Raw genomic sequence first — 60,948 nt, forward strand, 5'->3', positions numbered from 1 at the left:
AACTTTGCAGGCTTACCGAATACTAGCCACTGGCAGTGTTTATGAAGAGACTTCCCATAAGCCTCTACGGGCGGCGTGGTGACGTGTGCCGCAGCGTCAGACTTTCCCTTAAAGGAGCAGCGCTCCACTACAGAGGGGAAGCATTCTCCGCATCTAGCCAGTGCCATACTGCTGGCAAATCTCCTGCATACCAAGTTCCTGGAAATATGGGCTGTAGTGGAGAAGCAATGCAAATGTGTCTGTATCATTTGAGTCTATAACAACTTTTCTGCACTGCTTCACACGAACAGCCCACTCAACATGCACCAGCAACCTGGCCTAAGCCTCATCAACACAGTTCAAGAGTTCTGGAATCTCTTCACCATCAGCTGACTTTGCTGGTAGCACCTCATCATCAAGAACAACAGGGCTGTAGTATTGCCTCTGGTTTGATGATAAATCATGTCTGGAACGAACAATTGGAGATTTCTCCACAGAGGCCCGGAACTTATCAAGTTGGTGAGGAATGGGTGTTAGTCCGTTCACGCCAATGATGTCAACGGCTGTTGTTGAGTTGGTACACAGCATGCGTTCACCTTCCTTCAATGACATCTCAATGTAGGAGTCACAAGATGGATGAGCTCTGGATGTCAGCAGAGGGATACTGCTGAGTTGATGAAGGCAATGATGACAGCACCTAAATTCTGCCAGAGGCATATGACGGATCTTTGACATGAAGTCTACCCGAACATGAGGGCAATAAGTAGACTCAGAGCTTCATTGGGTGAGATTAAGGTGAGGCTCAATTTCACTGACAAGCTTTGACTTGTTAACAACCAACAGAAGGTCACCATCTAACAGGGGTGATGCTGAAAGGACATCATGAGATCTGCTGAATACTCATGCCCCGTTCCTCAGCAATGTCCATCCTCCTATGTGCCTCAGCTATGTCTTTAGATGAGACCAACTTCTGCTCATTTACAATGATTGCTAGTGTCTTCTATGGCTGATCTTTGTACTGCAGAAGATTCCTTTTTGAAACAGTTCCACTTATCTTATGTTCTTGAGAACTAACCTATCCTGCCAGTATAAGCTGAAAACAAGCTTTGGAGACGGTTGCGCAGGCGAGGTGCAACACTCCTGTTAACAACCTGGTTGCTGAGCAGATTGTGCAGTGGAACGGGCGCATTAACGGTCAATGAGTATGGATTCTGCGGATCCACCACAAAGTCTAGCAACAATTACACATTTCGGTTGAATGTAAGGCACGGAGCGGTGCTCAGTGCATGTTGGAGGTGGTATTCTGTCCGCTTCAAAGTGGTGTTGTTGGTGAGAAAGTTGAGGACATCAGTGATCATTCTAATCTGATGGAAAGAACTCAAATTTTGCTGCAACATTAACATTGCGTGTGGCTCCTACTACAAACTGTCCTCCATGACCCTTGCATACTCTCTGAATGCTGCTCAACCTTTATGTCACCTCGCACAGCAGTAAGAGGCTACTGCAGTTACGTTCTGCAAAGATTGGCATAGGACGTTATGGTAGCCTCATATTGATTTATTTTCCTTCTCTTTCAGAGACAACAGCCAAACTTCAAAGAATTGGCAGAGCTCTGACTTGTCTTGATTCAAGCTCTCCACTTGCTCAGTCAAGGCCTCAAACTCAAATTCTGGGCAACGTTAATTTGAAGCCAGTGAAGTGTGCAATGCCTGTACCTGTGCAAGCACTGGACAGTCTTCCTTGTCCTTGTGAGTCCAGAATACCTCCCACTGGAGAGACATGCATCAATGCATTATCTAGGCCAGAACCTCGAGGCAATTTTCCCTGATATCTGAGAATAACATGCGTCCAATGGAAAGGGCCAATACAGTGGAAGAGATCCTTGAAGTGCTCCGTCTCATGCAGGTTTCATCACACCAAATTGCCATTGATGCCTGGATCATCTGCCTGCGAACACTGGAAGTTGGATAGGCAGTGTCTGACAGTGGCACACTCAGTAATGGGTCTTGGTATTATAGGAAGGAAGCCAGCACGTATCATTGGCACAACAGCAGATGAGACAAGTGTGTGTACAGCAGCCTGCATCAAAAGGTCTCCTCCTGACACACCAGAGCGAATCAGGCTGATCAAGAATTCATGCTTTCCTGATAAACCTTTTGCAGTGGCAACATGCAGTAATGTTGCTTGTTTGTTTTCAGGATGCAGCAGCATGTCTGGTGGTAGGGCAGGTCGAACCACTGGCTTTGCATGATCAGGTACCTCTTGGCATGGTAAATTCCTCTGCAGTATATCATCGGCTTGGCCTAATTCTGTGCCCGACACTGGAGACTTTTGAAGGTGTCTGTTCACTGAGGCATCTGGAAACAGTAATAAGGGTGCATAGTGTGAACCCTTGGTACCAGAAAGTGATGATTTGTCAGCATAATCAGAGCTGGATGCCTGCCAATGTATATTACATTACACTTAGCTGACGCTTTCATTTATTCAAAGCGACTTACAGTTATTATTTTTCAGGGTATTGGTTACAGTCCCTGGAGCAATGTGGGGTTAGGTGCCTTGCTTAAGGGCACTTCAGCCATGGATGGAGATGTAGGGAGAGGTCAGGGGGGATTCGAACCTGCAACCCCTAGATTGAAAGACCAACTCTCTAACCACTAGGCCACAGATGCCCCCATGTATAATGGATGTATAATCCTCCCTTGTAAGTGCTAGGTATGGTTTTCTGTCGGTTTTTCGAGCATTCCACAACATAGCTAGCAAGAAGACTGGTCAGATCTGATTGTCTGGTAGCTTGAACATGAACCACTCCTGTGAAAAGTTGCGAGAAGGTTCTTGATGTGAAGGCTTTTGCTGTGTGGGAAGCATCATATGCAATGGTGTTCGCCTTATTCCGCGTTGAATCTTATGCACAAGCATTTGAAAGAGGCAGTGAAGTTGTGTACTCTTGTGATCTCTGACACACTTCTCCTCTTCTAGTGGGGGCTCCTCTCTGTGTTGACTGTTGCAGTGCATGTGCTGTCCTGTCCTCTGACTGTGTGGAAATGTTAGGTTTACATTTATAGTGACTGTTCCTTATTCTTAACAATGACCTAATAGGCAAGCACATGGCCGAGTTATTCAGAATAGGGAAAAGACCTGGAACATGACCTTGACCTTGACCTTTTAAGGACTATACTGACACTATACTGACACAATATAATCATGGCAATATCAGCAAATAACTCCTCATACCATAATTGAGAATTTGTTTCTCATTTTTACAATGAAAGTCTATTGACATTCTTCAGAATAGCAAATTTGACCTTGGCAATGACCTTTTAAGGTCACAATCACACATTCTCCTCATGAAATTGTCAGAAATGATTTCCTCTCCAAAAATTGGTCAGAATTGATGTATGGCATGTGTATAAACAGTTTAAAAGTAAAAAAACAGGTTTTTGTCATAGGCGATGGCGGCCATATTTGGCGGCCATATTGTGAAAAATCTGGCACTATGGTGGACGAGCACCTCCGTGATTTTTAATGTCTAGGAACCCACTAACTCAATTCCAGTGAGAAACGCCCCCAACTCAAAATTGCGAACGGGTCTACATGGATGGTCCAGGACTAAGATCAGAAGATATTTACACGCTACCATGTTGTTAGATGGTCAGCTTAGGTCCCGTGAAACGCGGAACTAAGGGGCGGGACTTTCGAGCTCTATAGACGTATCATCTCGTCTCACCTCTGAGAAGAACATATTCAAGTATGAAATTGCGGTGGTCTGTTCCTTTAACCCTCAAGCGACCGGCCTTTTTTTGCGACTAATCTGACCGAGCAGGGTCATTTATGACTCCAAGGAGTTTATATAGAAATACCAAGTATATAAACTATTTTTTGTGGTTCATTCAAATTTATTTACATCTTGCACATGCTTGTCCCTCATCTAAAGAAAAAAAAAGGTGAATTTGAACATTTTATTGTTTTGCTGAAAATTAGTCAAACTTACATACGTATATGCTAAATATGATGTATGCCCTCATTTGCATATGTAAGCATCAAAATACAAAAAACATCCAATACATTTTCTTCTTCTCTTATCATCAGTAATCAACTGAGAAAGTTTTATGGAGATATCTATCATTTACATGTTTTAGCCTATTCACTTGTAGTAGTCCTACCATAATAATAGAGTATATTTATGTTGATTATGGAAATTGCTCAAAGTGAAACTTTGGGAAACCAAGCTAAATCCTATCCATTAGGCCCATAGATGATTTTTCTGCAATAAAACTTTAGGGTACTCAACATTTCTGGGTTCATGAAATCACAAGATCAGAGAATGTGGTAATTTACATAGACAAAACCATGTCTCAAACATATAAGCTTATGCACACTTAAAATTTCTCTGAAACTTTTTCTGGACATTGTAGCTGTGAAAAGGTGTCTTCCATATGTATTAGAGCAAAGAAATGATTCAACTGATGCTTGAGCCTTTGTACAGCCATATAATAAGGAAAATTCTAAAAACGCCATTGATTTCCACACTGATGACTTATTTCCTCCCTTTTTGTTCATCAGGATAACTTCCATTTCATATTCTAATCATGTGTCTAGGACCACTGTGCCATGATATCAACAAATATGGAGCAATAACAGAGAAAATGCTCCCTGGGTGCCCTCACAATATGATTGGTTGGCTATCGCATGGGTGCCCTATTTGTTTATATAATATATTATATTTTAATACTATAAATGTTTATATTATGAATATTTTAGGTCTGCTGACCATGGCCTGCACCAAGACACAAAATACAAAAAACTAGAGTTTGAAAATTACATCAACAATGGACATTATAATGTTGAGTATCTCATGGATCCTCTCGGGGTCATAAATGACCCCGCAGGTGTTTTGATTATAAATCCCATATACAGTAGATGGTCCAATCCTCACAAAAATCATTCAGAGTATGCACAACATATGTATTGACAAACTCCTAGAAGGACAAGTTTTTCTGATGAAAATTGCAGAAATGGTGTATGAAAATATGTGACCGGGGTCATAATAAATGACCCCAGTCGGTCGCATTAGGGTTAACGATCACACACACCCTGTAGTCAGCCTGCCATCAGCAGCTAAGGTGCTTAAATAAACTTTTGATGGCATTTTTTCTTAAAAGTTAGCAACCATGCCAGAAGTTATCAGCATGGGCTAAGGTTTCAGAATCACCTGGTTGCCAACATGGAACTTGACCTTTAAGGTCAAATCTGAAGGTCAAAAGGTCAAACACTTACAACGGTGTTATTTGGTTAAAAATGTTACAAAGTTGTTAAAAGTGGGAAACCATGCCAAAAGTCATCAGCATGGATTAAGGATTCAGAATCAACTTCTTGCCAACACTGAACTTGACCTTTAGGGTCAAATTTGAAGGCCAAAAGGTCAAAAACAGGGTATTTTCTTGCTAGTCTTTTTTGGGAACTGTATATTCATGGAATTCTTTTTCAAAAGTTGGCAACCATGCCAGAAGTTATCAGCATGGGCTAAGGTTTCAGAATCACCTGGTTGCCAACTTGGAACTTGACCTTTAGGGTCAAATATGAAGGTCAAAAGGTCAACCACGGTCAAATAAGAGTGTTATTTAGTTAAAAATTGTTTAAAAAGATGTTGAAAGTGGGCAACCATGCCAGAAGTCATCAGCATGGACTAAGCATTCAGAATCAACTTGTTGCCAACACGGAACTTGACCTTTAGGGTCAAATTTGAAGGTCAAAAGGTCAAAACCTACTGTATGTATTTTATGGTTAGACTTTTTGGAGGACTGTGTTCATGGAAATCTTTTTCAAAAGTTGGTAACTATGCTAGAAGTGTATCAGCATGGACTAAGGTTTCAGAATCACCTGGTTGCCAACATGGAACTTGACCTTTAAGGTCAAATCTGAAGGTCAAAAACAATGTATTTTCTGGTTTGCCTTTTTTGGTGATCTTTATATTCATGGAATTCTTGTTTTCAAAAGTTGGCAACCATGCTAGAAGTTATCAGCATGGACTTAAGTTGCAGAATCACCTGGTTACCATATAGAACTTGACCTCTAAGGTCAAATTTAAAGGTCAAAAGGTCAATCGAGGTCAATAAAAAACATTTTTTTAGTGATGTGCTTTCATAAAATACAAGTTTTTTGCATGGTACTGTAAATTGAATAATTAGTAGGCCTATAATTTGATATGATTTGATTTGGCTTATCATGGTGGGGCTCTGGCCTGTCATTCTTAGACATTCATCATAGCTCATTAGCATAAAATTAACTTAAACTTGTATTTTCACTCTGGTCATCTAAATTACTTAATTCATCTTTGTGAAGCACATTAAGCTGCTGGTATGAAATGAGATATGCCTTGGCTCACCAGTGAATTTGCTTTGCCCCATCAATTCACAGGCTTTCCATAGAAAAAATAATGACTCCTGTTATTTCTAATGTGTTTCAAATGGTTATAGCAATGAAGGATACTTGCTGATTTGCTATGTCATATCATGGTTAGGAAATTAAACCTACAGTAAGAGTAGATCAAGTATTGCACACTTTTCTTGATGTTCTCATAACTACTGTAGAATGTTCTATTGCAATTTCCCAGACTTGAGTTTTTTGTGTCACCTGTCCAAAGCAACATGCTGATCTTTGCTTATTGATCGGTCTAGACATTACTTTTTCCAGAAAGACAAAAAGGCAATTGATATGTTACCACCAAGTGATGCATATGGATTGCATCTTGCATAAGCAAATCAGCAGGCAAATGTATGGCTGCAGTCTGACAAAGTACATATTAACAAAGACACTGAGGAGGCAGGTGGTTGGAAAGTTGTAGACCAACACTCGATGGCTGTGTGGCAAAGGAAACCTCCAGTTCCACATAGTAGCTTAGGACTGATAATTTGTGGTTGTAGAACCAAGTGGCCAATACATGCCTGCAGTTGCCTGAGGAACTCATGAACACAACATGTGTACTCTGCCAATTCGACAATAATCCCTCTGATATTGTAGCCAGTTACTATGCTTAGAAGTGAGTTGATTGAATGATTAATTGGTTGCATTGATTTGATTACATTTCCTCCAGTGAGTGACATTAAGATGAAGAGAAGAAACGATATTGAGAGCTTCTTTATCAAGAAAAAAAAGAGTCAGAGTCAGCTACAGCCAGTACCAGCACCAGTGCAGATGCCCACACAAGCCAGCAGCCTATGGATAGTGTTGATGAGCAGTCCACTACCCCAATACAAGATGGTAGGTTGTGCATGGAAAGTTTGAATTAGTTACATGTAGCCCTTTCATGCACACCGTTCAACCAGTGGAACACTGTTATTGTCATCAAAAAGGTTCTGTCATAGTGCCACACTACATAACACAGGGTCTTTAGTAATACACTATGGTAACTCTGGTAACGACAAAGGTATAACGCCATGCATTAAAGGGTTTAACAGCTGACAAATGTTGAGACAGAAGATGATGAACTAAATATTTGTATTATATGTATATGTGCATGGACCTGTCTGTCTGTCTGTCTGTCTGTCTGTCATTTTAAACTATCCTTGTATTACCACAGTTGACCAGCCACATTTGGAGGAGGAGACGGACTGTGAATCTGTGTTGTCTGGATCTCCACCTACTGAGCATGGTATGTCAGGTTCAGATGTCATTCATGAAGTTGGTGTCTACTCTCTCATACTTCAGTTATTTAAAAATGGCCAATTATGCATATTTATATGTGAATGCATAGCATTTAACCAGATTACACTGCACTTTCAATTAAAAGCCTGGCACATTAAAATAACTTAATGAGGATATGTGTGTGCATTTATCTTTAATTTCTGTGAATACGTACATAGAAAACAAAGACCTAAACATAGAACATTTCAATACTATATATATATATATATATATATATTATACTACTACAAAATATTGTATTTGAAGTTCACTGGTGCTTTTCTTTAAAATGCAGGAAATAGCATAGAATAGATGCAACATTTTCTGTGTGGGAGGACCCCCGTATGTGTATATAATTCCATGATTCCATGGCCACCTCAGACTATATTTGTGTGTCATCTTGGCCACCCTAGTAAAAATGTCCTGGATACGCCCCTGACCACAGGCCTTAATGAGGAGATAGATTTTAGGCCTTCTCTGTGATATGTGTTTGGTGTAGCTTATTATTTCCCCCTTAAAGGTTTTTCATTTTTGTGGTGTCTATTCTATGAAGTGTTGTGGAATGTTCATGTGAAGGAATATGATATACAACACACTCCAAATGGATTTAACATTTTTATCTTTTCTTTTTATTTTCTGAAAGATCATGACATGTCATACCGAGGTAACCATGTGACCCTCTGAACTGATAAATAGGTCACCAAATGGACTCCTCCTTTGTACGCCCTGATGAAGACCCATTGTGGGTTGAACCCTGTGGTGGCGGTTTTTACCAGTGTTACTATGGCCCAGATAAAATAAAGGGTTTTTAATAATAACAATCCTTGTCGACCTATGGAGTTGCCTGAAGTTGGTCCTAGTGCCACCACGCTCAAATGAAAGGACTTTAGTCTTCTTACTTCAAGAGCACCTACAGTTTGAAGTCTACAGAGTTCTACAGAGATTCAAGATTCAAGATTCAAGATTCAAGATTAGTTTATTACGTCTTATTATAGGTTTGAAGCCTATAAAGAGTAAAAATTGTTGTGTTTTTCTTGTGTCCTCAAAAAGATTTTAAAAAATAAATATAAAAAAGAGGGGGGTGGGGGGTGGAAAAAGTGCAAAGAAAGTGCCTTGTTGTCTTCAGCATGAATTCAGTAATCTTATTGCTTGGTGGAAGAAACTACTTTGGAGTCTGGTAGTATGAGATTTCAGGCTTCTGTACCGTTTCCCAGATGGTAACATAGTAAACAGTCCATGGTTGGGGTGACTGGGATCAGCCAAGATTTTCTTTGCTTTCCTGATGCTCCTTCCCTCAAATAGCTCCAGTATGGAGGGTAAGTCACAGCCGCATATATTCTGAGCTGTACGCACAACCCTCTGAAGAGCTCTCCTGTTGGCTTGAGAGCAATTCCCATACCATGCAGTAATGGTCCCCGTCAGAATGCTCTCAATTGTGCCTCTGTAAAACGACCTCAGGATCTTGGGTCTCATCCCAAACTTTCTCAGTCGTCTGAGGTGGTACAGACGTTGCTGGCTTTTTTTAACAATGCGCTGTGTGTGACTGTCCCAGGTGAGGTCCTCTGAGATGGTAACGCCAAGGAATTTAAAGTCTCTCACCCTCTCCACTGTCTCACCGTTGATGTTAATGGTTTCAAACTGGTGTTCTTTCCTCCTGAAGTCAACTATTAATTCTTTTGTCTTGGACACATTCAGAGACAAGTTGTTTCCTCTACACCACTCCATGAGGTTGTTTATTTCTTCCCTGTAGGCTGTTTCATCATTGTTTGAGATTAAACCGATAACAGTGGTATCATCTGCAAACTTGATGATGGTGTTGTTGTTGTCTATAGCCACACAGTCATGCGTATATAGAGAGTAGAGGAGAGGGCTCAGAACGCAACCTTGCGGAGCTCCCGTGCTGATGGTCAAGGAGGATGATGTGATGGAGAACAAGAGCACTCAGAAATCACTCTCCTACTTTTGAGTTTTAAATGTTATTCCTCTACCACAAAATGTGACGAGATTCATACACTCACTGCACTTACACCTGTGCTTATTTGCTTTACAGCAGCTAGGTGCAGCAGGACTTGAAATGAGACGTTCTTCAACCAGCCACTCCGGCAGCTCCAGCAGCTCTTTCACAATGACCACCACTCTGCATTTGATTTCAAAATAAAAGCATGTGTAGCCAGAGATTCTAAGAGTATTACATTATCAATTATTACATGTCTCTCTTCGTGAAACTCTTTTTTGGGGGAGGGGAAAAACTGTACTACAACAATAACTACTACTAGCCTACTACTACTACTACAACTGCTATCATTTTGTGAGCAAAATACTGTGCAGTAGTACTGAGCTAAGAGTTTGCCACGGACCTCTAGAAGTTGGAGTTTGCAGTATGGCCAAAAGAAAACTCAAAACCAGATTGTAATTACAGTAGAAAAGAAACAAACAATACAAAGTCTCTTTCAGAATGACCACCACTCAGCATTTCAAAATAAAACTACACATATAATAACCAGATTCCAAGATTCCAACATTATTTTCCAGTCTCTCTCCATGTAACATTTTTGTTTTGTGAAAAAACTTCTGTGCAGTAGTACTACTGATAAGAGTTTGCAGTACTGCCAAAAGAAAACTCAAAACCAGATTGCAATACAATAAAAAAAGAAACAATACCAAGTAAGAATAAGAAACATTTTTTTTATTTAGTCACAATTTTACAGTTCACAATTTTTTTTTCATTTCTCATTAACATTTCACAATGGCCTGCCCGTCTCCGCTTATATTACAGACAGGACAAGACATGAATGTAATTGACAATGAACTACAGACTGCTCTTTATGCTGAGCAGTGATGCTAAGAACTACATGCTGGGGGGTGCTATGGAGCGCAGTGGCAGAGGCGCAGGGTTGCCAGACGTGATTCGATAAATGCTCAAAAATTAACACCCTGAGCAGAGGCATTGAATTTGAACTTAAATTCTATTGATTTCAACAATAAAGGCATCTATGTAGCCATCTGTCTACCTCAGTCTGTGGCCATAAATCTACAGAAAATCAAACGTGATACATTTCATTACCCACAGATGCTCAGCTTACACAATCCACAGTCCAATCTGGCAACCCTGAGCGACAGAGTGAACCACTCCCCACCCCCCTTCCCTCCCCCACCACCACTACCATTATATGATGTGGATTCCAATATGCACACTCCCATCCTCTGTCTGTGCTTGTGGCATCACGTTTTGCTGCCACCCCACCTCCGTGGACAAAACAATTACGTTTCCCCGCTGTCAGCCTAGCCCTAGGGGCTATTCTTCATCCACCATCCCGTTTGCAAATGAGAACATTTACATTAGAATTGAGCTTTTGCGAGACACTGAAATACAATTCTGTTGTTCATGACGTCATCATGAGGCCACAAGGAGGGAAGGCAGGATGGGAGTCCGCATATTGGCATGCACCCACAGAGGACCACTCAACACCACCACCACCATCACCATCACCACCATTATATGGCCTTGGATGGCCATGGGGGCCCTGGTTAGAGTCCTGCCTGGGTCATGTCCTAGCCCCGCCATATCTCCCACTCCCACTTTCGCCTGTCCTATCCTTAAATTGGCCTTCTTCTTCTTCTTGTTTACTTCAAACAAGGTCCGTTTTTAATGCATAAATGACTACCGGTTTCCATGGAAAACAGTGGGATGTAACTTTTCGGCTTCTGTCCATTATCCTAGCTCCCATCCTCCCTTGTGCTTGTGGCCTTTTTGTGTGGACGGTCGTGGCAAGACGTCATTGACGACAGAACATTTAATTCAACATCTTGCGCAAGCGCAATTGAAAGGTTTTGCAACCCTGCCTCCAATAGTTGTGGTGGCTAGGCTGACAGCGGGGAAACCTTATTATTTTCTTTACGGAGGCACGGCATCAGCGAAGCGTGAGACCACAGGCCGAGGAGGGGAGGTTAGATAATGGAATGTATCCTATGTCTACGCCACTGGATGCTACTTATACATATTCCTGCTTGAGCAATGGAATTCAGAGTTGTGACAACCGGGGTGTTCTCAGTTCCAGAATGAAATTAGTACGAGGGGATGGTAAAACCCAGGGGGACTAAAGCCTGCTTCAAATGCATTGAGAATCACAGGTGTCTCACGTCCCATGAAAAAGGCCAAAGAAGACAGAAAAAGTTGTTACAAAAAAAGAACTACATGCTGTTTTTTTCATAATACGAAGTGAACTACAGATTACTTATCATAATGTTATATATATTTTTTTAATCATGTGACGGGACACTCGTCTCTCTCATCAGAAGCACTACAGATCACTACGGCAATGACGGTAGCTAGCTAACAAACAAAAACCCAAAGCTAACTAGCTACAGTAGCTAACAAACAAAAACAAAAACAGAAGATGCACTACAAACCGTTTAGCCTACATAATACATCCAGCCATACACAAGAAAAGAGTAAAATATACCAATTTCCCCATAATATTCATTTCCGTCGAAAGATTGTCTTAGTTGTCAGTTGAGTAATACAGGTTGACCAGCCAGGCTTTAAGGTAGCGTATGGAACACTTGACGTCCAACATTCCTGTTTGGCTGAGAAAAAGAAAGCGAAGGCAGCAAAGCTATGGCTATGTCGTGTAGCAGCCACACCGGCAGAGCGTCAGTTATGTCATAAAAGTCTTCCACTTGGTTACACACAGGGGGGACGAAGGGGTCAGTTTTCCCGGGACCAGAGAGAGAGGGGGCCCAGAATTGGGTTTTCATTGCAATGTATGTATTGGATGCGGGGCCCTTTCAGATGACTTTCCCTGGCCACAGCGGCCTGTAAACGGTCCTGGCTCCACATCTGCTGATGTGATGCTGTTAGGTTCAGACTGACAGACTGCTGCTTTTTGCTGCCAAGAGCTCACCGTTTGAAACAAGCATTTTGAGCGCTGTTACCCACCTCGGTCAAAAACATGCAAGCACAAGTAAGTCCAACCCTTTTCAATTAAAACCCATCCTTTTCCCCCATAATGAGTTCTTGCTTCCTTCTTGCGTTTTGGAGGAGGAGAAGAAAAAAAAAAAGAGTGTGTGTGAAATGGCCTTTATGCAGTAAAATCAGACTGCAGAGCCAGAGACAGTCCGTTTCATCTGGGGCATTGTTGCTGACCACCAAGCCACTCAGTAGGTCTTAATTAGAAGCTTTATTAGCAATGATGCTGTCGAGAAACGCACCACTACAGCAGCAGCCTCAAAAATCAACGGAGTTGTGCCGACTGTCTATTCAATATTAAAACAAAAAAACCTGTTAACTCTATTGTTTTTTTAAAAGTACTTAATTTCATGTTTTTTTAGGGGAAATTGAGAATATTGAGATGTATATCATGTATTGAGATATAGAAAAATATATTGACTTTTTTTTGCGCCATACCGCCCAGCCCTGACGTTTGACATTTCATAATATTACACTCAGCTGATGCTTTTTTCCCAAAGCGACTTACAGGTTATTTTACAGGGTATTGGTTACAGCCGCTGGAGCCGCAGTGTGGGGTAAGGTACCTTGCTCAGGGGCACTTCAGTCATGGAGGGAGGGAGGGAGGAAGGGATTGGTAAGGGTGGGGATTGAACCTGCAACCCTGTAATGTTCAGTCCAACTCCCTAACAATTACACCACACCACAGCTGCCAAAGTTTTCCTGTGTATCTGTTAAGTACCAGTTTTCTGGTAAACAATGAAATGTCTCGTTCAGCGTCCAACAGCATTTGCATGTTATGTGGGGGAAAAAAACAGACGATCTGGGTCAATCTCAAAAGACACTTTAGATTGCGTTTGTTTGCAAAGGCCTTTTTCCTACAGATAGGTGTACGTGGTTTACTGATTTGGGATTTCCCTACAGGTAGGTGTATGTGGTGTACTGATTTGGGTTCTCTCCAGGAAGGTGGGGTCTCGGTAGACCTTTGAAGCCCTTGAGGCTCTTGTCTACGAAGGCCTTGGCGTAGGACGTGCTCTGAAACGGGCTCTCCACCGCTGCTGCTGCTGCCGCCGCCGCTGCCGCCGCTACCTGGGCCACCTGGGCCGCCTGCTGAGCCCTCTGCTGACTCTTCATGCCGCTGCTGCGTTTCTCCGTGAAGGCTTTGCCGCACGAGGCGAACGGGTTGGGCGGCTCCCCTGTATGGGTCTTCTGGTGACCTTTGAGTAGGGATGCAAATTATCGATTAATTCATTAACTGCTGTTAGTTGATTGACCTTATCGATCGCCTTACGATTCATTGATAAACTGTGCCCCCCCCCAATGATTTAAATATTGCGACTATTCATAAGCCTCTTCACACACACGCTTCACATGCCCAATTCGCTCTTGTCAGTCAAATTGTCAATTAATTGTGATAACAGTTTTTTTTTTAATCTATCAAAGTCAATTAATCGATTAATTGTTTGCATCCCTACTTTGAGTAGGGATGCAAATGATCAATTAATTAATTGTTAGTTGATTGACCTTAGCGATCGACTTACAATTAATTGATGAGCAGCGTTTTTCCCTGAAATCTCAATGCTTCCTGAAAAAACCTTTATTAATTCTTTGCATGCCTACCTTTGAGGGTGCGCTTGTCTGCGAAGGCTTTTCCGCAAGACGAGCACTGGTAAGGTTTCTCTCCTGTGTGGACCATCTGGTGTCTCTTCAGCTGGTGACTGCGTGTGAACGCCCGTCCGCAGGTACTACACACGAACCTCTTCTCGCCCTGCAATCAGTCAAATGGAGAAAGCATGATGTGGTGAACAATTCTAAAGAGTGGCTATCATACTAAAATTACCCCAAGAAGACAGTGGCGGTGGCATATTTACAATATATTTAGAGCCTAAACCATTTAGTGGCTTATAAACTATCAGAAGACTATTCAACGTAATTCTGTATCTCACTGGTAGCCAGAGCAATGACTTAAGTACTGTACCTTGTGTATGCGCTGGTGCCTGAGGGCGTAGTCGCGCGTCACCGTCTTGCCGCATATGGGGCAGTGATACGGCTTTCCCGTGTGAATGCGCTGGTGCTTCCTGACCAGGTGGGCGTGAGCAAAGCTCTTGCCGCACACGTGGCACACGTGCCGCTGCTTCCCCGCCATGTGGATCTGGAGATGATAAGATGAGAGACTTAATTCATTGAAAGCCACCTAGTCATCTACACAGCGCATAACAGCAAGACAAGACAAATGCATAACAAGCTAGAAATGCACTCAGAGAGTGCAGACCTACGACAAGGAAGTTGCCCTCAAGGCTTTCTGGAGTTAGAAACTGTAATGTCAAAATTAGCAATGGTGAAGAATCCTGGATCCAGACCATGATTTGGATCACCAAAATGTAATCACTTGTTCATTTTGTCATTTCAAACAACTCCACAAAGTTTCATCCAAATCCAATCATAACGTTTTGAGTTATCCTGCTGACAGACAAACAAACCAATGCGACCAAAACCTCCTTGGCGGAGGAAAATAATAGCTAAAAATAAATAAGAACATGCACACATCATACACACCTTCTTGTGGATACTGAGGCTGCTGGACTGCGTGAAGGCTTTGCCGCAGATCTTACACTTGCAGGGCTTTTCGCCCGAGTGAATTCGTTGGTGCTGCTTGAGGCTGGTCTTCCCCGCAAACGCTTTCCCACACACGGTGCACAGGAAAGGTTTTTCCCCCGTGTGCGTTCGCTGGTGCACCTCGAGGCGGGTGGTGGTGGGAAACGCCTTGCCGCACGTATCGCAAGGGTACGACTTCTCCTCTTTCTTCTTGGCTGGGGGAGGCCGTCTGGGCTCGCCGTCACCGTCATCCCCTGAGAAACGAGAGACGAGGTCAGTACAGTTCTGCAATGAGGCACAGGGTCCACAGAGCCACACATCTTAGTAAACCAAGGTGTGGATGGAGGACCACCAGATCAATACCCTGTCATAGCCAGCCCAATATCTAATCCTGAGTCCCATGGAAAACCCCTGAAATGTGAAGGAAGAGAATGAAGGAAGAGAGATGGTTGCAAGCCATCCAACAAAGCTCAGCTACAGGATCTTTGCGCTACGAGTGGAAGAACGATGTGAAAGACTGGTGGAGAGCATGTCAAGATGCATAAAAGCTGTGACTAAAATCCAGAATTATCCTACCAAATATTGATTTATGAACTCTTCCTACGTGAAAACGTTACCATCATGTTGTTTTAAAGTGAATATCATCTTGTCTTGCTTGCATTTTTGAGGCCTGAAAACATTGTATCTTTTGTGTTATTTTGACCATTTGTAATTTTCTGCATACGAATGTTCTAAATGACAATATTGTCATTTGAAATTCGGAGGAAATGTCAGTAGTTTATAGAATGAAACAATGTTAATTTTACTATTCATTTTACTGATTGCTCATTTCAAGGTGGAGTCTCATTTTTTTCTGTGGCTGAATAATGGTATCAGCTAGCCGCTAGCTGGCCCCATAGGATTCAATGATAAGTTGTTAGCATGTAACTAGACGTAGGATCAAGACAACGACAGGAGAAAGGCAAAACCATATTATTTTACTGAAGAGAGGGTGTAAAAAAATGGTGCTTATAACCAAAAATGGTGCGGTATTGCTTTAACGTTGGAGCTGAACAGCTGAAAGGCTGACTGAGCAAAATGGTCAACTTGACACTGATAAATATGATCAAATTCAACTCCAGTTGTTGCTGTTGTTTGAGTCTATCCCATAATTCCAAAGGCAAACAGCTTTAAAGTTTAAATGCCTTTAATAAGATGGGCTGACGCATTGCCACAAGTGTCTTCTTCAGAGCCAGGTTTAGCTGGAGTTAAGTTTGATTCATTTCCTTCAGCCGAAGAGCACGTGCTTTAGACGAAAAAAATTGAAGCCGCACTCCTTAGTGACTGTTTTAGTATATGGCTTTCTCTCTTTTTCTTAAGATTTTTTGAGCTTTAAGCATTTATTTTTTGTGACAGGAAGCGAGTTGGGAGAGAGAGAGGACGAGGGCTCGGCAAATGATCCGGGCCGGACTCAACCCCAGTGCAGCAGACCAGCGCCTAGCCGATAGAGCAGGGGTATGGAACCTTTTTCATTCGAGGTGCCACTTCAAATTCATCCAGGGGCCGTAAAAGTCCTCCAAGGGCTGCATTATGAACACAAACCAGGATTTCCCCCTCCACTTTAGGCCTATATTGAAGGCAGCCAACTTTAAAACAGACCCCACCATCTCAAGGTCCACTGAATATAACTTAATTGTATTGCAAGTGTATTTTCTAAGATTCCTTTACAAAATATGTCATATTTCATGTGAAGCTGCATACCATTAAAATCATATTGGGGGCCGAATAAAACAGCCTCAAGGGCCACAAACGACCCTCAAAACATACGTTCCCCACTCCTGTGATAGAGCAAGGGCTGGACCATTAGTATCCGATATTCAACTTAAAATTTGATGGTGGTGGTGTAAGTATTCGTGGAAAAGGTAACATTTTGTGAATGGGCAGCATGAATTCTGGAACGAAATGGCCGCTAAAATATTACACAGTGCACCTTTAACTCAAAGGAAGGTGTAAAAAAAATGAGCGCAGAACAGCTATGCTTTGATGTTGGAGCGCAAAAGGTTTAAGTCTGACTAGGCAATATTTCTAACTTGACCTTGAACTTCACCTTCAGAAATCATCAGCTGCTGTGAGGTCATGCTCTAATAGGAGTTAGCGAGACTTAGACTTGAACTTTATTTATCCCCAAGGGGAAATTCATGTCCCATGTTGCTCTGTAGAGAATAAATAACAAAAATTAAAAATAGATAAAAAAAATAAAGATGGGTGATCACTATGCAGAAAAGTCTATGTTCTTCTCCTTGTCCTCCATTGACAGATTGAACAGCTGTATGGCTCTAGAGTTTCCCAGTTGTGCTTTTGCTTCCACAAAAAAAAAAATCATAAAAAAAACCATGTAATGCATACAATAGTGGCATTAGCTGTGGTTGCACCACCCTGACATCTGCTCCTATATATATATATATATATATATATATATATATATATATATATATATATATATATATATATATATATATATATATATATATATATATATATATAAAAACATCAATGATCCAGTTACAGTTTTACGTAGTTCTGAAGGTAGAGTATGCAATGGTAGTAGTTTAATTTCAAAATCTACACCTGCCCATTCACAACTTGGTTCTTTTCATGAGTATTTGCAAAAGTAATGTATTAATGTTTACTGGTCCAACCAAAGTACAGTAAGATTTGCATCCAAAGATGCCCCCTTAGCGGAAAATCAAAATGACAGACACCCACCAACATCCACCAATTTGGCGTCTGAAAAGTTTACATTTAAAAATCATAATGAAGAATTAACAATTGACGGTGGTGGTATGTATTCATGAAAAAAATTGACATTTGTGAATGAGCAGCATAAATTCTGCAAACGAACTGCTAGAAATAGTAACACTTAACAATAATGTCCCTTGCAAAGCATTATAACCACTTTGTAAATAATGAACTAATTATCAAATGAATCTGAAAATTAGTAAGACATCCTATTTAACAAAGCTGCAGCAGTCCTGGAAGTTTGTCCTCCAAAGAAAGGAATGAAACCACTGGTCTTGCAGGAAAACATTCACCAAACTCATCCAGTTGCTGTACAAACATCTTGTAATGTTTTGTTTGTAATGAGTTCATTAAGAAATGTTACTTAAAGAGGTAATAATGCTTTGTAAGGGACAGTTATTCTAAAGTGTTACCAACAAATGACATACTCTACCCTTCTAAAGGTAAAATATGTAATGTTTATAGTAGTTTACTTACAGAATTTATGCTGCCCTTTCACAAATTATTTTTCACGAGTACTTTTAACCAGCTAAGTATTCAGTATGACAGGGGAAATCACACTTGATATACAAAAAAGGTGTCCGCCATTTTAACACGGTCATTTCCAGTATTAGACATATTTAACTGCAACACGTACAATACTTTGGTCAGATCAGTAAACATTAATTTATGACTTAAAGCAGAGGTTCCTAACCTTTTCTAACTTGCCAACTTGACATTTTCACAAATGTCAGAGTTCAGAGTTAAAACCCTGTATGTCACAAATTTTAAGAAAACCGAGGCTAGTTTACCAAGCTTGGCTGTCAGTCTCTGTTCTAGTTCACCCCAAACGTGTTCCATGAGGTTCCGATAAGGACTCTGAGCAGGCCAGTCAAGTTCATCCATACCGCTCTCTGTCATCCATGTCTTTATGGACCTTGCTTTGTGTACTTTATTACTTTTCCAATTTGTGAATGGGCAGCATAGTCAAGAGATCAACTCTACTCTGGCCACATCCAGTTCTACATACTCTACCTTTTAAGAAAACGGAGGCTAGTTTACCGAGCAGCAGCAGGTCTCCTGACGGGTCGTCCGTGTGCGTTCGCTCGTGGTCCATCAGCAGCCCGTAGTCCGTGAAGCTCCGCCCACACGTGGCGCACAGGAAGCTCATCTCTCCGTCCGCGTGCGTCCTGCAGGGGAAATGACATCACATGACATGACATGACATGACATTATGACGTGTAGTAAAAAAGCCGCACTCCCGGATCAGTTTCTTGCCGTTTTAATACTGGGTTAGCATGGCAGACAGACAGACGTTTCGGCCTAACCCAGGGGTCGGGAACCTATGGCTCGCGAGCCACATGTGGCTCTTTTGGGAACTGCATGTGGCTCTCGGACAAACCTGTCATTTGTTTACTCAATAAGCCATGAATAATTTTGTTACGGCACTAAATTAAAAATGGACCTACTGAAATCGAAAAGTTAAGATAATATTCAAAATATAAAGTATGATCGCGCATTTAATCCATCCCAGGTCCGATCAGCTGAGCCAAGCACAGGCCTTCGACGAAGGCTACTGTACAGATATGAAAAACGCGTTTTTTTATTGGACAATGCCGTGCCAGCGCTGGGTCGTGTCGTGTGAGATAACATTCCATCCGTAATGCTTTACCTAAAGTTCAGCTGGCTAACGGTTGTATCCAAAACAAAGAAACTGTTCACGACCGTGCCATTATGATGGCAAATCAAGTGGAGGAAACGCAAGTGAGGGATATAAATGCAGCGCTGTACTTCTCCCTCGATTACAGGAAGAACTTTTGCTGAATCAACTGTAAGTCTTTCCCAGTTTAGTGTGATTGCGAGATAACTGGTGCCACAATGCGAAGGCAAACGTAGGGTTGCCATTCGTCCCTTGAAATACGGAATCGCCCTGTAGCCTATTTGGCGGTTAAATCATGCGTTCTGTATTGGGGACGCATGTCGGTAAGGGACGCGCTTTGTAGCGCATTTTCGCGAATTACTAAAAATAGACATGTCAGCCACATATCAACTGTAAAATGTTAACTATGTCAGCGCGACCAAGATGAGCATCCTGTCTTGAAGTTCTCTCTCCCTCCCTCCTCCCTCCTCATGCACCTTCCCTGTGTCTGTCTGATGGCTAGAATAGAAGCACCTCCGTCATTCTCATTGCTCATTGGCAACTCCGATGCATAAAAGATAGAAACTTAAGGTAATGCATGCGCGTGGCTTCTTAAATGCACATCAGCACATCTACAAGTAGTTTTAGTTCTTCTTTCGTTAGCTCTCCCTTCTTGTCCCCAATGCAAGCGTTACTTTTATTCCCTTCTGTGCATGACAATTAGCATTAGAAATAATGGCGAAAATGGTATGGCTCTCACAAAAAATATTTTTTAAAAAATGGGCGTTTATGGCTCTCTCCACCAAAAAGGTTCCCGACCCCTGGCCTAACCGTACGATCACACCGCGGGCGTTGAACGCGTGGAAAGATGCGGAAGTAATTGATTTTGTATGGGAGAGCAGGCAGCGAATAGTGGTGTCAACAATGATCGATTCGGCGATCCGAATCGATCCGGGGCATGGACGATCCAGATCCAGATCCGGCAAGTTCCAGAATCAATCCGGCAATTTTTTTAAGTTTCAATTACTTCCATGGATATTTCGGGAGCAAATGAATGTTAAATTAAATAAAAACACTTCAAAACATTGCAAGACTGATACAGACGGATACAGAAAACAGCCAATAAATTGTTGCTCAGTATCTGACTACTTGTATTTCCTCATCATGGCTGAACATTTGCTTTGCGTTCAGTAGAAATGTAATGCATTGCAATGCATTGTAGAATTGAATCGAATCGGATTGGATCTAATAGAATCGAATCGAATCGGATCTACTACCTCCCGAATCGTGATCGAATCGGATCGTGAGGGCAGTGCCGATCCACACCACTAGCAGCGAACGAGGCAAACGCGTTGGGAACATTTCTAGAGGCGAGGGTGTCGAAAGCGTCAAAAGCCGAGGGCGGCAGCAGTTGAACTTCATCTAAAAATATGTAATGAACTCGGCGGCAGCAGGGCGTCAGCCAATGGAATGTTCCCATTTTTCTAAACACGAGCTTCGGTAGGTCGAGATTCCTGGCTGAACGCTTTAGGTTGAATCGTTTGCCTCGTTCAACGCCCCTGACTAGTGCTTTCCAGGCAGGAGTCAGCAGCGTTGTGGCTCTTTTAACACTGGCGGTGTGATCGCGGCATAAGCCTTCTTCAGCGTCTTTGAAGGCTTAGGCTGAAACGTCTGTCTGTCTGCCATGCTAACCCAGTAACAAAACTGCAAGAAACTGATCCGGGAGGGCGGCTTTTTTACTACACATGAACTTTGCTGTTTGCTCGCACCCAAAGACCTTGTAAGAAACTTTTCAGAGTTGAGCGCATTTTCTCTACTAAAAATGACATGATGACATGACATCCCATGGTATCTATGGTAATCCATCCCATAGTATCCATACACACACACACACACACAGGCATACAGGGTGCACTCTCATATGTGGACTCCCATCCTCCCTTGCATACTTGTGACCTCGTGATGACATCACTGACGACAGAGGTGTATTTCATTATCTTGCAAAAGTGCAATTCTAATGTCATTTTCTCATTTGCAATCAGTATGGTGAATGAAGAATAGTCCCCCACAAGGGTGGTGTGGCTCGGCTGACAGCAGGGAAACAAGCTGTCGAGGAAGGGAGTACGCATACTGGAATCCATACTCACTTGCGCTCGAGTTATTAGGCCCTATATAATATTATATTATATTATATTATATTATATTATATTATATTATTTTATGTTATATTATGTTATATTATCCTACATTACATTATTACAGCCTATTATATAATTCATTAAAGCTGCTATGATGGTTAAGAAAATTATGGCTAGTGAAAAGGCCCAATGGCTAGTGAGTCACGAAAACCACTAGCCAAAATGGCTGGTAAGCGAAAAAGTTAGTGTAAAGCACTGGCACACACGCACCTCATGTGGTTCTTCAGGTCGCACTTGTCAGCGTAGGCCTTGCTGCACAGGGGACACACGAAGGGCTTCTCCCCCGTATGGGTCCTCTCGTGACGGACCAGGTGCGTACGCCGCGCAAACGACTTGTCACACACACTGCAGCGATGAGGCTTTTCGCCCGTGTGGGTCTTATAGTGCCTCTGTGGAGTAAAACAAGAATAGAGAATATACAATAGAAATAACTGTTATAGGGAGATATAGCGGATTATTTTCATATGCAGTGTGGCAAGTGAAGTAGATGGGACTTTTCTTCTCTCCTAGGCGGGTCTTGTAGTGCCTCTGTAGAGTAGTATAGGATAGAGAATATAGAATAGAATTAAACGTTATAGGAAGATATCGCGTGCGTGAGGCGACCAAAGGACTTGTCACATACATTGCAGTGATGACTGGCCAGTGTGGCTGTTGTAGTGCCTCCATCAAGGCTCTAAATCAGTGGTTCTCAACCTTTTTTGTCCAAACGCCCCACTGACACACCTGTCAGCCCCCCACCTCCCCCCACCCAAAATCGTGTTACCATGACGTTTTTGGTCATTTTTGTCAGTGAATGCCTTGAATTGGGATAAGTACCATGATTTTAATTTTAAAAAACATCAAGGAAATTACACATTACCACACATTGTTACATTGTTTTAGTTATCACACATTAGCATCACACAATTTCAGCAAAACACTTGGATATGGGAAATAATGTACCTACACATCGGCAAATAATTTCAAAATATATTAAATTAAATAAAACCGATAGTGTGAGTTCTGCACTTGGTGGTTCGTCGACAGTGTTTAATGTCAGGGCACAAAGCAGTAAGCTTTAAGTGTGTCCAGTCCACCAAATTCAAACGAAGCGCTGTCGCCCACATTGAGAAACGCTACTCTTAATTAACATTTTTCATCCCCGGCTCATCCACACACTTCACACCGATGTGGCAGCTCTGCCCTGTGCATCACATGGTGTCTAACTAACCAGGCATCTCCGAAAGTATCACTTTTATTGTCTACTTCAGCAATACTAAATAATAACACTTTAATATTTATTGTGCATCTATTACAGCTTAAGGTACACCTGATGTCTGAGCACTAATGTCTCCTACCTTCCGGTCGTGCTTGTCGGTGAATGCTCGTCTGCACTCCTCACAGGCATGAGGTCTCGCTGCGCTGTGCATGGCCTAGTGTCTCTATTACCTAATCAAAGATCTCTCCAGCTAACCAGATTAACTAATCAAGCTTTGGCAATATTGTCTTACCTTCAGGTCGTGTTTGTCTGCGAAGGCTCGTCCGCACTCTTCGCACGCGTGCGGTCTCTCTGCGCTGTGCGTGGCCTGATGCCTCTTCATGGCGTGCTCGTCCCCAAAGCCCTTGCCACATGTCGGACAGAACAGGTCGTTTCCCCCGTTATGGATCTTCTGGTGTTTACAGAGAGAGCTGGGGTGGGCAAACGCCTTGCCACACACTGTACACAGGTATGTTTTCTCACCTGGAGTAGAGGACAGATACAATAAAGGCATTAGAGGTGTGTGTGAGTGTGTGCGTGCCTGTGTGTGCGTGTCTATGTGTGCGCACTTGCAGCGAGAGCTGGTGTGGCCAAGTGCTTTCCTACACACCTATAGTAGAGAGAGAGAGAACATGAGGTGTGTGTGTGTGTGTGTGTTTGTGTGTGTGTGTGTGTGTGCATTTCTGTGTGTCTGTGCGCGTTTCCTCACCTGTGTGTGTGCGGTTGTGTGCAATCAGCCGGTGTCTCAGGGCGAACACCTTGCCGCATATCTCACATCGATGAGGACTGTGCTGAGACTCCTGGTGATTACAACAGATTAGATGAAATACGATTTGCTTTTATTGTCTCTACAGGAGAGACATTTTGCCTGGACATGAGAAGGTGTGATTTACAATGGAAGGTAATGAAAGAACCGCACACCGATGAGCTCGTATTTACTCTATCTTTATTCTTGGGCCGTTTCGTGCCACCACAGCCCTTCCTCAGACTAAAAGAGTGATTGTGCAGCTGACCCTTAAAGGTACACTGTGCAGGAAATGGTCAAAAAATTTACTGCAAATATGCTGCTAATTGAAATTGGGCTGCCTATTGCCAAATTTGATCTTTTCATGAAAGTTTACTAAGTATTAAACACCTATTTTCTAGTATGGTCCAAGTACAGTCATTTTTGCAGCTAAAAATGGCTATTTTATAATGGCTAATTCAAAATGGCAGCATAAAAATCAATTTGCCGAGATTTGAGATCACGGGCTACAGGTCCATTAGACAAATTAGAAAACAAATAAGACCATGTTGTAGGGAGTCCGGGAAAATTACTACCAGTTGAGATGTGGCTTACTACCTTTTACTGGTCATTATTTTGGACTTTTTCATTTACTACCTTTTACTACTTTTTACTACCCCGCGGGCACCCCGTCTTAATACCTGATGCTTGGTCAGCTGTTCTTCTTCTGAGAACGTCTTGCCGCATGAGGGACACTCGAAGGGCTTGTCGTGCAGCTTGGAGTGTTTCTCCAGGTGTGTGCGCCGCGCAAAGGCCTTGTCACACGTCGCACACTGATACGGTTTCTCCCCCGTGTGCACGCGGTGGTGACGCTTCAGGTCGCGCCGGTCGGCGAAGGCCCGCTCACACACGTCACACTGCAGAGAAGGAGTAGAGTAGAGCAGAGTAGAGTAGAATAACATTTATTAGTCCCAAAGGAAATTGAAGTGAGTAAAGTGGCATGTGTGTGTGTGTGTGTGTGTCTGTGTGTGTGTGTGTTACCTGATAAGGTTTTTCTCCTGTATGCAGACGGTGGTGAATCTTCAGTCCGTGCTTATTGGTGAAGGTTTTTCCACACAGAGCACACAGGTACGGCTTATCATCATCGGGATCAACTGCATGGTCCTGGCCTTAGAAGCAGAAGAGGACAACATTTATTATTATTTATTATGGTTGTGACACACAGGTATGGCTTGTCATCATCATGATCTGCGAAAAATGGGCGTCACTCGCACTCGCTAGAACACTTCACTTTGAGAAACACCCACTGATTGCTGTTCTTTTTTATGTCTTGAAAGAAACAACAGGTTTACAATACTTATGCATAAGGGCTTATGCACAAGGGCTGATCGCTCCAAGAATTAAAAAAAATAATAAGGAGAACAGTACATCAGTATGTGGCATTTTCTTAACATTTATTATTGATCGAGTTTTCCTGCCTGACACCTACGAGGAATTTAGATTACATAACTAGATAAAATGTTACATTTAGGTGGTGGGCCCAGTCTCATATCTTGTCAGTTCGTTGGTGTTAACGAGTGGCAACTTTATTTTTGCTTATATAACCCCCTGACAACCCATTAATCAATATTTTGGTTGTTGCCATCCTCAAAACTTGCACATTGATTTATAAAAATGACAACAAAAACTAGCCGACCGAGTGACGTCACGTCAATGCAAAGTCAACGAGGCAGAATACAGCTAGCGCGTGCATGCTACCCGGAACCGTCAGATTTCATGGCAAAAAGTGACAAGTTTGGGGGTAAGTGGGCTCACTTGTTGTGTACATGCAAAAAAAATATATTTTTCTCAAACTTTCAGGAGTGCTGTTTTTCGCTGTTAGTGTTCGACTGTCTGGCCATCATTGGGCAACGAGAGATAAATGTCAAAAAGATGAAAGGTCTGTTCCCTCAAAGCAATAGAGCAATGAGGTGACGGGGGTAGATCAATTCGCCAAAAAACTATGTGTCAGTAAAGAAATGCAAGCTGTGTTATTTTTTCCAGTAACAGGAAAATGGTCAGGATTGTTTCAATGATTAGGTGAATTATCTGTCTATGAAAAAAGCCCGATATGCGGATAAATATTCCCTTTTCAACTTTGAGGGGCGGAGACTTCCCATTGACTGTGCATTATGTGACGTCACCCCCAGTCTCTTTTATTTTCGTTATTTTTTAAGATCAACGTGCAACTTTTCAGCGTGGCAACAGCCAGAATATTGCTTTACATATTGTCAGGAGGTCATACTAGAAAAATCAAGTTGCCACTCGAGAGTGAGAACGAAACTCATTTTCTAAAGGAGCTACGAAATCTAGCCCACCGTCTAATTACATTAACTTAGCCAACACCTTTATTCAACTAGATGTGGGGTTAGGTGCCTTGCTCAAGGGCACTTAAGCCATGGATGGAGAAGGGTATAGATAATAAAGTTTCCAAGCATTCAGTCAGCATCTGCCAATAGTCCTCCCTGTTCGCTTGTGGATGTTCAGTGTCTGTCTTTGTTTCGTGTATAGTGAAAAAAGGCAAATTACAAAAGGTTATCTTCCACACACCATACTCTTCCTTATTGTTGGTGCGTCTCTGAATTAATCAGACATGTAGGACACAGATCGCTCTCAAGTTTCCTCTTTTTTCACTTTCCTTTCTATTCACCCCTTGCAGGGTTAAGACAGACGTTCTGGCTATAAGAACCTTCCCCAGTGTCATCTTGTAGCCGATACGTCTGTCTAACTCTGCAATGGATGAATAAAAATGATAATAATAATAAAACACACGTTTTTTGTAGCGCTTTTCATGACACCAAAAAGTCGCTTTACAAATGAGAAACATGTAGACAATACAAACACAAGGTGGAAATAACAGAACACTGAGAGACAACAAAGGACAACACAAAAGAAAAGAAAAGATAGAAGAAACTGAGTGGACTACTGAGTGCACTACAAAAATCCAAGTATTTGCGTATACTCACCATCACCATATGTTCCATCTGTATGGATCTTCAGGGTCTCCTTGTTGTCGTCGAAGCCCTCTGCTGTGACGTCCTGTAGAGTAGGACAGGAATATGGTTAAAGGTGCACTGTGTATATTTACTGTATGTGCCTTGCTGATGTGCGTCTTGTCAATTGTATGCATTTGAAAAATTCCTATCGACTCTGTCGACATGGCATTAAACTTCTTGAACTTGAACTTGAAACAAACTGCAGTCATCGCCTTTCCACGCCTTCCAGCTCTCTGATTGGAGAGAGGCAGGGACCATGATCTGGTACCCTCACTGAGGGTAGATTCCATGCTGTCTTTCAGATCGGAACTGTTGTGCAAAGAAGCATGGGATTTCCCAGGCTAATGCTAACCTATATGATTATTAGTGGTGTGGATCGGCACTGCCCTCATTATCCGATCCGATCACGATTCGGGAGGTTTCGATTCAATTCGTTTCGATTCGATTCTATGCGATCCGATCCGATTCAATTCTACAATGCATTGCAATGCATTACATTTCTACTGAAAGCAAAGCAAATGTTTAATCAGTCATGATGAGGCAATGCAAGTAGTCAAATACTGAGCAACAATTTATTGGCTGTTTTCTGTATCAGTCTTGCAATGTTTTGAAGTGCTTTTATTTAATTTAACATTCATTTGCTCCTGAAATATCCATGGAAGTAATTTAAACTTAAAAAAATTGCCGGATCCATTCTGGATCGTCCATGCCCCGCATTGGATTGCATCGCTGAATCGATCATTGTTGACACCACTAGTGACTATACATTATCACTGATGAGTTGAGGACCGAAAAATAAGCTAATTTCATTTCACAGAAGCGCCGTCGACATCAAATATGCAAGATTGTACCTTCACCTGTTCTACTTCTGCTCTTCTGAAAAGGGGAGATGAATGCAAATGAGTGTGAGTGAGTGCACCACAGGCGTTTGTTCTTCTTCTCCTGGGTGCATGTGTTCTCTTCTCTCCTGTTAATCCAAAGGGCTGAGCTAATCTGACTCGCCCCTCACCACACCCGATGTATTTTTAATATCACTCACATCATCTTTGTGAAACTCTCTGTGTGACACATTTCCAGTATTCTTTCCATCTTATTTCTAAAATATTCACTACCACTGATTCTATTGTTTTGTGTACATGGATTTCACAGAGATTAGAGCTCAATGTGCCTTTGTTGTCATTGAAAATGGTTAATCTGAGGTAAATATTATTCCTCCTGGTACTGGTGTGTGGTATTTTTCTTTGTATGTGTCCAAAGGCCAAGTGATAGTCCCACAACTTCCCCTACTGGATACCAATGCTCACAACCAATTTACAGCATAGAGTCTGAGTGAGTGAGTGTCCCCGGCACCTCAAGGTTAATAACTTAATTAACCATTGATGCCTAAGCCACCTGCGAAAAACACCTGCTAAATGCCTGCGCCCTTTTTTGGGAAAAGGTGTCCTTACCTATAAAACCCTAAATATCTCAGCCTCCAAAGCACATAAAAAGACCCTCCTCTTGCATTGCACATGAAGACCCTCCTCTTGCATTGCACATCAGCATGTGTTAGCTCTAGCCTAACCACAATTGTAATGCAGCGTTCATGCAGCTCCAGGCACTTGAGTTAACACAGCGCATACTCAGCATACAGCATCAATGGGTTAACAAGAGGCATGTGTGTGCGTGTGTGTGTGTGTGCGTGTGTGGTACCTGGTGCATGGTCTTCTGGTGCTTGGTGAGGGAGGAGGGGTAGGCGAAGGTTTTCCCGCACACCGGACAGACGTACTTATTCTCCCCCGTATGAAGCTTCTGATGCATCTGGAGAGAGGTCAGGTGCTTAAAGGTCTTCTTACACGTCTGGAGAGAGAGAGAGAGAGAGAGAGAGAGAGAGAGAGAGAGAGAGAGAGAGAGAGAGAGAGAGAGAGAGAGAGAGAGAGAGAGAGAGAGAGAGAGAGAGAGAGAGAGAGAAGCAGAGGCTATTGGTTACAGTCCCTGGAGCTTGAGTAGAGTAGAGTAGAGTAGAGTAGAGTAGAGAAGAGAGTGTAGTAGAGTAATAAAGTAGACTAGAGAAGAGAGTGCAGTAGAGTAGTAGAGTATCGTTTATTAATGCATCCGGAGACAGGTGAGGTGCTTAAAGGTCTTCTTACACGTCTACAGTAGAGAACAAAGATGAGCAGAGGGCATTGGTTACAGTCCCTGGAGCTTGAGTAGAGTAGAGTAGAGTAGAGTAGAGTAGAGTAGAGTAGAGCAGAGTAGAGTAGAGCAGAGTAGAGCAGAGCAGAGTAGAGCAGAGTAGAGCAGAGTAGAGTAGAGTAGAGCAGAGTAGAGTAGAGTAGAGCAGAGTAGAGTAGAGTAGAGTAGAGTAGAGCAGAGTAGAGTAGAGCAGAGTAGAGCAGAGTAGAGCAGAGTAGAGCAGAGTAGAGTAGAGTAGAGTAGAGCAGAGTAGAGTAGAGTAGAGTAGAGCAGAGTAGAGTAGAGTAGAGCAGAGTAGAGTAGAGTAGAGTAGAGCAGAGTAGAGCAGAGTAGAGCAGAGTAGAGCAGAGTAGAGAGTAGAAGAGATTACTCTAATCTACTCTACATGCCACAATACTAGTGCAAACTAAAAAAGCCAAGACACATTGGTTACAGTCCCTGGAGCTTGAGTAGAGCAGAGTACAATAGAGAGTAGATCAGAGTAGAGCAGAGCAAAAGAGTCTAGTACAATGTATTAATGCATCTGGAGAGAGGTGAGGTGCTTGATGGTCCTCTTATAAATTCAGAGTACAGGGTATTGGTTACAATCCCTAGAGACAGTGTGGGGTTAGGTGCCTTGCGTAAGGGCACCTCAGACATGACGTGAGATTGGGGGTGCATTCCAATATGCAACCTTGCCTCCTCCACTTGTGCTTGTGGCCTCGCCCCGCCTCCTGACCACTCCTCCATGGAGAAAACAAATACGTTTCCCCGCTGTCAGTCTAGCAAATGAGAAAATGACTTTATAATTGAGCTTTTGCGAGATATTGAAATATAATGCTGTTGTCTGTGATGTCATCATGACATATTACTTCCTGGTACGAGGCCACAAGCACAAGTGGAGGACGCAAGGTCGCATATTGGAACGCACCCAGGGAGTTGAAGAGTCACATCTCACATAAATCACATGCACACAAACCCAAAAGTAAAGTTAAAGCTGGCACCTCGCACTGGTGTGGTTTGTCCCCGGTGTGTGTCCTCTCGTGCCTCTTCAGGCCGCGGCGGTAGGCGAAGGCTTTGCCACATGTGGAGCACTGATACGGTTTCTCCCCCGTGTGCACGCGGTGGTGACGCTTCAGGTCGCGCCGGTCCCCAAACGTCTTGCCGCACGTCAGGCACTCGTGCTGCTTTTTAGCTTTCGGGGTGGCGGGGGTCGCCGCGGGGTCATCCTGGGGGTCCCACTCGGTGTCCTCCTCTGTAGGCGTAATGAGGTGGAAAAGTCATTTGAGATACAATAAAATACAATGTGTATTTATATAGCGCAATATCACAACTAAAGTTGTCTCAAAGCGCTTTCAAAATACACATACACACCCTTTCCCCACATTCACACACCAGCTCTGAAGGCTGCCGCAAGGTGCCAATTTTCCGGGGTTAGTGTAAGAAAGTGCAATATGCACACACACACACACATTCAGCATTCATACACACACAAACATAAACACAATAACAATATCCCTAGAGAAATATGATTTTGTATCATTCGGGGTGGCCGTCAGATCATCCTGGGGATACCACTTGGTGTCCTCCTCTGCAACGCAATTAGGCCGAAGTTACGAAGAAACATTTGACTGGGACACAGCGTGCTAAGCTCCCATACAGTATGGGCTTGCATGCCCATGGGGACATGAGCACCATCTCTCTCTCCCCCGCTCGTCTTCCTTTCATCTCTTCACTATTGCTATCAAATAAAGGCATAAAAGCCCCCCCAAAAATATTTAAAAACAAACAAACAAACAAAAACAATTACACACATGCGAATGCGTACACACATACACATTATTTCTACATGACAGTATCCTCAGCAACAACTTAAAAATTCATTATTATGTTATTAAAGGGATAGGGGAGAGCAGGGACGAATGAAACACGGGACGAATGAAACACTGCGATTTACTCGAAAACAATACACATCTCAAACATAATATTCGGTCAGTACATTCAGCACGGAAGACTTTGCAACCCCGGGAAAGCTCGTGCCATGATGTCACCTAGTTCCAACGTTAACCCCACGAGCCTGTTTTTGACACCTTAAGTAAAATCTTACCCGTCTTAGTTTTTTTGTGATCAAAAGTTCTTTTGGTTGCTTTATGCAGTAATGTTATGTTCATACAGCAGATTAATCGTTCCTTTAACATACCTGAAAGTCTGAAATGTCAAAGTTGTCGAGTTTACAGGTAAAAAGGATTTTAGTGTCAGTAGACACTGTCGGGACGAATGAAACACCCGTTTCATCCGTCCCTCTCGCCCATTGACTTAAAGCTGGATCAAAATAAAACAGGAGGATCCACTGTAAATCCCGCATCAAGACTTAAGTAAACTGCATAATAATTATAGAATAAGTGTTTTAGATGAAATTTAGTCATCAGAATGGCAGAAAAAATACCAGAATGGAAATGTGGATCTCGCGCATTTGCCCACGTGGAAAAACGCTATCTCTCACCCATTTATAGTTTGATAAATTGTATAATATTTTACTCAGGAGAAGTGTAGTAGTGCATTGTCATGTGTGTATCATAAAAAATAGAGTACAGTGAATTATTTCTGTTTACAACCCACTGTTTCATTCGTCCCTCATGTGTGTTTCATCCGTCCCGACATTGAGGGACGGATGAAACAAACGACAGGTTGCATTCAAAGTTAAAAAATAAACGTGATACCTTAACGGTTGTGTTAAATTACAACCGTAACTATTAGAATACACATATAGGTTGTTGATCATATCACAAAATGCTTTTCATCTGCTTTATTATTTTTAAAAATAACCGTTGAGTAAAAAGTGTTTCATTCGTCCCTGCTCTCCCCTACACCAACCCTAGGCCAAATTAAGTGTTCGCATTCGCGAGAGTAGTTATAAGTGTGTGGAAGCGTTTTCCTGACGACCCAGCCCATCCGAATCTGTCCCACTATTGTAGGCCAGTCAATCTAGCGTTTGACCCGGGACAAATTGCAATAGTAATCATTCCATGTTTTTTTGTAATCCCTAGGTATGTCTAAATAACATATTAAAAATCTACAGCTTTATATTTAGTGGAACATGGATTTCCCATTCATTTTCCCATAGGGAGACAATACAGGAGATACTTGGGGAATAGGCTAACATTTTAAACAATAAGATATCAATTTGAAACTTTCACAGTAATTTACTGAAGCAAAGACAAAGATTTTTGGTATTGCAAGTTTTCTGAAATATGATGATTAAATATGCAAATGAGATCACATCTACTTAAATATGTGATAAATTATGCAACAATGGGCAAAACATAAAACAAATTGCAAAAGTAAAGATTTACACTTTTGATTGACATTTAATCCACCTACATCACATATGAAAAATCTACCTTCATCACTTTAGTGGAACATACTTTTTTGAAGGTCAGAAGTATCAGATTTCCAATGCATTTTGCCATTCAGTGGGTAAAATCGGATAATTTTGACCTTGGGAAAGGTATGTTCCACTGAATTGATGAAATATGTGATGCAGAGGGGTTGAAGGATCAATGTAATATATGAACCATTACTATTGCAATTTGTTTTATGCTTGGTCTTTTACCACAGATTTTATCACATATTTCAGTACATATGACCTCATTTCCATACAGTGCCTTCAAAGTCTACACACCCCTCTTCAAATGTCAGGTTTTTGTGATGTAAAAAAATGACAGAAAGATGAATAAATTCACAGCTTTTTCCACCTTCAATCTAAACTATTAACCTGTACGATGCAATTGAGAAACAAGCATAAAGCTTTAAATGGAAACAATAGAAAATACAAAACTTCAATTAACATGGTTGCATAAATATACACACCCTTAAATTAATACTTAGTTGCAGCACCTTTGGCTTGTCTGGGCCATTCCAAAACCTCAATATTATTCTAGTGAAGCCATTCTTTAGTAGATTTAGGCGTGTGCTTAGAGAAATTGTCGTTCTGAAAGATTAGTTTCTCTGCATCTTCACCTTTCTACCAGGGGGCCGAAGATTTTGTGCCACTACCACGGCCCCTGTGGAAATGTTCATAATTCCCTCCTCCCTAATGAAGGCCCCAGTTACAGCTGAAGAAAAACAGCACAAAAGAACAATGCTGCCACCACCATACTTCACGTTAGGTATGGTGCTATTGCGGTGATGTTTTGTGCCAAAAATACCTTTTGGAATTATGTCCAAAATGTTCAACCTCAGTTTCACCTGACCATAACACATCTTCCCACATGCATTTGGGAGATTACAGAAGTATTTTTTGAGAAATTTACCTCACCAAGATTGAACTTTTTGGTCATAATTCAAAAGGGTATGTTTGGCGCAAAACATCACCGCAATAACACCATACCTAACATGACGTATGGTGGTGGCAGCATTGTTCTTTTGTGCTGTTTTTCTTCAGCTGTAACTGGGGCCTTCATTAGGGAGGAGGGAATTATGAAAAAAATCACAGGGGCCGTGGTAGTGGCACAAAACCTTCGCCCCCCAGGAAGAAAGGTGAAGATGCAGAGGAGCTAATCATTCAGAACGTCAATTTCTCTAAGCACACGCCTAAATCTAAAAAAGCATGGCTTCACTAGAATAAGATTGAGGTTTTGGAATAGCCCAGACAAGCCCAAAGGTACTGCAACTAAGTATTAATTTAAGGGTGTGTATATTTATGCAACCATGTTAACTGAGTTTTTTTTATTTTCTATTGTTTCCCTTTAAAGCGTCATGCTTGTTTCTCAATTGCATTGTACAGGTTAATAGTTTAGATTGAAGGTGGAAAAAGCTGTGAATTTATTTGTCTTTCTGTCATTTTTTACATCACAAAAACCTGACATTTGAGGAGGGGTGTGTAGACTTTTTGAAGGCACTGTATTTCGTCATCATATTTCAGAAAACTTGCGATACAAAAATTGATTTACTGAATGTGAGTTACCATCTGTGAACGTTTCAAATGAATATGCCAGTTTAAAATGTTACCCTATTCACCTCTTATTTCATATATTCTCTCCCTATGGAGAAATGAATGGGAAATCTGCCAACTTTGACCTCGAAAAAAAGTATGTTCCACTAAATATAAAGCTGTAGATTTTTAATATGTGATACAATGGGGTCACTTAAAAGTAGGAACCATTATTCGTCCCGTGTTTGGGCCTTTTTAGAGCTAGATTCACTGGTCTATTGGGTGCGCGTAGACTCATGCAACCCAGCGGCGCCACGCCAAAGATTTGATTATGATTGTGCTGGTAAGGTATGATTGTGCTGGTTTTTATGAAATGGCTTCATGACGTTGCAAAGAAATGCTCATGTAATGTTTTAGACTATTCGACCATTCCCATCAGAGATTTCCAGTCAAGCCACAGCCAAACAACAAAATAGCCATCACTGTACCTAGTTCTAGTCTTCCCATTCCAAAGTGGTAGTGACACTACAACTATTTGGGGTAAATTGTTGTAGCAGCACAGGTGAAGATGGTGAAACCACAGCTAATTTTCACAAATTCTCTGCAACGCAAAGAGACCGAAGAGTCACAATTGAAAAAAAAAAAAAACATTTCACACGTGCGCGCGCACACACGCACACACACTCTCTGTGTGTTCCTCTGAGACGCAATGGGACCGAAGTCATTATTAAGAAAGAAAAAAAAAAAACATACACATGCACGCACACACTTTCTACTCAGCATTGTCCTCTGCAACGAGACACAAAAATCGTTACAGACAAAACATTTCACATACAGTGTGCTAAGCCCCCCCACATAACTGCATGGGCTTGCATGCCCATGGGGACCCAAGTTCTAGTGCAGTCTGGGTCATTACCCAAACACTTTCATCCAATGAAACTTACAGATATTTACAGGGTATTGGTTACAGTCCCTGGAGCAACGTGGAGGTTAGGTGCCTTGCTCAAGGGCGCTATGGAATGAGAGTGCGTGCAAGGGTGGGATTTGAAGGTAAGGGGATTGATACTCCCAACTGAGTTCGCTCCCGGACGTGCGGTCCCAGGTGTTTCTATCACTCCCGGACGTGCGGTCCCACCCGATTATATTTCACGTATTATCATATACTGCCACATACAAGCAATTTAGGGTTAGGGTTAGGGTTAGGTTTAGGGTTAGGGTTAGGTTTAGGGTTAGAAACAAAAAACTAACATCAACAAGATAACTGGCTCCGTCATATGGCGGTGGTACCGATAGTCTGGCTAGTGGGAGCGAGATGAAATGGGAGCGTCCTGAGATGGGAGCGTCAATCTGGGAATCGGATTTGAACATGCAACCCTTTGATCTAAAGCCAAGCTAATAAACCAATAGGCCATAGCTGTCGCCAAAATGGTTCGGATCTGCCCCATACAAAACTGTGGCAACAGTATAAGGAGGTGGGGGATTTAAAGCTTTCACCGCTTGCCTCTTACGACCCCGAAATGTTGTCTTTACGGCTGCATGTTATGCAAACAGACCCACAAACTTCCGTTCAAGCACCGACAGAGAAGAACAACAACGGAGCAAGCATATTCCAAGCAACTTAGAAAATGTCGACATCTCAATAAAACTGCGATTCCAACCATGGCTCTTACAACAGATGTACTGTCATATTTCCAGTATTTGGCTTAAACCCGCTAGACATGTCTTTAGAAATGGCATGTTTGAGCACAGGAATAGTCTAGTTTGTTGTGGCGTGAAGTCAGCTACGCTGATGTTACGCTGCTGTGCTTACCTTTGGGAGAACATTTCCAAACATGTCGACGTCTTAATACAACCGCGACTCCAATACATACGTCTCTTACGTCAGAGATAATGTCTCATTCTTACAATATTTCTTAATTAATATTTAAGTGGCATGATTTTTAAACACAGGCATAGTTTCTGTGGCGTGAAGTCAGCTACACCAACGCTGCGCTGCTTAGCTTTACCTTTGAGAGAACATTCCTCGTCAAAACGTCGACACCTTAATTAAACTGTCATATTAGTTCAGTATTTGGTTCAGTAAAACCACAAGAAGTGGGCTTTAAGATAGCATATTAATGGTCATATGCACAGTTTGTTGTTGGTGTGAAGTCAGCTACGCTGTTTGCTTACCTTTGGGAGAACGTTCCTCGCCCTCTTCTTCTTCCTTCGCGTCAACCTCCGACGCCGATCCCCCTGAAGCGTTATTAGCGCCGCTGGACACCGATTGAGGCCTCGGCAACTCTCCCCCTTCTCCTTCTTCTTCATCCGATCCAGATCCAGATCCCGATCCAGACTCGTTCTCCGATCCACCCTCCTCGTCTGACTTCGTCTGATTATTACCGTCAAACGGCGTCGTTGAAGATTCTTCTTCCTCGCCAAAGCCACCATCGTCCCCCGAGCCCGTGTTGTTCGCCATAGCGCTCTCCATGATTCGAAAAACACGGCTGCTCTCCCCGCTCCCAATGTCTGCAACAACCGTCCTGTTGGGCCTAACTCCACGGATTGGGTACTAGCACATCTTAACGAACCATAGATGGCGTTTACTTAGCCCCTCTACTATCCACCAGTGTTGCTGCGGGCGTGTTTAATCATCTAGTGCGTCGTCTACACCGTAGAAAACCCGACTGTTAGCTTGGCTTTCCTCTGGATAAAAGACTCGGAGGAACGCGGGGAGGTGCGTGAAGTCAGCCACGCTACGCGTTCCAAGATGGCCGCTACTCGGTGGCGTTTTCCAAAATAAAAGTCATTCGCAAGGCTTGTTCTTTCTGTCTTGGAATAATCCCAGTATGCCCAACTCAAAATAGGTTAATTTCCATTCCCTTCATGAAAGAGGTAGCACATTACACCGACCACCTTCTTCCTTATGGAAAAAAACCTGTTCATTAAAAAAAAGTAGATGCCGTGACTTGGAATAATAGTTTCAAAAAAGGGCAGGGGGTGAACTAAGAAGCTGGTTCAGGGGCCTATACTCAGAAGCTGGTTCAGGATTAAACCAGTTTACATTGAGTGACTGCAGAAAGCATTATCTGGGTGAAAATGGTTCGAGTTTGTGCTATGCCCAATTGTGGCCATAGAATGCGCAAGTATAAGGGTCTAAGCTTTCATCGTTTGCCCCTCTATGACCCTGAAACATTGCCTTTATGGCTGGGTGTTCTTCAACTGGACATGCAGACTCCATTTGAAGTACTGAAAGCAAAGGACTACAGAGTGTGTAGTGAACACTTCGACGATGATGACTTCAGTCCAACAAGTGAAAAATGTCGACATCTGAAGAAAAATGCTGTTCCAAGACCTATGGCAATTACAACTGAGGTAATATAGCCTACTAAATTATTTTTGCCATCTTGGTTTGAGCTTGGAAAGCTTTACAGATGTCATGCAAGCAGCTGGGGTTTGAATTAGGGCTGTGGCGATATTGTATCTAATCGTGATATGCGGTATCACGACATGTCCTTTCAAAGTTGCAACCTGTTCTGTATATAGACTATCATAGTTTTTTTTATAGTATAATGTTGGCAAAGGTGAAAAAAGTAAACATCGCAATGCAACGTGATAGTAAAACCAAAGAATCCTATAGGAGACAAAGATACTTCAGGCTCGTTCTTTTCCCGTATCCATGTGATGTCGGGTGAACGCCCCTTTAGGAGACCAGTTCATGGGAGCGTGACCTCAGAGGCGATCTGCAGATGAGCATCGGCGGGGATAAGCAACTACCCTCATTCAATTTTCCTCAACGCATGCGTGCGCATGCAGACAGCAATGCACTCTGGATGAAAATGCTGCATGATGGTTAGATTTCCTGTCCAACTTCAAAATTTCAGTCATGTTGAGTCGACGAGGTGACATGTCACATGGTGTCAAACTATCGCGGGATGAATGCGACTGCAGTCGGATCTTGCAACTCCGTCAGTTGCTTATCCCCGTCGATGCTCGTCTGCAGACCGCCTCCGAGGTCACGCTCCCATGAACTGCTTGGTCAACAACTCACTCAAGTGTGTATATTTAGGCTCGTTCGTGACAACGCAGTAAGATTTTTGCTAGGCAGTGGGCATGCACACTGCCATTTTGATGCATTCTGGTTAGAACCACAATGCATCAAACTGGCAAAGTGCGCATGCCTATGATTCTTGTCTCACACCCCATACACAAGTTTGCACTGCTCCCCACTTCAGCTCCGCCTGTCCCCCCACTCCTCACACGTGGTGTGTTAGTAGATCAAACTGGTACGAGCTCATCGTCTCGTGCATGTTTGTGGCCGACTTTAAATGCGCTGTATTTAATACCACCCACATCGTGACAACAAGTTCTCGCTCACCTGCTTTATCTAAGTCGTCTGAGCCTACAGCAGGGGTTACAACAGAGATCTTATAGATCGAGATACGTCATTGTAGTTCATTTCTGGTATCCACTTTCTGTCGGGTGAACGCCCCTTTAGGAGACCTTCATTTAGGAGACCTTCGGAGTCCTGAGGTTGAGAATAAATGGAGTCCCCTTAGCGCTGTAGATGGCTTCTCGTGCAAACACCTCAAAAAATAGAAGAAGAAGGAGGGGACAACACCCCCGTAGGAGACTCAACTTGAGCACACTCTTTTGCATTGGGTGGGCGGGTTCTGAAGCCTCGTCTTTATTACTCCACCCTCTTTGGTTGCAAGATCCGACTGCAGTCGCATTCATCCCGCGATAGTTTGACAACATGTGACATGTCACCTTGCAAAGCAACATGACTGAGAGTGCGTTCCAATAGGCAACCTTGCATGCTCCACTTGTGCTTGTGGCCTTGAACTAGGAAGTAATACAGTATGTCATGATGACATCACTGACAACAGCATATTTCAATATCTCGCAAAAGCACAATTCTAATGTCCTTTTCTCATTTGCAATTGGGATGGTGAAGGAAGAATAGTCCCCCAAAAATTGTGTCGACTAGGCTGACAGCTGGGAAACTTTATTGTTTTCTCCACGGAGGAGGGGCCAGGAGGCGGGGTGAGGCCACAAGCACAAGTTGAGGACGCAAGGTCACATATTGGAACGCACACTAAAATTTCTCTTTGTCTGAGCGTTTCGAACCGTGTGTCTATTGGGACTTGCAAAGCATGGATCCATCTACGTAGTGTCCTTGTTGTTTTTGTGGAGAGGCAATCTGTGGAAACTCACAGTGCTGTACCTCTCCATCGGCGTGTCACAGTCGGGGTAGGCACAGCGACGAACCATTTGGTTAGTCCGTCCACAAGTAAAACCAAACATGCAAAAATCAGCCAATTGTGTATTTAAAAAAAGGAGATGCGGAGGCACAGGTACCGGTGGTGAACACGAAATCTTTATTGAACTCTGCCAGCCACGCTTACACCACGCATTTGCACTCACATCAATCACACATCACACCCACCCGCTTCATAATAAAAGTAATCTACTTGCGCATCACCCCCTTCGACCCAAGAACTGGCCAGTGATGGAAAGCTACTCACTGCGCAAAAAGACGTCCAAACAACGTCTTTTTAAGGTCATTGTTGGTTGTCCCAGCAGGGTACCCAACAGAATAAGCATATTCGATTTTTCATCACCTGCATGCGCATGCAGACAGCAATGCACTCTGGATGAAAATGCTGCATGATGGTTACATTTCCTGTTCAACTTAGAAATTTCAGGGTGCGTTCCAATATGTGACTTTGCATCAGAAAAAAGTCAGTGTCTCCTCTACTGGTTGTGCCTAGGGCAGTGGTTCTCAAACTTTTTCCATCATTCCCCCCCCTCAGACGGTCTGGATGCCTCCGTGAATATTCGCGTCTGCAGTGCCCATTTCGACAAAGAGGACATGAAGGAGGAATTTAAACACAGACGGCCTAGTCATTTGAAGAAAAACGCGGTTCCAAAAACTATCGGTGGTGTGGAGGTACTTATTAAAATCAATTGTAGGAGCGGGAAAGGATCTGCACACTGCTTGCAAAAGACTTAATTTATTAGGAGCAACGTTTCGATCATAGATCTTCTTCAGGCTTGGATGCTGATCTATGATCGAAACGTTGCTCCCAATAAATTAAGTCTTTTGCAAGCAGTGTGCAGATCCTTTCCCGCTCCTACATGTGACAGTTTTTTGATCTGGCACCTGCTGATGCTTTTTTGCTGGATGTGCGCACTTTCCACTACACTTATTAAAATCAATCAATTAAAATGGCCTTTAACACATTATCATATCATGCATAATTGTCATTCAATGTGCTAAAGATTAGAGAAAGATTAAAGAGATGAAAAATAATCCATATTCATTTTGCAGCATAACGACTAAATGCCATCCTGTCTGACCCTAGGCCAGAGTTTCTCAAAATGGGGCACAATGATGGAAAAAGTTTGAGAACCACTGCCCTAGGCACAACCAGTAGAGGAGACACTGACACTTTTCTGTATTGGTAAAGTGGAAGAGAGATGCGCTCGCACTATCGCCCAGAGCTAATGATTAACACAGTTGCTGAATCCCTTGATAAGTGAATGAAGCGAAGGACAGTACACTTTAAAAAGAAAAATCTGAAGTCACTATATTTTATTTTCTGTATTAGCCTGTTGCCCAATATTCCAACACGTGGAGTGGACGGCACAGTGTTGCTGGATGAACTATTTTATGTATTTTTGGTTGATAAAATTATAGGCCTACTTGTCTCTTAGAGGTCATGTATCTGTGGTGTATGTTTATGCTGTGGCTCATTCCTGCTTGTGTTGTCATTGTCAAATATTACATATACTATATTGTGTGTCAAGCCAGGCTTTTTTCCACTAGCTGCATGTGGAATGTTGTCTTCCTCCCATACAAAAGAAGTCTTGAAGCAAAGCAATACACAGAGTTAAACTCAGATTTGCCTTGAAATGTATAGAGGCCTGCATATGGATGAGCTTGTCAGCCTCATGAATTTTGATAGAGTAGATCTATAAACTTGTCTCTGCCTCGGGTTTGATTAATAAGGTCTTTATGACACCACCGAACTAAGCCGTGTTTTTCAGTTTTTATTTTCTTTCTGAGAAACAAAACCATGGCTGGATATCAAATGGTGCACTTGTGCACTTCGGGCACTATATTTCAGTGCGTAACTAATATGGCATGCACACTGAAACATGAACACTAAAGTGCACAAGTGCACCATTTGAGATTCAGCCCATTTCTTGGATCTTTTACCTTAGCCCCATGACTTGTCACTGGGGTTCCAATTTGTCACTGAAAATACTAGACCCGACAAGTGTCTGATTTGACCAGAAATTGCCCACATGTGGATTGTGCTGCAATGTTTTGCAGGCTTTTATTTTGACATGATTAGTGCTATGTTGTGTCTAAGGTTCTTATTTTGCCTAGTATGTGTTGTGTTGCAGGCTCTGTTATTGACATGCTTTGTGTTGTGTTTTACAGATCCAGTCGGCACTTCTGGGTCTCCTGCTCATAAAACTGCTTGTTTTCCCCTCTGTATGCTGGTCGTGCGGTGCCAATCACCACCAGTCATTATACATATTGATTAACCACTACATTCAGCGGGTGGAACATAGGTGGGGGAAAACAAGCAGTTTCATGGGCAGGCCCAGAGGTGCTGACTGGGTCTATCGCAGGCTCTAATTTGACACTTGCTTTGTACTGTGTTGTGTTAGCAGGCTCTTATTTTGACATGCTTTGTGTTGTGTTGTATTGCAGGCTGTTGGCGGTGCGGAGGTGAACGTTCCGGAACCTCGCAGGCTGCTCCTAAGCAGCCCGGAAGGTGAAGGGTCAGATGAGGGCAGCTCTGACTCCGTCACCTATCTGGGCTACCCAGTCATCAGGAACAGGGGCCCTCTGGCGGTAAGGTGGTTACTGCACTTTACTGCACTTGTTTATGGTTTACTGCACTTTTTTTTTACTGTGAACCGTGACGACAATGTGGTCGTCAGCAGGTCCATCCGGGTAATAGTCACGTGCAGAAAAAGGTCAGAGCCCGCTATGAACACGGGCGGTTTGCAGGTAAGCACTTCAGTGCCCAACATAACTGGTGCGGGCATCGGCTCCGTTCTGGTCGGCCTGAAAACCCTGTATGTGTTTGTTCTGCCTATGTTCTGCATTCTAGGTGTTTGATTATCCCCCAGACTCTGCGTTATCCATCTCCTCTATTCTACTCTCTGATACATCATGAGTTTTTTTTCTCTGACGTTCTCTGATGCTTCTGCTGACGTTCTGTGTTGTAGGTGTTTGATGTTAAGCCAGACTCCATCTCCATCTCCCTCTCCTCTACTCTACTTTGACATAGCTGTGTGTTCACTCTCTGATGTTCTGCTAATGTCCTGTGTGTTCTGCAGGCCTTTGATGTTAAGCTACATTCTCCTGGCTCTCCCCTGTTAGGTCTGATGTCCTGCAGACATTCTGCATTCTAGGTGTTTATTTGTCTGTGTTGAGACTTTTCTGTGATGTTCCGTGTTGTAGGTCTTTAATGTTTCTGATGTTCCATCAGTTCTGTGTTCTGTAGGTGTTTGATGTTAAGCCAGGTTCTCCTCTCCTTTCCTCTCCTCCTCTCCTCTCCCTCCTCTCCTCTCCTCCTCTGTCCACTCTACTCTACTCTACTCTACTCTACTCTGTTGTGTAGGCGCTTGATGTTCTGCTGATGTCCTGTCTTCTGCAGGTGCTTGAGGTGAAGCCATGGTCTCCTCTGTCCTCCTCTCCTCCTGCTGATGCTGGTGCGCCAATCTCTCCCCTCTCCACCACCATCTCTACCGTAACTGCAGACAGCCCCACCCCCACCTTCCAAGCCGACGATGACACCATCGCGACTCTCCCACTGACCAGTGTGAAGGGTGAGGCGCACACACACACACACACACACACACACACACACACACACACACACACACACACACACACACACACACACACACACACACACCAGTCTGTGAAGGAAGAGGCCGAGGGCAGAAAGACACACACACACACACACACACACACACACACACACACACACACACACACACACACACACACACACACACACACACACACACACACACTTGTATGAGGGATGACAGCCCATTTCAAAAGCACACACACTTATAAACAAACACACACACACACTTGTATCAGGGATGAGAGCCCATTTCAAAAGCACACACAAATACTTACAAACTTATTTATTTCTGTGCTTCCGTCTTCAGTGGATGAAGGTGTAGACGATTGGACATTTGATACACACAGTCACCAGGAACACGCACACGCTGGCACAGGTAAGGCACACACACACACACACACACACACACACACACACACACACACACACACACACACACACACACACACACACACACACACACACTGGCACAGGTAAGGCACACACACACACACACACACACACACACACACACACTCACACACACACACACACACACACACACACACACACTGGCACAGGTAAGGCACACACACACACACACACACACACTGGCCCAGGTAAGGCAGGCACACACACACACACACACACACACACACACACACACACACACACTGGACCAGGTAAGGCACACACACACAGGCACACACACACACTGGCCCAGGTAAGGCAGGCACACACACACACACACACACACACACACACACACACACACACACACACACACACACACACACTGGCCCACGTAAGGCGCGCGCACACACACACACACACACACACACAAACACACTGGAACAGGAAAGGCACACACACACACACGCCCACGTACAGGCAGACAGGTAAACACATAAACACAGACACACGTGGGTGGTTGACGTTTAACCCTTTAGCTACCAGAACTTTTTTTGAATAGGCCGGAATTCTACCAAGAATTCTAAGAAAAAAGCTGCATTTTGGTCATATTTTAAATAATGTCAAATAACTTGAAAATAAATGAAAAGTGTCAATTACAAGTTACTTTCATATTAAAGAAGAGAAAACACACTTTCAAATGGTATATCATTTATGGATAATTCATTGTTCAGTATTCCCATAGAGTGCCTTTGATGTGGATTAAATGATAAAAATGTGATAAAATCCGATATTATCTAGGCCTATCTATCTATATATCTATATATTTAGGCCTATATATCTACCTATCGATCTATCTATCTATCCTTCCGTCCATCCATCCATCCATCCAGGGTCAAAGTTGAACAATGGACATGTGACGACAACAAATGTCGTTCACCCAGAAGTCCTGTTTTCAAGCGGTCGGCCTATGGATTATATGCGATAACTGTAAAGGACTACACTAGCTAATAATGTTTGAACTGAACCATGCCAAAGACGTGTAAGGATAACCGTAGAAGTGTCCGCGATATCAGACAGGACATGAATGGAGCTCTAAGGAAGTTTCCAACCCCGATTTGGCACAGGTAAGACGCGCCAGGCATCACCGAGTAATACGGAATTGAAGTGCTACAAACACCACGTTGGTAGGTTATTATTGGAAGTTAGCATTCAACTCAATGCCTTCGCGCATATTTTTATGAAGGGCAACGTGGAGTAGTAGGCCTAACAGTAGCCTACTTGACTGCTTTGCCAAAGCTGACACGCAAAATGGGTAGGCGCTGCGCTGCGCTTCCTTCATGCGCTGTTGCACAGAGCTGTCGCTGGTCGTTGTTCCAGGAAACTAAGATAGTTGGATACCAACATTTGGTTTCACTCTGAAAACACACCGAAGACAGTTTACATTTTTAATATGTGGCGTGTTGACATCGGCTGGACAGTTGCGTTTGCTATTTAGGACCATGGCAGAACCCATCACAGTTGAACACCATCTCATAAGCCTAATAAAACAACATGATCTAAAATAGCCCAAATAGTCATAAACATGTGCTGTTGACCATGAAAATAGATCGAAGAGGGTTGGAAGTTTTCATATTTAGAAAGAAAGAAGAAAGCCCATTGGGAAACTCCAACTCCCATTGTCATTGTGACACAGCACTCCACAGCACACAAGTGAACACTGCACACTGCACACAACGAAATTGCATTTATGCCTCACCCGTGCAAGGGGGCAGCCCTCAGTGGCGCCCCATGGGGAGCAGTGCGGTGGGACGGTACCATGCTCAGGGTACCTCAGTCATGGAGGAGGAAGGGGTAGAGCACTGGTTGATTACTCCCCCCACCAACCTGGCGGGTCGGGAGCCGAACCGGCAACCTCTGGGATGCAAGTCTGACGCCCTAACCGCTCACCCATGACTGCCCTAGTGTATATTGATTGTAGAAACAGAATGGTTATGTTTGTAGCCATTCAATCTCGGACGGCCGTCATTTGAATTGACGGCAGATTGCCAAATCGCATAAAGCGGCGCATCTCGAAATAAAATCTAAAATACTGAAAAATAAAATAATATAAACATATAGTTTTTATACTGAAAGTATATCGAGGAGGGTCTGTAATATTGAGCTTAAGTGTTTGAAAGCTGGAAAAACTGCATGATGACGGCCGTTCAGCTGTATTTTCATATGAAAATATTCCGGCCGGCCGCGGCAGTTATGGTACAGATCCAGCCGGACGTTCACGGCCGTTATGGGAGCTAAAGGGTTATGGGCGTAACGCAAAAAAAAAAAAGTTTTTCAAATTCCTGAAAAAAATGATGGATAAAAATTGGAAAAAAAGAGAAAAAAATAAAGCACTTAGTGGTCTGTGGAATTTCACCTTATTTTTGCCATTTTTGGGAAAATGTGTCCTGCATCAACACATTGCATAGGCATGTCACACCGCAGGAAAATGGAGTCACACCACAGGGAATTCACTGCATTATGGCCATTTTAATCCTTTTGTATACATGACTGACATCTGAGCTCATGCTAACTTGATAATGATATTGTGTTTAATCTTAATATGTGTTTTCATTTATAATTTTTTTTTTTTTCCTTCTATAAGAGCAGTCACACCACAGGACACCATAAAATGAACCTAAGCATTGCGTGAGAGAAAGATTGCAATATGAAGACATATTAAGAGGTTAAGAGTCACCTTAAACTTCCAGAGCACTCTCCAATAACTGAGGCACTGACTGGTTAGGTCTTTAAGACCCTTGTAGTTGACCTTGCAGCTGCCCATTCACAAACATTGACATACATGTCACCCCACAGGACGCAATTTGTGTTACGAAATTGAACTTGTAGTTAATATTACTGAGTTTTTTTCACATTCACATATCTTAATATAAAGTTAATATTTATGCAATCATGCCAAATGTTTCATACATTATTCAAAATGTTGTTGGTTAATTTATATATTCTATTCCTGGTTTCATTCATGTTACAGTCACACCGCAGGATGTTTGACATATAAACCTTAACATAAATCTTAATAAAAATGTTTCTTCTCATCTAAGACTAATATGAAACATAATGTACCACATCTTCTTTCATTGACATTTGTTTTTTAAAGGAAAAATAACAGTTTTGTAGGTTTTTAACCAATGTTACGAAAAAAAACAAGGCGTCCCGTCTCCCACCCACACACAAAGTAACTTCCAAACTAAGGGGCACATTAATTCATGTCTGTATCGGATCTATCGCGAATGCACTGTTCATTCATATTAAAATACTGAAAAATGAGTACACGTGGGGAATGATTTAAAGACGCCAGAGCCCACGTATTCACTCCAGCAGAGATCTGATCTAGCGCTGTATAAACGCCTGGAATCTGTGGAAACGCGGACCTGCCACCTGTCGACCTGATCATGTGACATGACGGCTGATAAGACGTGACAATCGAATCAGCCGATCCCCTTTTTTTTATAAACAGACTAGCTATTTATTGACGGGACAGAAACTTTGTTTGTAAACGTTAACGTAAGCAGTTTGCAAGACGCCGACACAGTAATATGGTGAAATGAATTCATGCAAACTTTCCCTAAATGTAACCAAACTTCTTTGCTACTTGTTTTTTTGAAGCTACAGTAGTTGGCCGCTTAAATGAAGTGTGTGTGTGTGTGTGTGTGTGTGTGTGTGTGTGTGTGTGTGTGTGTGTGTGTGTGTGTGTGTGTGTGTGTGTGTGTGTGTGTGTGTGTGTGTTCTGTTCATTTCCTAGATGACAGGAGTACGCCATACTTCAGGTCGGACAAGTAAGTTACACACACATACACACACACACATTCTGTGCCCTAACTGCTGTGCTTCGTGTGTGCAATCCAAACAGATTCTGAAATGGTGTTTGTGTTTGTGTGTGTGTGTGTGTGTGTGTGTGTGTGTGTGTGTCTACAGGATTAGTTTGTAGGAGGAGGTGACTGTTCAAGTGTCCTGTCTGCTGCAGCTGTTTGACAGGTGAATGCTATTTTACACACGTTACATTACATTACACTTAGCTTTTATGCAGAACGACTTCCGGTTACTTAGGTACAGGGTATTGGTTACAGTCCCTGGAGACGTGGGGTTAAGGGCTCAAGGGCAATTCAGCTATGGATGAAAACACTCTTTTATACCCATAAGTAAGGTTGAGATTCAAACCCACAGCCCTCTGATCTTAAGACCACCTAAGACCAGGTTCTGCGAGATATTGAATTAACTTGTCGTAGTTTTTGCGAGATATGGAATGGAAAGAACCCAGAGTGTATACATGCAGCTGAAGAAAAAAATCTTAGCGCCCCCTCCTGAAATTACAACTCTCTCTTGACTTCTCAGAATGACCATTATTAGTGGTATAAATAAGGGATTCTCTACCATAGGGCCGCGGTCCAAAGTTGGGCCGCGCTCACAACCTCCAGGGGCGCTGTCAACTTTCAGTTTCGCACCATTGGGCCGCGCTTGGGCCGTGGGACCGCTTATCAAATAGACTACTAGTGTGCGTCTTTTCCCTCAAACGCAACTCTGTCCTAACGCAATGACCACACCCCGCGTTTTTGTTGTTGGGGGGAGATTCATCAAGAATAAGACAGTAACACAGCCTGTGATGGTAACACCCTTTGCAGTGGGCTATTTGAAAAAAGAGAAATTACCAACCGGTTATGGTTCCCAGCTGATTTGGCATCATCGTCTTTGTCCTAATATCCTCACGTTTTAGTAGTTAGAAATATGTATTCAATGGTTAGGCTACTCAAAATAATTCTAGTTACTGAATCTTTATCCCTTATACTTGTTCAAGTGTCCCCAACATGACAGTCCTTTCTCGAATTTTGTGTGATACTGGAAAGTTTTATTAAAAAAGCGTCTTGAATTTACGAACAGCTGATTCATTACAAGGCAAGGCAAGGCAAGGCAAGTTTATTTATATAGCGCATTTCATACACAGGTGCAACTCAATGTGCTTCACAAAGTTAACAAATGTAAATGAAAGGAAAACAGGGAAATGAATTAGAGTCAAAAAAACATTTAAAACATTAAGATAAAACATAAGGTAAAAATAATAATAAAATAAAACATAAATAAACATAAAACCTTGAAAAACATACGCAGTCTTCAGATTTTAACTGCTCGACGACAGAGGAGTCTGGCCTCTTTTTTTTTTACAAAGCGCAAGTCAAGAGCTGTCAGGCAAACTTTAAGCTGTCAGATTCAAATGTGTGAATGACTCTGACTAGCTAAACTGTGAGTGGATTTGATGAGTGAGATTAAATGAGATTTGTTATAATAATCGTTATTAATCGATTAATTGATTTTTGTCATTGACCTCTGTCTGTCTATCTGTCCAGGTGTTTGGGCTGCAGTGCGGGGTCGTGTAGTGTCTTGACGCGGCGTGACGGACGTGTTTTCCACGTGACTCAGCAATGCTGGACCTGCCAGATCATCGTGGAATGGACAAGCCACACTGCCAACACTCAACAGGTAAGAGATAGATAGATAGATAGATAGATAGATAGATAGATAGATAGATAGATAGATAGATAGATAGATAGATAGATAGATAGATAGATAGATAGATAGATAGATAGGCACACACACACACCCTGCCTACAAACATAGATGAAAGTCGAGTGAGACACCTTGCTGTTTATTTGACACGGGCCATGTACAGGATCGTTCCAGTAGCAGGGTTTGCTACAAATCAGGCTTGTACGAAATTCCGAATTGAATGAATTTGAATTCAAAGTAATGCCATAATACGAACACTAGGTGGCGTCATTACCTTGAATTTCTTTGAATTTAAGCTACACCACCCATTGAGAGTACATAGAACACCACCACCTTGTGTTCATATTATGGCATTACTTTGAATTCAAATTCATTCAATTCGGAATTTCGTACAAGCCTGCTACAAATGAGGGTGGGATTTGAGCCTGCAACCCTCTGATCTAAAGACCACCTCCCTAAGCATTAGGCCACAGATGCCCTGGGAGGCAACAATTATCCAAAACAGATGACATAATCGATACATAGTCTTACCTGAGGATAGTTTTAGCTGTCTTGGGGTACAGATAACAATGCATAGTCTTTAGGTAGATGGATCTGATCTTAAATATTTACCTTAACTACAGACACTTGTGTTTTGCAGGCATCAGAGGAGACAAAGCATCTCTCTCTCTCTCTGTCTCTCTCTCTCTCTCTCTCTCTCTCTCTCTCTCTCTCTCTCTCTCTCTCTCTCTCTCTCTCTCTCTCTGTTGGGTCTTCAGACAAATTAACTGCAAAAGATTTCATTTATTGTATCATAGGAGACGCCGAACTATGCAGCAGGAAGCCATCTCCAGATAAAGGAGGAGGAGGAGGAGAAGTTTCAGGGGGAAGAGGAGCATCCCAGGGAGGAGCAGCCCAGAGAGGAGCAGCCCAGAGAGGAGCAGTGCGAGGCGGGCAGGAGGAAGCAGCACACCCCCCTGGCCACCCTGGAGGAGGAGGGAGAGGAGGAGGGAGTGCAGGACAGAGAGGATGAGGAGGAGGAGGAGAGGGGGGAGGAAGGTGTGCAGGAGATTGGCAATGTAGAGCAGGCAGAGCAGGAGCCTGACCAAGGATATGGAGGAGAGCAGGGGGAGGAGGAGGAGAGAGAGGAGGTGCAGGAGGAGAGAGGGGAAGGACATGGAGCAGAGCAAGGGGAGGTGAAGGACAGAGAGCAGGATGAAGGTGGTGATGAAGAGGAGGAGGAAAGATGGCAGGAACCAGAGAGGGAGGAGGACAAGGAAGGAGAACAAGGAAGAACACAGGAGGAGGAGGAGGGAGGAGAAGGAGAAAGAGAAGGAGAAGAGCAAATGCATGGTGAAATGGCACATGAAGGGGAGGAGGAAGAGGAGCATTCGAAAAGGAGGAAGAGGACGATCAAAAGAAGACGACGAGACAGCGAAGAAGAGGAGGAAGAGCTGGACGAGGAGGAACGCAAGGAACAGGTAGCTAACGAAGGGGTCCATCTCATTACCTAACCCAGTGTTCCCCAACCTGGGGTACGTGTACCACTAAGGGTACGCTAGCACACTGCAGGGGGTACTTTGAAAAAGGAAATTTTAACAAATATATGGAGCTTAGTTACATTGGGATGGAGAAAGCGATGTAGAACTTGACTTAGGGGGTACTCATGGCACAACGAAAAGGCTTGGGGGTACACAAGACAAAAAAGGTTGGGAAACACTGACCTAACCTCTCGTCCTAACGAGTTGCCATGTGCATGAACACTACGGGTTAGCAGTTAGCCAACGAGTAGCCATGAACAATGAGCCTGTTTATATGCACATCAATATTATAAGGTTTTTGGAGTAACCGGTTTATTGAAGCGCTCATGTAAACTGAATAAACGGTTTATAATAATCATTTTTTTGTAGTTATTGGTTGATGTGAAATCCGATAAACTGATTTCTCAAGACATGTATCCAGCATAAGGGCGCGATCACACAGAACGCGGATTTTACAGTAGGAGGCGGATGTATTCTATTGTTTGTCAATGAAAATGAGCGGATTACGCGTCTGATATCAGCGCAAGGCGGGTTGCGGATTCTCCGCCTCTCCGCGCCGGGCGGATCGAGTTAAAAAAAGTTCAACTCAAGGCGGAAAACCCGCGGCGGATTTCCAGATGTTCGATAGGAGACCGTTATCAACATTCATATCAGATTCACTATCCAACGTTAGGAGAGCAAGGGAAGAGCTCGTCTTCTATCCATTTTACATAGATTAATTGACAAAGCGTTTTGTGTATGTTTTCACAACATTTAATGACACAACACCATCGATTAGGCTACGTTGCGAGTGACAGTTGTCGTTAAGTTGCCTAGTCACCGCATTCGAATAGGCAGTGGGGATCCGCGCTTGGTGTGGTCACTTCTGATTAATCAGCTGGACGCACATCGCGGATTGTAGACAGAAACCCGCGTCCGGTGTGATCGCGCCCTAATCTGATTATTATCGTGTTATTGACATTCTAGAATGATGAGTAGCCAGTCACAAGCCTTGAATTCCAGTTTCGTGTCACACACTCGAGTGAAACACATGCAACCGATAGATTTCATGTAAACAGCTATAAACCGTTTACTCCAATGACCTGTTTATTCCAATAACCTGATTACTATGATAATGTAAATGGGCTCAATGTGTAACTAGAAATGCACTCAGAGTGCAGACCTCTGCCAAGGAAGCTGTTTCATGGAACATTTGATTATGTTCAACCCTAATTTTTTTCAAGTCTTCCTCCTTTGTTTTTGTGGGGTTAGAAACTGGAATGTCAAAATTCCCCGCTTGCTGCAAATGGTGTAGAATCTTAAGAAATTCCTGGATCTGCATCGCGATCCAGATCACCACCAAAATGTAATCACTTGTTCCTTTCGTCATTTCCAACAACTCTCCAAAGATTCATCCAAATCCGTTCATAATGTTTTGGATGGAACTTTGCAGAGTTGTTGGAAATGACGAAAGGAACAAGTGATTACATTTTGGTGGTGATCTGGATCGCGATGCAGATCCAGGAATTTCTGTTTGTCACCAGGATAACTGAAAAAGTCATGAACGGATTTGAATTAATCTTTTTCAGTTATCCTGGTGACAAACAGACAAACAAACAAACTAACAGACAGACAAACCAATGCGACCGAAAACATAACGTCCTTGGCGGAGGTAAAAATGTGTTAATATTGTCGTGAGGATCCCAGGATAGAGGAGGCTGACACTCACTCAAGTCACTCAAGGTTGCAATTTTTTTTTTTTTTTTTTACTTTTTATTAAAATAAAATATTGGAACCTTGAGTAAAAAGTATAAAAACTGGAACCCTGAGAAAAAAGCATGAACAAATTTGCAAACTAAGTTGCGCAAGTTTGAGAGGCCGTACACAGATGAGCACATGGATGCAGGTGTATGGAGGACTGGTAAGTAAGGGTCGACCGATATATCAGCCGGCCGATATATTGGGCCGATATTTGCGTTTATTAAGTGTATCGTTATTGGCCGATACGCAGGCGGTTTTGGCCGATACGCCCACCCCGAGATTTTGACTACAGACGGGCAGCTCTGTGTTGCTGGCAGACCCGCAATGCACGCTGCTGCGTCACCCCTCCCCCTCTCATTGAGTAAAGTAAACAGCCATGCAGGCTGCCACAAAGATTTTTGTCATTTTTAACACTTTTTAACAATATCGGCATCGGCGTATCGGGTATCGGCCATGGGTGATGGAAAAAATATCGGTATCACATCGGCCATTAAAAAACCTGTATCGGTCGACCCCTACTGGTAAGGGTGGGATTTGAACTTAAAACCCTCTGATCAGATGTCCACCTCCCTAACCACTAGGTCATGGATGGAGGTGTAGGGAGTGGTAATTGTGGTGGGATTCAAACTTGCAACCCTCTGTCCACCTACCTAACCACTAGGCCATGGATGGAGTAGTAATTGTGGTGGGATTCAAACTCCCTAACTCCACTCACCTAACCATTAGGCTACGGCTTTTATTAAACAATACTCATGAACGGCGTGATTTATTCCATATGCGTTACGCCCATTTGTGGGGGAAAACAAACCATGCAAGTCAATTGGTGATGTTGGGGTACGGACCTGTAGACTAGCGTTGTTCACACGCAACATGCTGAAAACGTGTTGTGTTGCCGGCTGTTCAAATAATAAAGCCAAACAGCCGTGGCTGAAGCATGGACTGTGTTCATTTAGGCTGGCCGATAGCATGTAAGCATGTAAGAGACATTCGGTTTGTTTTCACCCATAAAGGGGCGTAACGCACATTTAAGAGCAAAGTACCCGGATGGCCGTTCATGAGTATAGAACTGACATTTGACACTTGACACTTTGAACAGCGAAAGTATGAAGAGGAGGCGGCGGAGAGGCTGAAGAGGTGGAGGATGTACGTGAGGAAGAAGAGGAAGATGAGGAGGAAAGAGAGCGATGTAGAGAGGGACTCCGCGGACGAAAAGCGAGAAGGGGGAGGAGAGGGGGAGGAGAAGAAGGTAAGGCTGAAGCCATCTACAAAAAGGGGGTGCAGAAGCTATGCTTAAAGGTGCACTGTGTAGGATGGTGGCCAGAGTTGGTACTGCAACTATTGACATTGTGCTGCCTGATGCCAAATTCCATCTTTTCATGTATATTTTTGAAATAATAAGCTAATATTTACTAGTATGACCAAAGCAGCAAGAATTTATATTTCTGGAAATTCAAAATGGCAGACAATGGAGAAGATCCCCCTTTTCATGTATGAATAGTGCCATTTTCCCAGTCATAATGAATACTTAGAATTTGATGGTGGTCAGTATTCATGAAAAAGGCAGCATTTATGAATGGGTAGCGTCAATTTTGTAAGTAAACTGCTAAAAATCGTATACAGTGCACCTTTTGTAAGAATGCTAGGGAAATTCAGAGTTTACAGGGATATAATGTCTCTTTTGTTGAGAGCATTTCATTTTTCGTTTCAGTGGCCTGGTATTTTCCACTGTCTTCAGCAAATAAAAATAAGCTTCACAAGACAATTAACATGGCCAGCATGGCCTTGACTGTTGAAGCAAGAGTAGTAAAGAAGGCACCTAGGCACATACTATCTGTGATGATGTGTTACTCCCCTTACATCAGGCTTATGAGTTGTTGCCTTCAGACTGCCTTCATTCCAGACAAATGGAGCCTGCAGGTCATCTATACCCACTAGTACATCCCTGTTAACCCTTGTAAGGTGTTCGGGTCATTTTGACTCGTTTTCAGTTTTTAGCTTGAGAAAAATAGAACGTTATTATTCCTTCACACTGAGATTCACTGGATTTGGCTCATTTTCATTGAGGAACATGAATCCGAGAAAATATTAGTGACACGCCCTTGCTAACCTCCCCTGCACATTTCTATTACACAGGAGGTGTTCCTGGGTCATTTTGACCCGTATCATTTTGAAGGGTTGTGTTTGATACAGTTACAAAAACAAAAACACACAAAAACACTGTAAATGGCACAGATCAATTTTCTCTAAGGACTATCTATCTATCTATCTATCTATCTATCTATCTATCTATCTATCTATCTATCTATCTATCTATCTATCTATCTATCTATCTATCTATCTATCTATCAATCATAAGGAGAAAGAAACCCAGCTGGAGGATGTTGCCTCCTCCTCCTCCTCCTCCTCCGAATACGAATATGATGAAGACTGCATGGAGGAGGAAGACAACGATGATGAGGGAGAGGACGAGGAGGAAGATGATGAAGATGAAGATGAGGATGACAGGTAGGGCTGGACAATATGACTATATACATCGTTACAGTGACAGAAAAGTGTCTATTGTGCCCTTTCTCCTGTATCATTTCTATCATGATAAAATCATTGTTTTCCATTATTACAGCTGAGCTAATATACGATTTAATGTAGTTAAATACCATGTTTTTGCTGTCACTATGCATGCTCTAAGTTCATGTAACTGTAAAAAGAACAAATAAACTGAAAGCATACGCAATTGTGGTATGTCATGATGTATATCAGTATTGTGATATAAAGTAATCCATAGAAGATTATATCATAAACATATATCATGATATAAGATAAGATAAAACTTTGTCTGTTACACATTGGCGACAATTCCCTGTTACATGTATATCAGAAAATAAAGTTTTATCTTCTCTTATCTTATATTGTGCTATATGTTTTTTTCCCCATTTCGTCGCTGTGTATCGTGAATCCGTGATAGATGTTGTTTCCCCATATCACCCAGGCGTCAATGGAGAGCGATGTGCCCCGACTAACTGGAAATATACGTAATTGTGGTATATTATGGTATATGTCGTTATCGTGATATAGAGTAGGACCAGTAGGATAAACACAAAATGTCAACTTAATTTTTCTTTCAATGTATAACATGAATATTACGTGTGTGTGTGTGTGTGTGTGTGTGTGTGTGTGTGTGTTCCATATCTCCCAGGCGTAAGCGGAGAGCGCTGTGCCCGGACTGTGGCCTCCTGTTCTTCAGGAGAGGGGAGGAGCAGCACGTCTGCAAACCAGAGACATGCCCCATGTGTGGAAAAGGATGCCTCAACGCACGGGTGTGTGTGTGTGTGTGTGTGTGTGTGTGTGTGTGTGTGTGTGTGTGTGTGTGTGTGTGTGTGTGTGTGTGTGTGTGTGTGTGTGTGCTTACTGTATGAAAAGGGCCATTTTCTCAGTCATAATGACTACTTCGAATTAGGGGTGGGCGATATGACGATATTAATCGTGATATTGAGTACAATCGTCTCGAATCTGCCAAAATGGAGAAATCATATAGATCATCTTGCAGTGAGGATGTTTACTATCAGTATCAGAGTGATGTTTTCTCACTTGTGTTGTTGTCTTCACTTTATTCTTTACATTATTGTATTCATTCTAATTGTACACTTAATGACAGTGTCATCGGTGTGTTAACATTTTATTGACTGCAAATTGGATATTGCAAGTATATGAAAGTTGTTTTTATTTTTTGGATGGAAGATTGTGATAAAAAAAATCGAAATCGAGATTTCATGTTAAAAAATCGTGATATGACATTTTTGCCACATCACCCACCCCTACTTCGAACTTGATGGTGGTAATTATTGGTGAAAAATGTAACATGTGAATGGACAGCATGGATTCTAAAAAAAAACCTGTTAAAAATAGAGTTTCACAGCATAGCAGCTGAAAGCTGCCTCACCACACTTTGCTTTTACTATTGGAATATCCAGCAAGTTTTTTTTTGCATTAGAGGTCCAGTTGGTGCACACCACAGAAACATATCCAGTAGGTAGCTGGGTCTCATCCTATTAGATGCCTTAAAGGGACACTGTGTGAGATTTTTAGTTGTTTATTTCAGTGTTCATTTTGTGACGAAATATTTTCGTCATAATTATCGTTAACGATTGTTTTTCCCCTGACGACAATAAAACGATGACGGAAAAAACAGCAGGCGTTTGTGCGAAAAATATAACGATATTGATTCATATTTTCGTCAAAAAAATTAAAATGTGACTACAATACCACCGGTCACGAAAACCAATAGGAAGCATTTTCGTTAATATGTCACTGAAACATTGGAAAAGAATTCCCTGCTATTTCGCAAGTTGCGACCCTCATCTGCTCCGCGTCTCCTACCTCCTCCCCTCCCTCACACACACACACACAGCCGTCACAGTGACAGGCAGAGTCGGTGCCGCAGTAGCAGCCGTAGCCTACTTTTCAGTGCAATCCTGGCTGGAAACAACATTGTTGCCCATTTATCCATGACGAAGAAGTTTATGCAGTCATGAAATAGTGGTGGTGCTGTCGCACATAGCAAACTTCTCCACTCCCTACTATACATGAACCTGCTACCCGACGGTCGTTGTCTGATCTTGTTTCAATGTTCGCTAATGTTTGTAATTTAAGGGTCTATGTGTAGGCACAAGCCTTCTGATAAGAATAACTTAAGTGCCAATCGCAAAGGATTGTGGAGAAGTGTGTAGTTTTGCGACTTGTTTCAGTCAAGGACACTGAAATAGGAGGTGAACCTTCCACGCTTTCACATGCGTTATTGGGGGACAGTTATTTGCAGTTATTGCAATAACGTCTTGTGAATGCATGCAACCATGGACAGAACCATGTCAACAAGAGCGCGTGTGCCATCACAACTTTGCATCAAGCAAATAATATGCAACAGCTTGCAATACGCACACGAGAGAGAGCAAGAGAGATAGAGAGAGAGATAGAGAGACGTCTTCCAACAGTTGCCGTGCCTTTGTAACGCTTGCATACTGTAGGCTACTGTACCCCGCGACGCTCTTGATTAAGCCTACTGGTACTGTAGGCCTATACCCACAAGTATTTTTCATAACGTGCAGTCCCGTTTTCCCCCGAAGTCGTTCTAAAATATCGACAGAGATTTATGAGTGACGCGGCCATGATTTTTTTTACACATTGGACGCACTGGCTTACAGTAGGCTATAAGACGCTCTGGCAGTTTTTGACAATATTTTATTATTAGCCTACAATATGTCATTTTAATCATTGATTTCCCCAAACGGTATTTTAGTTTGACAATTTTATAGAGAACTGTAGACAAGAGGAAATGAATGTAATATTTTAGTTGACTAAAATTATTTTAGATTTTGTCGACTAAAATTGTATGAATTTTAGTCGACTAAAATTAGACTAAAACAAAAATGATTTAGATGACTAAATTGTGACTAAAACTAAAATTAAGTTTTCGTCAAGAGACTAAAACTTAAACTAAATTAAAAATTCCTGTCAAAATTAACACTGGTTTATTTCCATTATTCATGCTACCCATGAACTAGTTTTACATTTTTCATGAATATTTACCACCACCATCAAATTCTAAGTATTCATTATGACTGGAGAAATTGCACTTTTCATACAGTAAAAGGGGGATCTTCTCCATGGTTCGCCATTTTGAATTTCCAGAAATAGCCATTTTAAGTTGCAAAAATGACTGTACTAGAAAATATTAGTTTATTACTTAGTAAACTTTCATGAAAAGGTCAAATTTGGCAATAGGCGACACAGTTTCAATGAGCAGCATAGTTGCAGTACCTTTTTTGACCATTTCCTGCACAGCGTACCTTTTAAAGGAGCAGTCCACCTTAAGGAAATTCCTGTGAATTTGGTGCGACGTTGCAATTTTAGCCAATCACCGCTACTAAACTGCCTTCCACGTCTTTTTTGGTGCTATCATCACATACAACCTTAGATATTTGTAGCCTATTGTGGAAAGATTAGGGACTTTTGTGTTCTCCCTCTCCCCTCTCTTTTGCTAGTGGACTGTGAATGATAATGCCCTTGTTGTTTCCAGGGTCTCCGCATACACATCACCAATTGCCATCGGCGTGCCCAAGTGTGCCAGTTCTGCTACAAGTGGCTCAGGTACACACACACACACACACACACACACACACACACACACTCACTCACTCACTCACTCACTCACTCACTCACTCACTCACTCACTCTCTCTCTCCATTTGACTCTCCGCCTCCATTTCACTTCCCGACCCCGTCATTCTTCCTCCTCCTCTGTTCCCTAATCCTCCTTCCAGTCCTCCTCCTTCCTCAAATACCCATACCGCAAGGTTGTTGTTGGCGTGTCATCCATTTGTGTTGGTAAATGAACTATTGGCATACGTCACGAAGCTCGTCCGCTGATGTCCGTCTGGTCCGATCTGCAAGGGTGCGCATCGGAGGATTTGGAGCCGAGAATAGGCTAAACCACCACAACTTGTTGAGTGACTAATAAATTCCATCAACGCAAAACTCCAAACATCCGTAATTCACAAATGCATTGCCACTGTCTGAACTGGACAAAATTTGGAAATAGTCGAATAAATATGTTATAAATGGCTCAGAGGGGCGCCCCGCATTAACTCTCCTCAACTCTTCTCTATTCTTCTCTTCTCTACTACTACTACTACTACTACTACTACTCCACTCCCCTACTATTCAATTCTAATACTCTACTCTATTCTACTCTACACGATTCCTCTCTATTCTACTCTACTCGTCTTTATCCTATTCCTACCCTCCTACCCTTCTACTCTACACAACTCTACTGTACTCAACTCTACTCTATTCTTCTCTTCTCTATCAGGTCTGTGGAGTAGTGTCTGCATGAGGACACCTACACTCTACTCAATTCTATTCTACTTTACTCAGTTCTACTCTACTCCATTCTATTCTACTCTCCGCTGTTCTATTCTACTCTCCTCAGTTATATTCTACTCACCTCAGTTCTATTCTACTCTCCGCAGTTCTATTCTACTCTCCTCAGTTCTATTATACTCTCCTCAGTTCCATTCTACTCTCCTCAGTTCTATTATACTCTCCTCAGTTCCATTCTACTCTCCTCAGTTCTACTTCTGTCTTCCAGGTGTGTGGAGGAGAAACTTGAGCACGAGGAGAGCCACCGAGACGAGACCCTAAAGTTCTACTGCTCAGAATGCCCCGAGCGGTTCCGCACCAAAAAGAGTCGAAGTGCTCACAAGAAAACGCATACATACATTTGTGAGGTCTGCGATAAAGGATTTAGGAATGAGCATCATCTTGAAAGACACAAGCTGGTTCACACTGGAAAGAAGCCTTTTGTGTGTGAATTGTGCGATCGCTCGTTCAACCAAGACGGCCATCTGAAGTCACACATGCGCATGCACACGGGAGAGAGACCCTTCAAGTGCCCGCAGTGTGAGAGGAGCTTCAACCACAACGTCAGCCTCAAGAACCACCTCCAGCGACACCACGGAGCCAAGACTGGCCCAGCTCAACAGGACCAACAGGAGGCTTCCGGCACACAGCAGGAGGGTTCTAGAACTGACCAAAGTTCCGGAACATCGGAGTAGACTTTGCTGAGCAGGCCTGAGGAAGGTCCCAGTCAGAACTTTATATCATGTTCTAGAACTGACCATAGTTCCGGAACATCAAAAAACCTTGGAACTACTGAAATTTCCGGAACATCTTACTCTGAGTCTTCAGGGTTGCAAAAATGTGTATTCCAGAACAACAGAACATTCCACTATGATTCTATTTTCCAGAATCGCCCAAAGTTCTGGGAAATCTGAACTGACAGATTTAAGAATCTTGGAACATCAACATTTGATGGTTTAAGGCCAAGTTGGGTTTGTCAGATATCAAAATAACTATTAACTGATTACTGTTACCAAACACATATAACCAAGTTGGGGTTTGCTGACGAGCTTCAAGTGTTTTTTTTCACATTACTGACTGTTTCACCATAACATGCCAGCCTGTAGTCAGATAACTGTTCTCAAAATAACTGTTGACTGACTACTGTTATCAAAACCGTTGCCTATTGCTGATGGGCATGTGCAAATATTTGGCAAAGTGTGTGTGTGTGTGTGTGTGTCACAATAATGTGTATGACTGATTGTTCTGAATCGTGCGTGCATGCGTGTCTCGTCACAATGTCGTATGGCTGTAGCCAGCCTAGTCACATGATAACTGTTATCAGTTCAGAGCTGTTTGTAAAATGGCTGTCAACTACTTATTTTCATGTTTTACAGTATTTTTATTATTTCGTAAGGAGTATATACGTTATGGAAAAATATATTATGCTCTTTTAGTTGTCAGTGTTGCATTATTCTGCATTCTCGTTTTTTTTTTTTGTCTTGGTCATATTGTTACGTTTCATGTTTTTCAGAGTATTTAGGATATCCTGTAAAGAGTTTATACTGCACATGTCATACTACTGCTGCCTATCCATTACATAATGTCTGTTATTGGAAATCATGCTGCTATTTGCCGTGCCTATTCATTAGCTCTCGACAGGTTGATTGCCTCCATCCGCCTTTTTGTATCAAGAATCTTGCGTTCACTTTTTTTGGCATGCTTTTTTCAATCCCTTTTCTGACATTATTTTTTTATATATTAGTATATGCTGTATGTTATAGAAAACACATTATGGCCTTTTAGTTGTTTAAAGGAACAGACCACCGCAATTTCATACTTGAATATGTTCTTCTCAGAGGTGAGACGAGATGATACGTCTATGGGTGCATCCCAATATGTGTCCTTGCCTCCTCCACTTGTGCTTGTCTCCTCGTCCCGCCTCCTGGCCCCTCCTCCGTGGAGAAAACGATAAAGTTTCCCAGCTGTCAGCCTCGCCACAACAACTTTTGAGGGACTGTTTTTCATTCACCGTCCCAATTGCAAATGAGAAAAAGACTTTACAATTGAGCTTTTGCAAGATATTGA

General features: G+C 42.6%; 3 protein-coding genes across 4 annotated transcripts; 2 read left to right on the forward strand and 1 right to left on the reverse strand.

Moving 5' to 3' along the window:
* Nucleotides 1-10,324: 10,324 nt before the first annotated feature.
* Nucleotides 10,325-37,047, reverse strand: LOC134455582 (zinc finger protein 585A-like). Of its 2 annotated transcripts, none has more exons than XM_063206727.1 (14): nt 36,052-37,047; nt 29,951-30,201; nt 28,485-28,631; nt 26,763-26,835; nt 24,799-24,926; nt 24,459-24,674; nt 23,743-23,833; nt 23,287-23,516; nt 22,007-22,185; nt 18,995-19,149; nt 15,164-15,456; nt 14,586-14,759; nt 14,228-14,375; nt 10,325-13,824 (listed from the first exon to the last, which is right to left on the reverse strand). In XM_063206727.1, the coding sequence occupies exons 1-14, from the start codon at nt 36,347-36,349 to the stop codon at nt 13,526-13,528; spliced, it is 2,682 nt and encodes an 893-aa protein (XP_063062797.1). In that variant the 5' UTR covers nt 36,350-37,047; the 3' UTR covers nt 10,325-13,525. The 2 variants fall into 2 exon arrangements, with proteins under 2 accessions (XP_063062797.1, XP_063062806.1); XM_063206736.1 differs by having other exon boundaries at nt 19,022-19,149; nt 36,052-37,045.
* LOC134455795 (peroxynitrite isomerase THAP4-like) lies at nt 36,958-48,684 on the forward strand. The gene is made up of 7 exons (XM_063207101.1): nt 36,958-37,233; nt 41,588-41,731; nt 42,543-42,714; nt 43,069-43,137; nt 46,954-46,987; nt 47,127-47,186; nt 48,551-48,684. Exons 1-6 carry the CDS (start codon nt 36,958-36,960, stop codon nt 47,137-47,139), a joined length of 708 nt encoding a protein of 235 aa, XP_063063171.1. The 3' UTR covers nt 47,140-47,186; nt 48,551-48,684.
* LOC134458593 (zinc finger and BTB domain-containing protein 47-like) lies at nt 47,233-60,654 on the forward strand. Its single transcript, XM_063211014.1, has 8 exons — nt 47,233-47,258; nt 48,551-48,683; nt 49,508-50,170; nt 53,067-53,216; nt 54,327-54,475; nt 55,164-55,284; nt 58,041-58,111; nt 59,111-60,654. The coding sequence occupies exons 1-8, from the start codon at nt 47,233-47,235 to the stop codon at nt 59,574-59,576; spliced, it is 1,779 nt and encodes a 592-aa protein (XP_063067084.1). The 3' UTR covers nt 59,577-60,654.
* The last annotated feature ends 294 nt before the right edge of the window (nt 60,655-60,948 follow it).

This window comes from Engraulis encrasicolus, chromosome 1 (assembly GCF_034702125.1).
Source record: "Engraulis encrasicolus isolate BLACKSEA-1 chromosome 1, IST_EnEncr_1.0, whole genome shotgun sequence".
In the NCBI taxonomy this organism is placed as follows: Eukaryota; Metazoa; Chordata; class Actinopteri; order Clupeiformes; family Engraulidae; genus Engraulis; species Engraulis encrasicolus.

What these genes read in the sequence shown, in the direction of transcription:
- LOC134455582 (XM_063206727.1), bottom strand. Translation starts at nt 36,349, where the DNA reads ATGGAGAGCGCTATGGCGAACAACACGGGCTCGGGGGACGATGGTGGC. An exon ending in CAGGAGAAAAACCTTATCAG is followed by an intron (nt 24,675 to 24,798) that starts GTAACACACACA and finishes CCTTCTCTGCAG; the next exon opens with TGTGACGTGTGTGAGCGGGC. An exon ending in AACAGCTGACCAAGCATCAG is followed by an intron (nt 23,834 to 24,458) that starts GTATTAAGACGG and finishes TGTAATCACCAG; the next exon opens with GAGTCTCAGCACAGTCCTCA.
- LOC134455795 (XM_063207101.1), top strand. Translation starts at nt 36,958, where the DNA reads ATGGTTCGAGTTTGTGCTATGCCCAATTGTGGCCATAGAATGCGCAAG. An exon ending in CTATGGCAATTACAACTGAG is followed by an intron (nt 37,234 to 41,587) that starts GTAATATAGCCT and finishes GTTGTATTGCAG; the next exon opens with GCTGTTGGCGGTGCGGAGGT. An exon ending in GGAACAGGGGCCCTCTGGCG is followed by an intron (nt 41,732 to 42,542) that starts GTAAGGTGGTTA and finishes TGTCTTCTGCAG; the next exon opens with GTGCTTGAGGTGAAGCCATG.
- LOC134458593 (XM_063211014.1), top strand. Translation starts at nt 47,233, where the DNA reads ATGCAGAACGACTTCCGGTTACTTAG. An exon ending in AACGACTTCCGGTTACTTAG is followed by an intron (nt 47,259 to 48,550) that starts GTACAGGGTATT and finishes CTATCTGTCCAG; the next exon opens with GTGTTTGGGCTGCAGTGCGG. An exon ending in AAGGATGCCTCAACGCACGG is followed by an intron (nt 55,285 to 58,040) that starts GTGTGTGTGTGT and finishes TGTTGTTTCCAG; the next exon opens with GGTCTCCGCATACACATCAC.